The sequence below is a fragment of the Marmota flaviventris genome, chromosome 12 (assembly GCF_047511675.1).
Source record: "Marmota flaviventris isolate mMarFla1 chromosome 12, mMarFla1.hap1, whole genome shotgun sequence".
NCBI lineage: Eukaryota > Metazoa > Chordata > Mammalia > Rodentia > Sciuridae > Marmota > Marmota flaviventris.
In genome coordinates this window covers 24,177,682-24,249,770 of record NC_092509.1, presented here as the reverse complement: position 1 = coordinate 24,249,770, position 72,089 = coordinate 24,177,682, and positions in this window count along the sequence as shown.

Here is a 72,089-nt window from a genome sequence, read left to right as displayed (position 1 = left end):
TCTGGGACCTGGAAACAAGAAACCTGTGATGACAGCCCTTCAAACTACCAGAGGTATTTGCATTTTTACAAAAGGTGCTTAGTATGCCAGGATGAAGCTATAATTGGTGAAAATGTGTGGAGTATTTTAGAAAACAGTGGAAAACAAGTAGCCAGTGAGGAGAAGGGAGTTTAGGCAACAAATCAGGCTTCCTAGAAACCCACCAGCATGGTCATATCCACCTAAGGTACTCCTGATGTTCATAGCTTACTTTCTTTCTCTACTTGAAAAATACACACACACACACACACACACACACACACACACACACACACACATATTAAAGCATAGCATATAGATAGCAAAGTACTTGACATATAAATATACCATATTGAAAGCCAGTGTAAATGCCTTAGTGTTCAGGAAACAAAATATTTCTAACCTTTCAAAGTGTACTCCTAGTGTGCTTCCCCTCCCTTCCCCCCGACCCCTGCCAGCCACCTCTCACCTAAACCCCCTGCTAACCCACCAAAGGAGATGATTTTTTGCCTACATTTATAACAAACACTCTTCTCTTTGTCTTTACTCCCTATGCATACATCCCTAAATTATTTAATAAGGTTTTTGATTATTTATTAAATTATACACAAATAGAATCATGCATTAGGCATTTTTTAAGGCTAGTTCCTTTTGGCTAAATATTATGTCTGTGACATTCAGCTTTGTTTCTGAGCAAAGCATTAACTCCCCTGTTTTCCTTACAATATAAATTGCATGGGATGGGTTGATTTATTATAGGTCAAGGACTTGAGGGTCAAGTTCAAGCTAACATGGAAAAAGGTTCCTGGCATGAATGTTCTTGTTTGTAGAAGATTACGCATTTTCAGTGGATATTTACCAAGAAATGCAATTGCAGATCACCATAAATGTAAATACTTAATTTTAATAGATGCTGCCAAAATGGTTTCCAAAGTGGTTAATCCAATTTCACTCCAACAAGGTGTTGGAGTTCCAGGACTTCTATGACACTTGGGAGCCGGTTTTCATCTTAGCCATTCTAATGGATGGGTGGTGTTTTATCACTGTGGTTTTAATAAGCAGTTCCATGATTACTGATGAGGTTGAAACATTTTATAAATTTCCCACACAGCTGGATAGGCTTGTTTAAAAAGCATCAAAGTCTTTTGACTACTTAGCTATTGAGTTATATGCCCTTATGCATTTGATTTGTTGGAGTTCCTTATATATTGAGCATTTGTCTTGTCACTTGTGCTGCAAAATCTTGTTCTCCTATGTGGTTTGAATTTTTACTTTCTAGTGTCTTTTGATGAGTAGAAGCTATTAAATTTAATGTAGTCTAAATTCTCAAACTTTTCCTTTATGGGTAATAAATGCTATATAGTTTAAGAAATATATACATATCATGAAAATATTTTCCTACACGATCTTCCAGAATTTATAGCTCAATACTACCTATCAGCAATATATTTTTGTATATGATGAAAGACAGGGATTAAATGTGACATTTTTTGTTGCTGTTCATAAGGTTAACCATTGACCCTGCATAGTTTTGAAAAGACTTCCTTATCCCCACTACTCCACAGTTCAGCATTGCCAAATACTCATGTATCTAAATCTGAGCTCTCAATTCTATTTCACTCTATATCACTATGACAATACTAGACTCTTAATCATTGTAACTTTATAAACATATCTCCATGTTTATTACAACAACACCTCCTACTGCTGCTTCTTCAAATAGTTTCTTGTGTTAATGATCTTTCTTTTATTTTTATGAATTATTTGGACTCTCTCTCTCTCTCTCTCTCTCTCTCTCTCTCACACACACACACACACACACACACACAAGTATGTGTGTTGATAAGAATTGAGACAGGTGAGACTTTATTTTATAATGTTGAGTGTATTCATAATATGTCCTTAAATGTATGTAGGTCTTAATTTTTCTCAGTAATTGTTTGAGTTTCCAGTGAGAAGAACTTTTATATATTTTATCAAATTTGCTTTAGAATATATAATGATACTCATGCTATTACAAAATGGATAGTTTACAGATTTTATAGTTTCTCACATACAGGAATGCAAGTTCTTCTTACCAATTATTTCAAGTGACTCTAAATCAATATTATTACATTGAACATTTTTTAAGAGGGTAGATAGACTTCATATTGTATTACTACCATAAACAAAAAGAAAGAGAGAGAAAAAAAATAAAGGGACACAAGGAAACTTCTGGAGACAGTAAACATGTCCATTATTTTTATTGTAGCAATGGTTTCATGAGTGTATGCATATGTCCAAACTCATCCAATTGTATACTTTAAATAGGTTCAGTTTATTGTATATCGATTATACTTTTCACAGCAGTATTTTAGAAATAGATATTGCAAATCTGACAAAAAATAAATGCAAATTGATTTTAACAGCTTTATTAAAATATAATTCACATACAATAAACTACATGTATTTAAATGTATAATTTGATAAGTATTGACATATGTATACACCCAAGAGACCATCACAAAATCAAGATAGTGAACATATCCATCAATCCCCAAAGTTTCCTCATGCCCTTCTATAACCCTCCTAACCTTTCCCCATGACCTCTTGCCCCTAGTTGAGCACTAATTTTTGTTTGAACTGTATATTAGTTGTATTTTCTAGAATTCTCTTAAGAGTGGAGGTTATGTACATTTTGGTCTGGCTCCTTTTACTCACCATATTTATTTTAAGGTTTATCTATGCTATGTTCACATGTTCAACATCATTCATTTTGTATTTGAGGGGTATTCTGCTTTATATTTCACAATTTCTTTATCCATTTATCTATTGACAGGCATTTGAGGTGCTTTCATTTGGGGGTATTGTAAATATAGCCACAATGGACATTCATGTGTATGTATGGTCTTCCTATGGACCTATGCCTTCATTTTTCATATATAAATATCTATAATTAAAATAACTAAATTTTATGGTAGGTATATGTTTAACTTTTTAAAAATTCATCAAACTATTCTTGCCTATTAACACTATTTTGTAATCTCAAATAGTGCATAAGAGTTCCCACTGCTTCATGTTTCCACCAGCCTGTCCAATTGTAGCTACTCTCTGTGTACTGCTTTTGTATTCCACAGCCTTGCTAAATTTACCCATTATTTCTAATAGGTTTTTGCAGATAAAAATTTCCACACAAAAATGACAATGTTGTTTGCAAATAAATACAACTTTTCTTCTTTCCTTCCAATCTGATTCATTTTTTCTTTTTCTTGCCTCCTGCATTGTCTAGAACTTGTACCATGTTGAATAAACATGGTAAGACTGGAAATTCTTGCCTTGTACTTTATCTTCAAGAAAAAGCAATCAATGTTTGACCATTATTAGTATATGTCATCTATAGGATTTTTAAAAATAAGTTTTTTAAACTATTTAAATTCAGTTTTATTAATAAAGGTGTGTGGATATTATTTATTTCTCTCTTAGTAAACTTTAGCAGTTTGTCTTTTAAAAGTGTATCCTTTTGCCTAATGGTTAAGTTTAATATTTTAAGATATAGTACATAAGGTTCCCTTATTTTTTAATATGTATAGAACCTACAGAGATGTTCTTTTCTCATTCTTGATGTTGGTATTTCTGCCTGTCCTTATTGCCTGATCAGTATGGAAAGAAGTTTGTATAAATGTTATTAATCTGATCAAAAGATAAATTTTGATTTTATTGTTTTTTAATATAGTTTTTCTTTCTGTTGTATTAATTTATTTTATATCTTGAGTTTAATTTAAATTTCATTTTTATTTCCTTTACCATTTTCTTAAATTCTAAACTGTAGTCATGGATTTGATGTCTTTCCTCTTTATTTTCTCTTTTCTAATTTGTTGTTTAATACATCTGTGTTTTCAATTTAATTCAATTCAAAATATCTGTATTTTCAATTTAATTCAATTCAAAATGTCTTCTATTTTCTTTTTATTTCTTATTTGACCCAAAGTTTAATTATAAATGTATTCTTTGGTTTCCAAATAATGGAGAATTTTCTAAAGATCTTTCTGTTGATTTCTAATTTAGTTTCATTGCAGTCAAAGAACACACTTGTGTGACTATAATCCTTTTACACTTTTTAAAATCTGTGTAATTCCCAGGGCATGGTCACTCTGATAAATGTTCCATGGCCCCTGGAAAATAATGTGTATTCTCTTGCTGTTTGGCAAAGTTTTCTGAAAATGTCAACAAGGTGGATTCAAAGTATTTCTGTAAATATAAAGTAGATTGGTTGTAGCATTGTAAAAGTCTATAATTTTACTGATTTTCTGTCTACTTGTTCTATCAATGATATGAACCTGACCATAAGAGATTGTCTACTTCCATTTAAAAGTCTGTTTTTACTTTACAGAATTTGAAGATCTGTCAAAAAGTGCAAAAATATTTAAAATGTTATGTCCTCTTGACAATTGACCTCTTTGTCTTTATGAAATGGTTCTTTAAATCTTTATACTTTCTTCTGGTATTTGCTTTTTCTTATATAAACATAGTCATTCCAGCTTTTTTGATTGTTGTTAGGATGTTAGCATTAAAAATTGTTCTTTTATTCTTTTATTTTAGTCTATTTGTATATTTACATTTAAAATCTACTTCTTGTAAGCACAATATATTTGGGGCTTGTCGTTTTTAATCCAATTTAGCAAGCTCTGCCTATTCATTATAGTATTTATATCACATTTCATGTGGGTGTTGTTAGGGTGAAATCGAGTCTTCTATTTTTCTATTTATTTTCTCTTTGTGCCATTATTATTTATTACTGATTTTTCTTTATATTTTTGCCTTCTTTTGGATTAATCAAATACTTCTTAATTCCATTTTTTGCCTTTGTTGATTCATTAGCAAAAAGCTTTTCAACATTTTATTTTAGTGATGGACCTATAGGTTATAGCATAACTATTTATCTTATCACAGTCTAAATTCAAGAAATACTTAAAATACAAGAATATTACTAGTGTTCTTTCATTTCTGGATTTTTTGCTATTAATCACTTCTACCTATGTTACAATCCTACAACACATGACACTTTCTTTAAACACTCAATGATCTCTTAAAGATGGTTAAATAATAAGAACACTGTCTTTATATTTAACCCAGAGCTGATACTTAAGGTGCTCTTCCCTTGTGCATATGTGTGAGGGAGGGACACACAGATCCAGATTTTTGACTGGTATCATTTTTTTCTTTGTTGGTAGGATAACTTTTAGTCTTTATGATAGTACAGATGTGATGGTACTAAAGTCTTACAGATTTTGTATGTCTAGAAAAAAAAAATACTTCATTCTGTCTTTGTTTTTGAAATATATTTTTGCTGGGCATAGAATTCCAAGTTGACAGATTTCTTCAGATTTTTTTCTTTCATTAATTGAAGATCTTCCTACCTGGATTGTTTCTAACAAGAACTTTGCTATCATTCTTACCCTTGTTCCTCCGCATATAAATAATGTACATTTTTTCCCCTCTGGTTGCTTTTAAGATTTTATTTTAAAAAAGAAAAAGAAAAAAAAAACAGCATTTATTTCTCCTGTTCTAGAGACTGGGAATTCCAGGACCAGGGTGCTGGCCATTTTGGTTCTGGTGTGCAGATGGATGCTTTCTCAATGTTTCCTCCTATGGCAGAAAAAGAGACACTATCTCTCCTGTTTCTTTACTTTTTTTGTATTAGTGGTACATTATAATTATATATAATAGTGGAATTCATTGTTATATATACACAAACTGTAACAATATAATTGTTCATTTCTGTTCCCCTGCACCTCTGCTTTCCCTCCTCCAACCCCTTCTTCAACTCTACTGATCTCCTTTCTATTTTTATGAGATTTCCTCCCCAACTTTCACATAAGAGAGAAAACATACAACTTTGACCTTCTGAGTTTGACATTTCACTTGACATAATGCTTTCAAGTTCCATCCATTTTCTTGCAAATGACATCATTTTATTCTTCCTTATGGCTGAATAAAACTTCATTGTGTATATATATCACATCCATCCATTGGTGGGCACCTAGGAAGATTTTATTTTTTTCACTGCTTTTGAGAAAACTGAATATGATGTGGTTTGGTGTTGTTTTCCTCATGTTTGTTATTATTAGGGTTTACAGGTTTTTATCAAATTAGAAAAACAAAAAAGTTACCATTATTTTTCAAGTATTTTCCTTCCCTTTCTCTTCCCCTACTTAGGAGACTCTGGATAGATATACATGAGCCTCTTTTGACTTGTCCCATTGACTCTTGGCCCTCTGTTCATTTTTTCAGACCTTAATCTCTGAATTTTATATATGGTAGTTTCTCTTGGTGTGATTTCAAGTTTATCTAGTTATATTCTGTTTTTCACCTCTTCTAGTGGTTAGATTCTACTCTGAATGATTGACTTATCTAAGCCTAATTGGCCTTTCTAGAGTTCTTTCTGGACAATGTAATGACCTTAAAACATTTCAAACTCTAACCCCCTCCCCACTTATGTGACATTGCTCTCATATATTTTATTTCTATGTATATTTTGTTGCTCACAAGACATTATTATTTTAATCACATTTGCTTCCTTAGTCCCTTAATGGCTGATCCTCACCCTAGAATCATTCTCTATTTACTTAAAGGATAATATTTAGTATTCTCATTAGTGCTGTTTAGCTAATATTGAATTATTTCAATTTTAGTTTGAAAACATGTTTTATTCTTAAAGGGTATTTTCACTACTTAGGGAAGTTAGGGGTAGTTACATTTTTTCCAGTACTTTAACAATGTCTTTCTATTATCTTCTGACTCTTTTTTTTTCTTACTAAGAACTCAGTTGTCAGTCTCATTATTATTTTTATAAAAGCAATGGGTCTTTTTTACCCCTCCTCTGGCTGTGGACTAAAAGGTTTTGTGGTATAACTAAGTATAGTTTTATTTTTAATTATCTTCCTTACAGTTCATAGGGTTTCTTCAATCATTTTTTTTTTCTCAGTTGTACCTTTTTTTAACCCACTATTTAATGTAAATCTAATTTTTTTATTAAAACCATGTGTACACACTTTCAGTTGTTTTATTTCAATGCTACAATTTTTATTTGTGTTTTTATTATGCTGTCCAGTTCTCTAAAAATGTTCTCGATTCACTTTTATCTGTTTGAACATAGCAAGTACAGCTCCTGTAATGTCAGCTTGACTACTCCAGTCCCTGAAATTCCTATAGTTCTGCTTCAGTTATCTGATATTTCTGCAGGTTTTCCTTCATGTTGTCTTATTCCTTCATGTTTAGATTATTCTAGAAGTAACTCAAGACCAAAGTTGGGGTTATCTTCCTCCAGAAGAAGTGACCTGTATATATATATATATATATATATATATATATATATATATATATTTGGGTCTCCAAGGTGCCTAGAGGCACTAATACTCTAGGAAATTCTTATTCTAACGTTATAGATTGAGATGGTACCAAGCCCAGCTTCTCTAGTTGTAGAAAAGTGTCTTCTCATGGTTCATCCATATGCCTAGGATGCAGCCCTCATGGTCTGTTAAAATAGAAGTGACCAGGGATTGAGTGAGACCTACTCATTATTAGTACCTGTTGTCATAGCCCTCTGAGGTTGTCAAAAGTGAAGCACAATCTCTCCATATTTGGGAGGAAAGGGGAAAACGACCCAAATAGTAGAGTCATTGCCTGAAAATTCTATCTTCCCCCTTAGTTCTTGGCCAAGTAACTTATCTCTAATTCTTCATTTCTCCAATATATTCAAGCAAACTTTTAAAAATATTTTTCTCACTCCAGTAGTTAATTTGGTTATTTAATCTGTTATTACCAGAAAATGGAAGTAACTTTTTTCCTCTTTTGCTTTCATATTTAACAATCATTCCAATGACAGTGGGGATTTGGAGCTTTGGAAAACTACGTGTGTGACTGGTATTGGCTGATGTTGGAATATAAGGATGGTTTATAATTTGAGCATATGTTATTTGGAATCTGCCCAGTGAACTGCAACTATGTGCTTCTTATTTTATCCTTAATTTAAATAAAATACCTAAAATGCAACTTCAAAGATTGCTATCTCTGACCTGCCAGTAACTTTACTCTGAGAAACTTATTTGGCCCTTACCTAAACTACTTATATTGCAATTTAATTGTTTTATGTTTGTAAGTTCTCACTCCTTGAGTAGTGTGCAAGGTACTTTGAGAATGTGATTATGACCTAAATTCTTTCTGTCTTCTTCTGATACTTAAGATCATAAGGCTATTGAAATGATAAGAATTCAATAAAAAAAAAATTATGTATCTCAATGAGGGTTGAACACTCCTTTTGCATCCAAGAGGAGGCAAAATTTATTTTATTGGCATTCAAAATCGTCCTGGTCTGCCACTACCATCTCTCCTGCTTTGTGTATTACAGTGGGCTTCCCCAGTGTCCCACAGAAAAAATCTCTGCTCAACTCCTACTTTAATGTGGTGCTGTCTCCTAATCCACTTTACTCTCAGAGCTCTACATTTGTAAAATCTTTTCCCACTACCTTGAATGCCTTCTTCTCTGTCTTACTCTTTCCCCATCACTTTCCCTGTTTGACACCTGCTAACTCACACTCCACCATGAGAACTCAGCTTACACATCACCTCATCTGGGAAGCCTTCCTGAGTACCCATGATTGATGTAAATACGTGTTCTGGGTATGCATCTGAGTCACCCCAATACAGCACTTTCAACACTCTATCACAGTATCTCTTTATTTGCATGTTCCCTGTACTTAACTTTAGTCTCTCAAGAGATTTATTCATTCATTGCTTACCTATTTACTGTTTTCACAGCTCCTAGGCTTCAATAAGTGTTATATATGTGACAAAATAAAAGGATAGAGGGAATGAAGAAATGTAGGCTAAAATAAGTCCATTTTTGAAAATTATTCAAAAGAGAGCCTGTAACCCTCAGAAAAGAAATATTTGGGAATACATTGTTATAATAAAAAATCAGAATCATGCACATCAGGGAAAAATCCTTAAAGAAGCAGAAAAGGTAAATTCAATGTCCATTTTTAAAGGAAGGAAAAGAAATATTGGTCAGCCTAAAACACAGTGCCAGGGAAGTTACTAAGATAAATCATCAAAATGATCAATTTGCAATCACCCAGAAAAGCGTAACAGACTGGGTAGCAACCAACATGGCTTTTAGAGGAACAAATCATGCCAGACCAATTTAATTTCCTTCTATGATGGAGTGACAGGCCTTGTAGATAAAAAGGATGCAATAGATGTAATCTCTCTAGACTTCTGTAAGCCTTTGATTCTGTCCTACCTGACATTCTCATCAACAAACTGGGGAGATCTAATCTAAACCACACAGCTACTCAGGATGCACACCCCACTGGACAGAGACAGCCAGAGAGCAGTTGTCAATGGCCTAGCGTTAACTCAGGAGAACATTACTGCTGATAGTTGTTGGAGGGGCCTAGGCTCATATATTTTATAGTCAAATGTAAGTTGAGAGTATAAGTATGGGCACACATGCAATTAAGAGTTATATTTACACAGGAAGAGCTGCAGATACCTTTGGAATCAGAGGAGCATTACAGCACAGAATTAACTTGGTATAAAAAAATGGATCAGTAAAGAAATAAATATTTTGTGAATGACCTGTTTTCATCCTGAAGAGATGGTTTTACCTAACAATTTCAGTCCTAAGTCTATCATAGGTCCCTCAGAACGGTTCTAACAACACAAACACCACCACTGCCTTTACTGTTTTCCTGAATGAAATCTCTGCTCGTCGGTGCTCTGATATCTGCTTCTATCCTCTGTTAATTCTGAGTCATGTGGACTGTCTATCCCATCTTCTACTGTCTTTTCCCCAGTATGCTGCATGATCCCTGCAGCTCCAGCACCCTCACTCTTCCCACGTGGACTTATTGCATTGACCTCCATTTGTAGCATGTGGGCACGTGTTCTTGCCCATGGTCTCTTCTCCTACTCAATATCCTGAGCTAGGTGAGATAAAGTTGAGTGGAAACTCAAAATAATAAAGAAGTTAGGAAATAAAATTTAGCGATGAGACACACCAGTGATCATCAGGCTCACTAGGATTTTATGTAAACAAATAGTTCAGTGGGTTGGGAGATGGTGCCTGAAAAATGATGTAGGACAGAGTGGGCTTATTGCAGTGGGTCACTGAAGAGAAGCAGAAAATAGAAGAGTGTGAGGATCAGATTTGCAGATTCAGGTAAGAACTGTCCATCAGGAGTACAGGGGGTCAGACTAGACAAGGCTCTTAATTGCTACATAAAATTCACCAAAATAGTAGTTCTTTAATTTTAGGAAAGTCATTTGAATTTTCTAAGTCTGATTTGTCAACTGTACAACAGGTTATTACCTAACTAAGCATTTGCATTTTTAAAGTACCTGAATTTTCCTTAACCAAATCATTTGGTTTCAGGTAGTCATTGGAATCAATGAAATAATATATACAAAACCCATAAAATCATAAAGCAACATACAACAGTTAAGTGATATAATTATTATTACTATTATTAATATTATTAAAGGATGACTGTCCTTCAGGACCCATGAAAATCCTCACAGCAGGTGTCCTCCTGTGATTTTTATCACGTATAGATAAAGAACAGTCTGTTCTGCTCTCTGGGGAATGAATCTTAACTCTAAACTGGCCAATTAGATTAAGTGCCCCTTCTGGAAAGAGCAAACTAACAACTAAATAGAATTTACATTTTGTTTAAAAAAAAAATAGCGAGTTAGATTTTGTGTAAGATCACTTCAGAATTCATTTCTAGTTTGTTTTCATTGTGAAAACAGTCAAGCTAGACTCCTACAGCTAATCCCTCAGGTAGTACTAGGGCCACAAGTGGTGAAATAGAGGAGTGAGATGCACAGGCCAAAAATTTTTGGAAAATCCTTAGTTCTAGACATCTGATGCTTCTGATATTTCAGTATTTTAGATTGCAGAAAAACGGGACTAATTCCTTCATGTCTTCCTTTGGCTTTGTACATGTAGATAATAGCAGGTGATCCGAACAGCACCTATCATAGGATTGTGATTTGTGAGTTCAGAATTTTCCCCACATATTCTATCTTCTTGGATTCCCACTGTCTCTGAAAAGTAAATAGAGGCAATATTACTCTTCCCATTTCACAGAGGGGGGAAAAAAGGTCATCGATGTGAGGTCACAGAATGGCATATTGATTGACCTGGTACCTAAACCAAGACCTTTGATTCCTAGGAGAGAACCCTACTGTTGATATATCTTGAATGGAGGTTCTCAGTATAGTATCTCTCAGGAGGCGACTTGTAAAGTCTAAAAGTTCATTTGTAATAAATTGGATACTTATGAGCTCTTAGTAATATAAATATGAGGGGGTGGAAAAAGTGATTTTCTGTCATTTGAGTAGATGACTCAACAAGCCCTTGCTAGTGAAGGCTGAGCAAATGAGGTCTTGAGATGGTGAGGGGATGAGTCAAGTTGAGGCTGAGGAGGTGAAGAACAAAGACCGGAACTTGAAATTATTAGCCAGAATTGACTGGCTCTAGAGGGAGAGTTCTATTTCAAGTTGTAAAATACAGCAGTAGATTCATTCAAAGTAACTTTCAAGTGGTCCACTTGAATTCAATTCACTCTTTAGACCTGAATCAATTCATTTCAGTCATACCCAGTTACAAAGTGTTCTTATGCCATTTTACTCCAAGAAAAACTGAGTTTAAAGTGGCAAATGGCCTAAAGCAGGCTGTAAAGGGATACCATTTTAAATTTATTAAATATGAGTTATTAATTAGTGATCATATTCAAAGGACAGAGATAAACATCTGTTTAGCACACAAAGAAATGTCAAGGAAACTACTTAATGAGATTTATTTTTCTTCACTTATTAAAAGAAGGGAGAAACTTTGGGCAAACGGGAGAGAGGGAAGGGGGGTCATGGGGTAGGAAAGATGGTGAAATGAGATGAACATCTTTACCCTAGGTACATGTATAACTGCGCATGTGGTACGACTCTACATCGTGTACAACCAGAGAAATGAAAAGTTGTGCTCCATTTATGTACAGTAAATTGAAATGCATTCTGGTGTCATATATAACTAATTAGAACAATTTTTTTTAAAAAAAAATTTAAAAAGAGGGGAAAATTTGAACTTGGAGGAAAAAAACGAAAGGAAATAACCAATAATATGAAGGAAGGAAGCGACAAACAGATGTTAGCAGCTTCCATTGTATTTTTACATCCAAATATGAGCAGAAAATCTGTTAAAGCCAGAAAGTTGAAAACCCTGTGATGATGGATGGCTGCACTTGGGTAGTTTGAAATGTTCACTTCAGTGTGCAGTTCCCATCCCCTTAGCAAGCTCCCTGGTCCATTCTTGGAGTGGTGGCTAAACTACCAAAGCCCTGAGGCCCCTCTTGATTGCAAAACGTAGGTGACTGATTGGGCCCAAATAGAAACAGTGACACAGAGAATCCAAGTGATGAGAGATGCCAAGAAAAAAAAAAGTGCTATAACAGCACAAGTACAATTCACTGCGGAGAAAGGAGGATCGACAACAGAGAAAGAGAAGATGAGGCAGAGGTCAGGCCCCAGTCAAATGGAGACGGAGGTGTTGAGCAGGAGGCTGCATGCAGGATGCTATTGATGTTTTAAAGATGAAAGAGACATAAACATAACGTTTTGTCGAGAATCAAGAAAAGTGTGAGAATGAGGCAGAAACTCCTTAATGAAACACTCATAATCACTGCCAAGAACTGAGTGTGTCCAACACTTTGCTCAGTCCTTTTTATGGACTATCTCATTTAATCTTCACCCAAATCTCATATTGGCACAGCTTCGGTGATGAGCAAAAGGAGGCTCAGAGAGATCAAATAGCCATCCCTGGGGCACACAGCAACTGAACAGAAAGCCCTCCATAGAGAAGAAGGAGTAACAATAGCTCACCTTTATTGAATGCTACTATGTGGTCATCATTATGCTAAATCTCTACCTCCATAATCTCCTTGAGTGCCCAGTCAGCTCTACGAGGAAACCACCATTTCATCGTGGAAGAAACCGAGACACAGAGAGGTTGAGTGATCCACAGCATCCCAGGGATCAAATGGCTGAAGCAGGATTCAAACCCTGGCTAAAGAACCAAGGCCCTTAAAATAGCTTTAACAATAATACCAACCTCGCAGACTTAATGTGAACATCAAAATGAGTTGATGTACACAAAATATTTAGAACTGTGCCTGGCACGTAATAAACATTTAATAAATAGTAGCCATTGTGTCATTAATAATAATATACATTTTGCCTCTTAAAACTTGGAATATGAAGCTGTGAAAAACAAAACCAGAATGACCACTGTTCTAGAAAAATTTCACTAAAATAGAATAACTATTAAAATGGGAAATTTTCAAAAATAACAACTTATATTTGAGCACCTAAGAGTTGTAATGCTCAGGCAAAATGTATACAGAATATTGGGGCATGAAATTAAAAGGGAAGATTGACCAGTAGGAAACTAAATGAAAGGTTGCCTGGGACAGAGTTAGTGGTGAGAAGTCTAGTCCAACCGAAAACACAACTTAACCGTGTATGTGTGTGTGTGTGTGTGTGTGTGTGTGTGTGTGTGTGTATAAAAGAAAACAATATCATGTACTTCTAGGATCCCTCTTATTATCACACTCATTGTCCTCATCTTGTTCTCTGAATTCCAAAAAAAGAAAGAGACAATCAAAAGGCCTTCATTCTCTCCTTACCCTATTGCTCACAGGAGGAAAGTTTAAGCTATCCAGTGAGGAGAACCTGAAGGATGGACAGAGACTTCAGATCAGGGTGTGTGCCCCCAGCTAGCTCATTCAAGTCACCCTCATACATACTGGGCAATGATTTATCCTCCCTTGGAATCATCAGTTTGGAATTCCCAGTCTGCACTTTTGCAAGATGAAGGATGGTTGATCTCTCAACCCAAAGGTCAGAAAGCAGAGAATTCCTGTTTGATCTTTTGCCCTTGCTTCGTCATCAAAGATGAAGTTGTGCTGACAGCAAGGTCAGCTTCATGGGCTTACAACCTGTGCCCTCACACCAGACTTCATGCTCAGAAGGATCCTGCCCCTGAGTTAGTGCTCTGCTGTGGCTGTCTTGAAATTCTTAACAAAAAAAAAAGAAATTCTTAACAAACTTATCTTTGATCTGATGTTTTGTAAGTGACATCCAACGAAGTGTCGGACAGTATGCATGAGCAGAGAAAATGTACACAATATTTGTTTCCTGCCCTCCTTGTTGCCCCATTCACATAGAGTGCTTGTAAGACCCTGTGACCCAGCATGGATAGGGTCTCAGAGATGCAAGGAGAACAGAAGATAACCATGTGGCATTGGTAGAATGTGCATGTATCAAGAAATGATGTTTTTATCAGCAGTTGCGTGAGCCAAGACTGAAGCTCAGTGGTAGAGCCCATCTTAGCATGCTCAAGACCCTGGGTTCAATTCCCCAGCACTGCCAAAAGGAAAAGAAAAAAAATGAGTTATTTTTGTGCAGCACTCAGCACTTTCAATATTCTGGTAAGAATAAATTACACAAGCATATATAAGCCATGAAATATGCATCGTGTGATTTGGGTCATTTTGCATTCTAAAAATTAATGTTAAATATTCTTAACTTTTACTGAAAACTAGAATTGCACCATGTAAAGATAGATGATAAAATCATGCTCGTTTTTAAAATTTTTGTTTTCTTTACCTAGAATGACATTAAATAAAAAATTTAAAGCACCAAGACCACTCAAGAGAGAAAAAAAAAAAAAGAAAAGAAAAAGCTTTATATTTAAGACTTTTAACATTTCTTTCCTAATTTTGAACAAGAGAACAAGAGACAGTTTCAGGGAAGGAAAAAAAATGCTTTTTTTTGTTTTTGTTTTTGGGGATTTTCTATTTTCTTTTTTTTTTTTTAACGTTGGGTCTGCTAATGATGTCGCCAGCCCTGGTTGACTGGTTCCACGTGCCTGAGAGCAAGGGTGTTTCTTGTTTGACTTCATTCCCACATGTCCTGAGTCACTTCTTTGCAGAGGGAACTTCTGGTGTGTTTGGAAAGGTGAGGCCAGTTCTACTCCCACTGCTTGGAAGACACTGGAGCCACCGTACCTGTTCCCTCATTCTCCACACCTTCCTCACCTCCACTGGACTAACTCACCTCCTCCAGCTTCCCTCAGACTTCCATGAGCTTTGCTAGAGTGCTTTTTACTCCCTTTGATTTTATTCCTACATTTTCTCTTCCTCCCTGGACTGTTGAGTAGCTCTTGGATAGTAAAGACAAGTATCCTGTGTCATTCATCTTATTATGTCCAGCCCTTGAACATGGGGCCATGTAGATGACAATTACAAACTGAATGGCATCTTCTCCCAAAGCCACTTCCCACCCATACCTCATACACTTCCACACACATAAAATAAAATCCCTTCTCCTCTATCCCCTAGTTGTAGAGGGAAAAACTGTTTTATTGTCTTTGAATTGTCCTGTGACTCTGATTCTACCTAAGAAGCATGCATCCTTCTGTCAATCATGCCATCGGTATCAAAGTGAAATGGAAGACATAAATGACAGTATGGAGTTTTAAAGACCAGAATTTGGTTACCAGTTTGATGTCTACCAAATGCCTCTAGCCAAATCACTCAAGTTATCTGAGATTCAATTTCCTCATTTTATTAAACAGGTATGATCTTAGAATCCTTGGCGATTTCTTGTTATATATGAATGTAATTTCTGTCGTATATTTTCCATATAGTTTGTTGATGCATGACACATAACTAATTTTTAAAAATTTTGTTCCCACCTTGAAGCAGTTCCCACTATAATTTAGGTTCTCTATTGGTGCTACCTTCTCTGAATACATAGTTTAGAGGAAACAGGCAAGATCAGAGAAGACTGCCAAGCACCTGCTTCAGGTACAAGCACTATTACTATGTACCTGATTCCCTTATTGACAAGATTCAAGGTATGATCTGGACCCTAAAATAAACAGCACTGGTCTATAATGAGAAGTAAGTGGTAGGCATTCCGTGATGAGAGGAAAATGTAAGCAAATGTTCACATGACTGTTTTCATGTTCCTGATTATGCCAATCTATGCACTGGTGTGGACAGTGGGCAAAGGATGAGTAACTGAGAAATATTTTGTATTCAGGTCTGGAGTGAAATACTCTAGACTCAGACCCTTTAGGACTTGATTGGACCAGTCACTTCTAAGCCTCAGCCAATGAATCCTGCACATGTTGATAGAGAATTTTGCATGTATTAGACTCTGTGGTCTGAATCTGAGCCTAGTTTACGTACAGGTAGATACCAATTCCTCTACTGCATGCTTTCCATTCTCAAATAAACCAAGAGCTTCCTGCTTGACTACATCAAAGACTGGTCAGCATCAGTGTCTACCTGCAGTCCTGGTCTCCTGCTCTCCCAATGGCTCTCAGCTTCTCCCCGTTGAAAATTCTAGGTCTCAGAGGGAGGCATTTTTTGAAGGAATCCTTTCTTCTTCAACATTTAGTGAGCCCTAACATTGAGGATAGACAGATAAGTAAGTCAACATTCCTTCCCATAAGAAAACTCACATTCCTTCATGCAATGTCAGAACAAGATGCCAATTTGAGTCCCTGAGGAGACAATGGACTTCTTAAACTTGACATTTGGACTCACGTTACCAAAGTGTATGAAATTAATATTTAAAGCCAAAGGCTCTATGTGTGTGTTGTGTGTGCAGGTGAAAGCCAGTGAGAAAGAGTGATGTTTGGGTGACAGTGGCAGTGAGTGAGCCAGCAGCTGGTGGTGGCAATGGCTTCAGGATTGGACACAGAATCAGAAAGTGTTTTTAGGTTCACGTTTTATTGCCAACCCTTTGCAGAAGAGGAGAGGTGGTGGGCTTCCTAATCTGTAAGTAATCTTTGAAAACAGGTATTTAAGACTCATCTCAAAATGTTTCTAGGATCTAAATTTGCTGCAATTAGTCTGCTGCTTACAAGCACAAGGAAGCTCCTTCTCTTACTACTCATTTGTTCAGTGTTATTTCTTAGTTCTGTCCAGCTCAGAGCTAGTAAGGGCAGAATATTCCTTAAGGCATGTTTTGACCATATGAAGAGAGACCTCTCTACAGACAGTTCTGTGTGCACTCACCTTTCCTATAATGGAATGCCAGCAATGTTGCCTGCAGCGACCCGACACACGCAACAATATGTGTATTCATTGGAACGTCGAACAGTGAGACAATTCTACAGCAAAAGTTTGCGATCTGTTGATTAAAAGCCCTCATAATCGAGCGCCATCCTCTCTATACGTCACCTTTTGCCCCGAGAAAATACATTTTATTGCACATTTTGTGGCAAAGTTTATGACAATTATCACCCTGATCCATAATTAGCAAGTGGTAACAGATAGGCAGATAGATCCACTCATGGCGACATCTCTGACAGATTGACATCGACACCCCCCATCTTCAAAAAATCCCTGCAAGGCTTCTCATTTTAAATGTGACCATGCTCAAACACAATGTTGGCAAGCCTCCTCTCATGTTTGTAGAGGGGGGAGGGGGCTGTAAAAGCAACATGTTCACACAAGCATGGCAGAGCCCATGCATAAACCATTTGGTTTTGCAATTAAAAACAGGTTTGGCTTCCCTCTGCATCAGTAAGACGACGTCAAAGCAACATTCATCCTGAAATTTTCCCTTGTGAATTCAAATGAACTGTGAGTCTCGGGGTTCTGTTTGTTTGTATGTGCATGCCTTGAGAGTGAATTTTTGGAAGGGTTCAACGTGTTTTTCTCTGGGGTAGTGCTGTTGATGTGTGTGTTGAGTCGCTGCTACTAGATCTATCTCGGTTACACTTTCCATTCTGGGCTTCTTGGAAATGTGGTTAGCACTTTGGATTTGCCCCATCAGGTTTATTATTGCAGGTAAATTAACTCTCCAAGTCTGGTCTGATCCCTTTGTTTTAGGAAATGATCACTCATTCTAAAGATCTGCCTGCAACTGCCTCTTAAGACCAGACTGCCTTTCAAAGACATTTAAAAACAGATACATTTACTAGAACAAGGTCCAGTAACCTTCACTACAATGAAGAGTAACTGTATTTTATCATTGTTCTTCTTGAATGATGCATTAAACTATTAGAGCCTATGATAGCAGGAGAGAGCTCTAACTTAAAGCAAATGAATCCTTTCCTTCCCCATAGAGTGAAGGGCTCAGAAGCAGACTACGAAAGCTAATGAAGTTCCAGAGAACTTATCAATTTTCTACAAGGTAGACTTTGCTTACATTTTTCCTTTCTCTCAGTCTTTCCCCATTCAATTAGACAGAAAGAAATATCACCTCTTATTTGGGTGTTTACTGTTAAAACATAAGTTCAAAAGTTCAACCACGTAAGAAAATGCAGAGTGGCAGGTTTTTAACTATGAGTCAAACCCGTGAGAGCCCAGGACACTCTGTGTATGAAGAGATTGTAGCAATAAAATAGGTCACTGGCACCTGAGGCTCATCCACTGATGTACAAGGAAAGTTCTGTGAAAACACAGTGCATTCATTAGAAACATCAATTTTTGAATAATAATGATGATTAATATTAACTAAAAGTGAGAGACAAGAGTTAAGAACAATTAATCTGAATGCAATGTACTTGAACGTGGAACGATCTTGCCTCTATTGAATTTATGTGTCTCTCCCACCTCGACCTAAGACATTTTCGTTCATTCATATTTCTTCAGAGCTATCACATCTTATAATATCACCACCAGTCGTTCTATATCACTAAAATATAGATTTAATTTCATCACTCTGAAATCCATCATTTGAGATAAATATGAAACATTTTTATAATGTGTAAACAAGAACATTTTCAGCACAAAGTAAAAACAAATTAAACATGATTTTTTTTAATTGCATTGAAAATTTTAAGAATTCCTTTAGCCTATTTTATCATGCAATTTACCTTTTATAAAAAACACAAATATAGGCATATAATTTTACATTTCTCAAAAATACATGTCTTGCTTTCTTTAGATCTGTGGACTCAATGACTAGGAAATGAGAAACTAAATTTTTCTAAGTAGGAATTTTTATTTCGGTGTTGATAATGAAATTAGTTTCCTCAATGAACAAGTAATTAGCTATAAATACATATTTCCATTTTTATTAATTACAAGTATTGAAGATTTTTAATTAATTTTGGGCTCCCATTTACTGGACTTTTCTAACCTTATACATAACAAGTAAATTATAAGAAACAGCTTTAAATACAGTCCACTAAGGTAGAAATAAATTCAACATTTAATGTCACAAAAATAACACAATTTTTCAGAGAATCATACACATAAAAATAAAGTAAGTATGTCAATATACATGGTAATTCTAATAATTTTTAAATCTGTATGTAATTTGAGTATTCCACTCTACTTATCAAAACATTGTGTCTTAGAGAAAACATTTTTTTAATAAGCAAGGAATGGCTACTAATTAATTTAAATATTGTTTAGAGCTGAGAGAACTTCTGTACCTTCCATAATTATATACATTGCACTCGAGAAGCTACTTTATGTGGGTATACTCTTTATTAATTTGATGTTAATGGCTCCGTTTCCTAACAATTGTGCATCCAAGAAAGGAGTAAGTAAGGGAGTTATTAGGCCTTTAAACTCAAATTTTTAAATGACCAACGGATGACACAATTAAGTGACTCAAGGAGGTCTTTGTGTTAGAGAAGGATTAAGTAATGAAATATTCAGAACTCATTTGGAATTGAGATTTTGTGAGTGCTCCTATTGGCTACATGTAAAGTTTGCTTCTATGAATCGAATCAGAACACTATTAATAAAAATTCTTAGACCTTAATCATGAGCTTACATTTTGGTAAATTAAACGTTCTCCGTGAAAATATATACACCAGTCATTATATCATTACACTCATCTGTTGTATGATTTGCACTGAAAAATCCATTTGAGGAATTTATTCCAAACACTAGAGTTACAGGGTAATTTTTTATGGTTGTTGTTGCTGTTGTTTAGTTTTGTCTTTAAGCCATACATTTATTCTCATTAGTTGGAGAATCTGCTTTCCCGAACTTCCCATAAATCTTATTTCTGAGAAGCTTTCTTTATGAAAGCAAAATGAAACGAAAGCACCTGGGTATTGGAACCATATCACTTGCACTTTTGATAGAACAGCAAACATAAATAGGCAAGCAAGTCCTACCTTTTCTCCCTGTGGTGCAGAGGAAGGAACAAAGCTTAAAAGTGAAATTCTGTCTCTCCTCTTTGCATTTTTGCTCACGTATATCCCATAAAAAAAAAATATGGCTAAAAGCACAGACCTATTGCACAGGTGTGTTGTGGAAACCTCCAATAAAAAATGATTTTAAAACATTTGGAAACTGCCAAGCTCTGAGAAAATGCTTATTAACGACTAATAAAATTGCGAAAATTGAGGAGAAAGCCCACAGTAAACTTTTTTGTGTGCTTTAAGGAAGTTGGTTTAGTCTCCAGCCACGTGGGCTTGGCTGTGGTAAACTCAGGCAAGAAAAACAAGCTTGGCCATTATTTCATAATGGATTGCTAAGGAGAGTCAAAAACAGCAGTCCCATCGCCACGAAGTCACCTGGGAAGGCACAGTCATTTCCACCCTCACCCGCTGCAATCCCGAATTTCACAAGTGGTTGTTGTACATTCTACTAACCAATCTCCCAGGTACCATTCATATTCTCAACACTAAACTAAGGGTGAATGCCATAAAAAGAAGCTAGATGGTCATTGGATCTATTTCTGCCTGACATCTGGCCCATAAGGCAAATGAAAAAGTAAATGTGGTCATTTCAACAACTGGTCTTGGGCTGTTTTGTCAATAGCAACTGTAAAGAGAATCAAAGTTCCAGGGTCTAATGGTTCCTGATACTATGGATAAACATGCTTTTAAACAGTTATGGTTTGACAAAGACCAAAAGAAGAGAAAAAGAGTTTCCCAGTTTTATGAAATACATGTGGAATATTTTATATTTTCTTTTAAAATTATTTTAGGTTAACTCAATTAATTGTCTAATTCTGCATGAGAATGCTTTTCTGAGTCTGATCTGGACTAAGTAGCACTGTTCTCAAATGTGCTTAATCCTAAGTATCTCCTGAGTCCTGTCCTAGACCAAAGGAATCAAAACCTCTAAAGAAGTTCCTGAACATACAAAATTTTTAAATACTCCATTTTTCTTTTCTTTTCAGCACCTAAGGAAATACTTATGATGAAGAAAGTTTGAAAAATCCAATTTAAGATGGAGAATTCCAGTTTAATTTGAACAGATTCAATACTGAATAAGCAAAATTTGGGGGCTAGGAGTGCAGCTCAGTGGTAGAATGCATGCTTAATATGCACACAGCTCAGGTTATGTTTTTAGCATGCACATAAGCCCTACAAGAATAAAAACAGCTTCAAGAAACACTGTGATCTTTTATCTCAGAGGCTTCCTGAGATATGCTATGTCGATTTAGAGATAGCATAAAAATAAGTAGTTGGTGTCCAACTTGAACAAAACACACACATATACACAAACATTTTTCAAAGTTGTCTCAGAAACTTTAGGGAAGGTATGTAGGGCAAAAAACTATAACTAAAGAATCTCAAACATAGCCAAAACATAGTGAAGCAATTGATAAATGATGTTAAATTAAACAGAAAAATTACTCAGTCACCTAAGTATTATCCAATAACCACTTGGCATTTCATTAGAATTCATCCCAGTAAAATGAATTTAATATGTCACATAGATTTGAACCTAAGCAAATTATATCTGTGTAAAATAGCCTTCCAAGAATGCAGCCTCTAAGATAAAAGCTCATGACACAATATGGTAACTTGAGTGAGATGGAATAACATGTCACATAAATATAGTGCTTTATTTCAGGATTATTACTTCTGTACTGAAAATAATATTCATTATAAAGCCAGGAAATGCCAATAAACATAGCATATGAAATTATTTTTGTTTTACCTTTTGATTAACAAAACTGTACCCGACTCCACCACACACCACAGTGATTAGTAACTCTGATTTTTTATAGAGAATATGAAGTCATCCAGGTCTGTTAAGCATTCATTTGCATAACAAACAAGTCTTAAAAAGCATCAGTTCAGGTAGGTCCATTTGTACAGAGAATATATAATACCAGCTCCTCTGACCTAATATCTCTTTATAGGTCAGTGTCTCCTTCCTACTCCCCATCTCCACCAAATACACTTAAGTGGAAGTACTGATATATAGATGAACAAGTTTTTAGATCAACATGGAATTAATATTCTAGATCTTTTATCCAGAGAACTCTCCTGAATAAATTCCTACCACTTATCATAGTAACATTCTGTTTCTATGGATCAAAAAAGTGATATTTATAGTTAATAAGTCAGTAGCTTCATATCACCTCATTCCAAATGAAGACACTGAGGCTACAGAAGCTGATCATGATCGATGGAGTTTTAAGCTATTTTCAGATGACTGAAGCTGGTCAATATCCCAGAAAGACCCAGTGACAATTATGGAGAGAAGAGCAATTACTACGATTATTAGCTTTATCAGTCCATTCAGTTAAAAAGTCTCCATAAAACGTCACAAGGGAAAAGCCGTTCTGGATCATTTAATGCAAAAGTAACAAAATGACATTTGCACCTCCAGAGACTGGAGTGACTTGGACTGCAGTGGCAATCCCTGAGACAGATCCTTGCTTGCCCTTTTACTTCACTTAACTGCCTCAGGGGATCCTAATAGATATATGATATGTTTGCTTTGGAATCAGATGCCTGGAACGGTTAGCAGATGACCTGAAAACCCAGCGATACGTTCAGCCTTGCCTGTTTGCTTATTTGTCACCTGCGTGTCATGACTGAACCTTCCCACTCAAAAGATCGGTCTTAAAATTAAAAGGGAGAGCCTGGACAGTCGCTCAAGTGATATATTCACAGGCTGAAGTCAATGGTAGCGTCTTAAATGTGCTTCCAGGTGGAGACTAAAGGAGACTAACAGATTCTCCATTTTTTTTCTTTCTTTCCTTCTAGACACAGAGAAGGCGAACGTTTGCAGACCTCCTCCAGGGAGCTTGTTCATTCTAGAGTTTCACCCTCAAGCTATGTCTTTCTCACTTCCCTGGAGTTGGCTGTAAGAGAGTGAGAAGCAACATCAGCCAGCAATACAAGGTGCTTATCCTCCTTCCCCGTCTCATCTTCCCATCCTCGCCCCCACCATGCCCCAGAGTGACTAAGGCAAGGTTTACATCCAGTGAGAGCTTATAGACAAGAGAGTAGTTTATCCTCGACTCACAAATCAAACAAACCTGGAAGGGCTCTGTTTCTGGATCCCTCCACTTAGGGCGAAGGGAAGGCTGGATTAGAAAGGTGCTCCGGGTCTCCTCCTCCTCTTATTTACAGAAGGAAAGTCCAGTTGCTGGCAACCACTCGGCCCCTGTGAAAGAGAAATCCATCCTGCTGTTCTGGGTACAAACCCACATAGAAAGAGGGTCCAAGCAAGCTGTCAATCAGTCGACGAGCACTTATGGAGAACATATTATTACAGGTAGGAGACTGTCACAGGATAAATATCAGTATAAGATAGAATCCAGCCTTCGTGGAGTTTATAATCTCCATGGGTAAATGAGATTTAACATGAGAAATCTTGCAAAAAAAAAAAAGCCCACAAGGGTGTATACAACTCAAGTAATAATACAGGAGTAAATACATCCTATAGGATTTTGGAGACAGGTAAGATAACAGTCTACAGAGATGGCCGAGATAGAAATAAATCATAGATTTCAAGCAGCTCAGGATGTGAGGGAGTTTGGATGTGGCACAATCATGATTTCTGGTGTAAGAATTTGCTCCAACACCTTCTGTTGCCGACTCTCCTTAATTCATCTAAAATACTCTCTAACCAAAGAAAAAAACTGAGAGGTGAGATCATCATCACAGAGAAAGGGGCGATAGAGATAAACACGAAAAAGTATCTTTGTCTTGTGAGCCCTTGTATTTTGTCTGCTTTGACTTATTCCTTCCCTGTCAAAATGTTTAGTGCGAAATTCACCAACTGCCCTGGGAAGAATGAGGTAGGGTGTTTCAGAGATCTCTGTACACACCGAATAATTACACTGTTTTTCTTTGTACACCATTCCAATATTGCAGTCCTGGTTGTTCTGACAAGTCAGCACAGATTCATAAAAACAGAGTTAATGAAGAAGTGAAGACTACATTCAGCTTGTCATTTTTTTTTTTAAGTTCCTTTGTTATTGGCGGCCATCTCAACCCGAACTCCCTCTACAGTTCTATACTTGTTACCTCCATTGACTTAATGTGCTCAGACAATTTATCTACCATATGTTTCTCAAAATTCCATGCTGACAGGGACATCCCTTCCACCCCTGTGGCAGATGGAAACCTACACCTTCCTAGCTGCTACCACCACAGGTCACCAAGGTCATTGCAGGGACTGTCAGCAAGTGACCTTCCACAAGAAGACAGAGAGGTAGGGGAGGGGAAAAGAAAGCTGGGAAAGGGCAGAGGGAGGCTGAGAAAGGAGGGAGAAAGGAAGAAAAGAAGAAAAGAACAGTATGCATGTATTGTTATGGAGCTCTGTCTTGGCTTGTCACAGAGATATTTCACTTGACTGAAATAACAGAGCAATAAAGTTATAACATCAGTTACCCCAACAACAAGCCTGCCACCCACTCACCCTGCCATTCAAATGCCTTGCTCGTTTTTCTCGTTACCTTGTTATGATCAGCCTCTTAGTCAAGTCTCAGTTTGACTAACCTATTGCCATAGGCAACTAGTTGGTCAACTTTCATCCTATTTAACAAAGGTAATGAAATGGCCCTAAACACTCCTGTTGCTGCCACAACCCTCACAGGCTTTTCCAGATGATGTAGTTCATCAGCTATGTCTGGGATTAAGGGGCCCTTGAGGACCACAAGCTCTTTTTTCTTTAGTCCTTTCTTTCATAATAAAACGATAAGTTCTTGATTAGCATTCAACCCTCTGAGACATAGCATGAAAGATATATTTTTCCTTGTATGCATGGGGAAAAAAATGGACAGTACAGAAAATGGTAAGGAACCAAAGCTTGTGAAACCAAAGCTGTGGACAGAAATTAAAATAATAACTGACCTTATGTTGCTTACCAGGTGTCAAACACAGCTCAGAGAATGTTGCCCATGTTGACTCATTTAATACTCATTACAGTTCAATGAGGTAGGTGCTATAATTACCCCATTTTACAGAGCAGAACATTAAGGCAGAGAAAAGTTAATTGATTTGCCCAAGGTCACATAGCTGATAAATGGCATAATCAGAATTGAGATCCAGCCAATCTGGCTTCAGATCTATACTCTTAAACCCTGTGCTCCCTTAAAAAACAACAAAGGAACACTACTTGGTTAAGTTCTGCTGCATTTGGCACATCTGGTAAAGTCTGATCAAGTAAAAACTCTAAATACAAAATTCATGGGGGAAAAATAGGGTTGAGGAGTGATTTCCCAAAGTCCATATTAAATTCTGAGAATCTGAATCCATGTATGGAATTTTCTATCTCTAACACCTCATTTGAAAAACATTTATTTCATATCTAAGAAGGATTGATCCCCAGTTTCCTCATCCATGGGGTGGAAATAAAACTGCCCTGCTGCAAAGAGTTCTTGAGAGGATTAAGTTAATATATGCAAAGCCCATGGCATAGGGTTTGATGTATGGTAGGTGATCGACAAATGGTAGCTACTATTTATAGCTGTTATTGGATTTTTCCCCGTGTTCATCCTTATCAGATCTATCTGGCATTTAGGTGTCTCCTCTCAGTTCAGAAAGTAAATAAGTGTTCCAACTCACCCATCCAAACCAACCGCAATGCTGTGAATTGATATCTTGAACAGAACTCCAATTGGGAAATAGCAAATACAGAAGCTAATACTCCCTGTACTTAATAATCAGGTTTCAAAGGAAGCACTTACATATGATGGTGAAAGTTATTTGAGAAAGATTGTTAGAGCAGATACAGAGATGGAAACTTGGATAGATGCATTGACTGAAAGAAGAAAGTTATAGCCATGTAGTTATAATTAGATAAGTCTCCTCTGGATAAAGGTCTGATTCAGTAACTGAACTACATGTTTGGGAAAGCATGGGAGTGTACTTCTACCCAGTATTCTTCTTCTGTAGCCTGATTCTTTCTCACACCTTTAGAAAAGGAGAGTAGGTAGTCAAGACGTGTGAAGGCGTGTGGTTCCCAGATGTGCTTAGGAAGGTGCCAGGTCTGAGCCAGTTGCTCACATTGACAGGTATTTGTCCCAGTGCTCTGGCCCCAGCTCTGCCTCTTCTTCTGAAGTGGAGTTGGAGATCCACCATCACTGGTCACAGATTTTGGGTTCCAAAGACAATGGAGAGTGTTTCACATTCCATTGATGTATACGGTATAGAATTAATTACTGTTCAAAAGTGAAAACTTTCACATTACCTCATTCACTCATCCTGATATCTGTCTGTTACCATCATTCCCTATAAATGAGACAAATTTATATTTAGTATGTGACCACAACAGCTTTAGAAAGCAGGCACACACGTATGTGTCTTTGTCTTGAGTGGGTATTTGTGTGTATACATACATACATGTTGATCTGTGTGTGTTTAGTGGGGGGTGAACCTGTCTGGGCATTTGTGTGTACCTCTTGTCAGTCATATCTTAGTGGATTGTGTAAGTCTGCCCTACGTGGATCTACGTATGTGTCATGGTTGTATGTCGTGCATGTGTCTGTATGTGCCTGTGTGTCTATTTAGAGACGTTATGCAGAAATAAATACAAATACATTCTAGAACACAAAATTTCAGTTTAAAAGTCCAGGCCCTATGAACATTTGGATTATATGTGGATATAAACGTGGCCCCAAGGTAGAGAAAGACAAAGGGGGGAAAAGAGAAATGGATGAGCCTCACCTGAAACAGCCCAGGACCTATTTTTTTGTTGGGTTTGCTACTACGCCTCATCTAAGCTACTCCTGGCCGTGGCAAAAGCTTGTACTTTCTTGCAAACTTTTCAACTGATGTATGAAAGTATCTTGTTGGGAGCCATGGAAGCTCTCACCTAAAAAAAAGACAATGCCTGATGACATCAGAGGAAAAGGTTCTCCCTCCTCTCTCCCATAACTCATCCCATAGGAAAGGCCAACAGAAGAACTATGTTCTTTAATTTTTTATTTAATCAGACGTTTCCCTGACCCTGTTTTTCCAAAGCAGGCATTAATTCTTCAATCAAACTGGAATTTTCTAATATAAATAATAATATTTGAGGTGAGAAATACCAAACACACGAATCCTTTCTACTTTTTAAATGTAGCCCAGTTAATGTTTTACCAGAAATCTTTGTAAAATTATAACTCTGGTCAATGAAGGATGAGGAAATATGCATGAGACCAATGCAAAATGTTGAGTTAACAGAATGAATCCCTGAAGATTTACAAATTTAAATGGAATTTTTAGCAAGAGCAACAATTATCTTGTGGAGTAAAACTTTCTGAAGCTATTAATAAAAGTTACTAGGTGGGGAGGTAAAAATAGAAGTTCACTGGATTATACAAAGAGAAATGAAGGGAAGGGAGAGGGAATGGGAATATGAAAGACAGTAGAATGATTTGAACATAACTTTCCTTTGCTCTTAAATGAATACACAGGAATACACAACCAGTGTAACTCTACACCAAGTACAATCACAAGAATGGGAAGTCATACTCCGTGTATGTATCGTATGTCAAAATTCACCCTACTGTCGTGTATATCTAAAACCAATAAGTAAAAAATTTAAAAGAAAATAGAAACTACTGAAAAAGATGTAAACAGTGGTTAGCTATTATTTACTTTAAAAAAATAGATTTTACTTTTCAGGGCACTTGACATTCACAGTAAAATTGAGCAAAGAATAAAGAGATTTCCCAGATTCCCCTGCTCCACAAGTACACAGCCTGTACCATTAACAATATCCCCCACCACAGCAGTACCTTTGTTGCAATGAATGACCCACCATGGACACATCACTATTATCCAGAGCCCACAGTTTACATTAGAGTTTACTCTTGATAGTGTATATTCTATAGATTTGGACAAATGTGCAACAACATGTATCCACCATTGCAGTTGCATATAAAATATTTTTATTACCCTAAAATTTCCTTGTGATTTCTCTGTTTATCCCCCTCTCCCCTCAATCCCTGGCAACCCCGATCTTTTTTCTATCTCCACAGTTTTATCTTTTCTGGGCTGTCATATGGTAGAAATCACATTGTATGTAGCTTCTTCTGATTGGCTTCTTTTTTTTTTTTTTTTAATATTTATTTATTATTTTTTTTAATTCTCGGCGGATACAACATCTTTGTTTGTATGTGGTGCTGAGGATCGAACCCGGGCCGCACGCATGCCAGGCGAGCGCGCTACCACTTGAGCCACATCCCCAGCCCCTGATTGGCTTCTTATACTCAGTAATATGCATTTAAGTTTCTATGTCTTTTCATAACTTAATAATTCATTTTTTAGCATTGAATAATATTATATTCTCTGGATGTGCCACAACTTATACATTACCTACTGAATGACATCTTGATTGCTTTTAAGTTGTGGCACTTATGAGTAAAACAGCTATTAGCATCCTATGCAAGTTTTTGTGTGGACATGAGTTCTCCATTCCTTTGGGTAAACACAAGGAGCACAAACACTGGACCCTATGGTGAGAGTGTGTTTAATTTTGTAAGAAACTGCCAAACTCTCCTCCAGAGTACTTACACCATTTTGCCTTCCACTGAGCGAGAGTTCCTGTGGCTACACAGGACCCTCAGCATTTTGTACTGTCAGTGTTTGAGATTGTATCCATTCTAATAGATGCGTAGTGGTTTATCATTGGTGTTTTAATTTGCATTTCCTCATCGACTTAGAATGTGGAACATCTTTCCATATGCTTATGGGCCATCTTTATATCTTCTTTGGTGAGGTGTCAGTTGAGATCTTTGGCCTGTACCACTTACTTTTAGAAAAAAGATTTAATTTGACACAGCAATCCAGCAGATACTTAGGACTACTCCTGCTGACAACCTCAAAAAGAGGAGATATCTTGGTACCAACACTACCTTGACTTTCGAAAATATGATGGAATAAAGTGATAAATTCAGAGGCCTCCAATCACAAAGCTTTGGAAAAGACTGAAAGGTCTTAAATTAGATGTTGACAGATGTTTGATTAGAAATAGCCTCTTTAAAATATTTGAATTTAGCATTTCATGAAAAACAGCACATTGATTTTGATCTCTCCATAGGAAACTTGGACTCGGAATGGTTCTTCCAGGTATTTGTCTTCTAAACTGTTCACTAATCATTATCCTCAAGACAATTCTGCAAAACAGAGGAATCCTCAACAATCCAAATTCCCATACTATCTTTATATTCACCAGTATTAATATTATAAGTGAGTGTGAAGAGAGAGAGGAAAAAATAGGAGATTTGAAGGATAACTGGAAAAGTTAAATGGATGAGAGAGAGAGAGAGAGAGAGAGAGAGAGTAGTTACAGTGGATATACCCAAAAAGGCATAGTTTACAAAGCCTGAGCTGATAATCAAATGTCCTGAATTCTCATCTTTACCCTTCACTTATTCCCTGATTGACCTCAGGCATATCACTTCTAGTCGATATCCATGGTGCTTGCAAGGGCCTTCCTCTCTCCAGCTCTGCTCTTTGAATCATTTCTCAACCACTTAATAGCCATGTAACTTTGGGCAACCTAACCTTATCACACCTCAGTTTTTTCATCTGTAAAATGAGGATAATAATAGTTTCCAGTTCATAGAGCTGTGGTGAGGGGCAAATGAGATAATCTGTAGAAAGTATTGTTTGGACCATAGTAAGTACTCAATAAATATTAGCCCTTGTCATTAGCTCTGAGTCACAGTTTCCTCACTGAAAGTATGAGAGGGTTACACTAGGTGACCTAAGGAATTTTCTCTTCAGGAAAATTCCATCATCTGGAATACAGCTAATACCCCAAGATCCTGAAACCTCTGCAATCAGGAAAAGCTCTCCTCAGCTCTTACTTGTGAAACCTCATCCACCACACCGAGGCCTTATTGATTCCTGTTTTATATGCAATTCTAACTATCATGTTTATCTGATTTCTTAGACTACAGCAAATGAGATGCCCAAATTAGGAAGGAAAAAGCATCTCAGAAGAAAAACACCTGGTGAGCAAGAGTGATTGCCAACAGTCTGAGATTAGGGAAAGAGAGAGTAAATAATTGTTATCACAGTATAAAGTCCGTGTGCATGACCATGACTCCAAGTCATTAAAAATGTTTAATTACATTTAGTAAATGGCTCAAGGCAGTGACCAATAGTAAAACAATTTCTATAAAAACTTGTAAGCATTTAACTATCGGTTTTCTAATCAGTTTCCTCGTGTACAAAATAACACTGATGACTGGTCAGGACTCTGACCAAATGTGCTGGCCCGCCTATGTCCCTCCTAGCCTGATCCCTTGGGCACTGTGCAGAATGGGGTAGGGCTGTCAAGAATTCTTGTCTCCCAACAGAGAGATGGACATAGGGCTTGAGAATATCAAGGCAAGTAGCCCACACACACTATGTAGTAATGCCTACCTGGATAAGCTGGACCTCAAATTCCTTCCATGTTCATGTTTACATCTCAACAAAGTAGTCTCTTTCCTTGGCCCTTGCATCACCTGGCTCCTTTTCCAGCCTCAGAGGTGATGCGTTCAGGTATTAGGGCATAAGCAGACCTAGAGTAAGGTTGAATCCTGCCTAAGCCATCTGCCAGCTAAGCAACTTTGGACAAAACATTGTAGCTTCTCTGTGCATCATTTTCCCATCCGTAAAGTGTGAATAATAGCACCTCACTTCCCAGAGCTGTCGAGGAGAGTAAATGAGATCATGGGAGCCAAGCCGAGTGCCAGTATAGAGGAGGTGATGAAGATGCATTAGCAATTTCTGGTGCCTGTTTTAATTGCACATAGGATTTTGACATGTCTTCTCAAACATAGCTCAACACACACATTGAATCCATGACGGGTGAAATACAGGTTTGGAGTAAGATAGGTTCAAAGGAGAATTCCCTTTCCATCACTTACCATATGTGTGACCTTGGGCACATTTTATAAGCTTTCTGAGGCCCAGCTGCTCCCATTTGTATGTTACCAGACCACCACTTACCACAGGATTTTCTGGAAAGATTGATGCAGGAATACATTTAAAGAACCTGACTCATAGAAGTGAGTAATTAACACTTAAAATACCTTCTATTGGGCATGTCTTCAAAGCAGTTTTACCTACTTAACTTTTTCATTCTAACAGAAAGATTGTTAGGCTGCCATAGAAGGTATTATTGTGCCGATTCCAAAGAGAAAGAAGAAAGCCAGTTTCAGCAAGTGGCTTTTCCAATGTCACACAGCCCATAAATTCATCAAACTAGGACTGAAATCCAGCTTCTTCCTGCAAGGCCACTTAACTGTGCGGCACGGTGCCACTGGAACATGACAGACAAGAGCAACAAAGGGACATTCCTTTCCTCGTTGCCTTCTAGCACTGATAGGACATCTGGGATCCTGTTTTCAGCAGTAGGTAATAGAAAGCCCCTAACAAACTGGAGTAAATAACAAGGAAATTTACTCTCTCACATAACTGCAAATCCAGAATGGGGAAGGAGGGCTTCTAGCCTCAGTACAATCAGCAGCACAATGATGTCAAAAAAGACTTTGTTCCTCTCTGTCTCCTCAAGGACCAATTTCATCTCAAGGTCAGTTTCCGTAGTGGTCATCAGGTATCTATCAATGGCAGTGGGAGCTACGTGCTCTCTGTTCTCCCCGCCCAAACCTTCAGGGTGAGTTCCTCATTTATCTGCTGGGTCTACTCATATCATTGACCTATCCCTAGCCCAATCAGAAGAGACAGAAATGTCTGCACCTATTGCTTTAGATGAAGCAGTATCTATTCCTATCATGGGGAATGAAGTATAAGCATCTTTGTTCACCTGAGGGAGGGGTGAATGCCTACAGGACTAGGATCTTTTTGAAAGAGCACAGGAAGAGGTGCTGGGTAGCTAAAACTCACTACTGAATAATTTAAATGGCATTTGCATTTTTAATGTACCTGCATTTCCCTTACCTCAACCATTTCATTTCGGATAGTTATTGGAATAATTGTGAAGACAGTAAGCAAAGTCATATTGCCATAAATTGTCTTTCTTTCTTTCATGACTCCATTACCTCAACTTAGAGTCAAGCATGATCTTTCAACTTTTTGTACAAAATATAACAAAAATGATGAGCATTCTTTTAAAACCAAGTTTTATGGATAGAAATCAATTTGGAATGTGGACAGACTTTATTTTCTTAAACAGAAAAAACAGATGGACAGATCCATTTGATAGAGAAGGAATATATTAAATAAAATCGAGATCATGGTATGCTGGAGAAACGTAAGGCTAGAAACAGGAGAACCTGCTTTTGAACACCTCTGCCACTAATGAATTATGATTAGATGAACAGAACTAGTTCAGGGGTTGCAAACCAGCCCAAGATGCGTGTTTTTGCTTTATTGATTGATGCCTAGCACCTGAGTCTTGCTGTATCTGAGCTAAATGTGCCATTGGGGGTGTGGCAACTGAGCTTCTAAAGAGCAAATATAGACAACTACCAAAATTCTAGAGTCCAGATACCAAAGGTGCCGAGATACAAATGATGAAAATATGCTAAAAATTATCCTGAAAGCCAGTAACGATTCACCACGTTATCAAGATATCAAAAAATAAATGTTTTCATTCATAATTACTGCTGTCAGTTATAGTCCAAAGAATTACTTACATAACCCAAGTCAAAATCTTTTTAGCACCCTGTATCATAGGACACAAATCTGTTTTTGTTAAGAATTTTCTTATAAAAGAAAAGAATGATGGTAGTGTTATAAAGGCACAATCCCCCAAACTTGGCTATTCTACAGGAGTCAATTTCACCTCGTGTTGGAGCAAAATATAATCGGTCCTTCTGAAGAGTCCACCTGTGTTCCAGAAATGGAAACTGGCTTTTCCATGAAATCAGAAAGATGAGCCATTTATACACAGGAATATCTCTTTTGGTTTATTTGCAAAATTGCACCTGACTCATTTTCAATGAAAACTTTGTTAAACTGGGAAAAGCTCTTCACTCTGAGAGCTACAGAACTCCCTCCTAGGAGCCCCTCCATATAACCATAGTTTGAGAAGGCATCTGGCAGAGATCAACTGCATTTAAGTGATAAATATTTAAACAGAATTTACATCTTCTTTTTGACTAAAGTATTGTGATTTTCCAAAAGCAATGATGCTCAGAGCATGTATGAGCATGGATGATGTGTTTTTCTTCCTCTTGCTCAGAACTCTCATCCTGATTAGAAGGTTTTGGCACACATTGAGCATTACATAATCAGCCACCAGGATAGAGGTTTTTAAGTTCTTGTCGCTGCTCACACTAAGCCATCTTCAATGTCGCAATATCACTGATATCTCCAAGAGATAATCCAAAGTTGTCTACTGGCTATATGATTTGTCAGACATTAATAGACTAGAGCTATCAGTAAACATACAGTATTTTTGTCATCTTTTCCTGATAGTGGTTTTGATAAGATTTAAAGTAGCCTCAAGTTCAACTTCCTCAACTATAGGCGTGTGAATTTAGCCTCGGATATGTCACACACTCACACACACTTTAAATACATTGCTCTATAAGTCAGATGTTATAATCTTACTTAACTGCAGGCCAAAACCTTGCCATGCCTTCTGACTTTGTTGACTTTTGACGTTTGCTTTCCCTTGGTGGAAAAAGTTGCCTTTTCAATATGTTTGCCCTTGATCTTGAATGTGATGAGTGCTAACCTCAAGGAAATTCTCGGGGAGTCCCAAGAGTAGTCTGAAGGTTGTGTCTCCATCAGCAGAGAAACCATTGTTCAAAGGACCTCAGCAAATTGCTTTTGGAAAATCATAATACTTTAGTCAAAAATAAGATGTAAATTCTGTTTAAATATTTATCACTTAAATGCAGTTGATCTCTGCCAGATGCCTTCTCAAACTATGATTAGGAGACTGAACAAAAAGGGATCCAATTTTTAACAAATCAATCCATCAGTGAAGTGAAATTTCAGAAAGTTTTCATGACTTTACCATCTCTGATTTTTAAACTAATCAGATAAAAATTATTTAGATTAAAAAATATTTTACTGACTCCACACTATCTGCCCGCGTTGCCTATACAGAATTTTTGACATTACAATATTGCATGAAAAATCTATTCCTGCTGGCTTGGCAAGGAATGTATGCTGAGCACATCTGGGCCTTCTCTTTGCTTTGTCTTTGTTCGTTCCATGTCCTGGCCTGAAATCCTTTCAGTGTTTTCTCTGGCCATATCCTAGGCTAAGTTCAAGTTATACTTACTCCATGAAGTTTTTGCATGTGACTTCTTTTCTGAATCCCAAGAGTACTGGTCTCCATTTCTACATTATGTGGTACTCTTAGATTATTGCTATCACTTTGTCTCTCTATGACATTTTTTTACTTGACCATGCATTTCTAATTTATAGGCCTCGTGGAGACTTTCAGATCCCAAAGGTGTTGTGTATTTACGTCACTTCAGCACCTCACACAATGCCTGGCACGTGGCTGACATCTAATATATTAGCTCATCTGAATAGATTAACGGATCTAGTTAAATTCTTTAGTCTTCACCCAGAGATAAAACGATGGACTACTATGGAAAGTGTGTAAAAATTATAATCAAATCCATGGCCCAGATACCTGAAATAGATTTTTGAATCTGCCACTTACTAAATAGTGACTTGGAGAAATCATTTCACCTCCTGTAGCTGCAGGCTTTTCATCTGTAAAATGGAAGGAAAAATAAGGACTCTCCCACCCATTTCACTAGATTACTGTGAGAGTCGAATGATGTAATGTCTTTGAAAGTGTTTGTACAAAGTTTACTACCTAAAAGGTATGAATGATCATAATTAGGCAAAAGAAACATTGCTCTTAGAAATCTGATACATAGCCTGGTGTGCTGGCACATACCTGTAATCCCAGCAGCTCAGGAGGCTAAGGCAGGAGGATTGCAGTTCAGGGCCAGCCTTAGCAATTTAGCAAGGCCTGTCTCACAATAAAAAAATAAAAAGGGCTGGGGATGTGGCTCAGTGGTTAAGGCCCCCAGAGTTCAATCCCCCAGTACCAAAAAAAGAAAAAGAAAAGAAAGAAATTCTACACATAATGTAGTGAAGGACTCCTAAAATCATCAAGATTGGTGATAGCTTTAACATATATCATGATGGATTTTAAATAATAGTATGGATCAGATTATTAGCCTCACCTTAGAATGAAAGTTTGATGTTCTCTGGAAACAAATAGTTAAATTAAAATTAATGACAGCATCACAGTGAAATGCTTGCCTGTTCTCACTGTAGCTTCATTGGACCATGTCTACTGCCTCTTTCTGAACTTTTATTCAAGCACCATTAAAGTTCTGATTCTTATGGATAAATAGAACATGTCATACCCAAACCATCAATCTCTTAGTTCCAACTTTCTATATTAGCATAAATAAACATCCCTGAATCCATTCTTTGACTCAGATCTCTTCAAAGTCTTCCCTTACCCTTCCTGTCCTCCTTATACCTGCACCAGTTGTTCATAAACTCAAATCTTCACCATTTCTTTACTGTTAACGTTCTATGAAATATCTCTACCTGAGTGTTCCATAAGAATCTCAAGAAATGAAAAAGAGAACTAAACTTGTCACCCCTCCCTGCTTCTGTCCCATCCTGAAACCTGCAATTCGTATGCACCTGACCATCCATCCAATTGCCAGCACCAAAAACCGGGCAGTCACCCTGGGCTTCACTCTCCCTCGAGCCTTACTGATTGCTGAGAGTTCAGCCCCCTTTCCCTTTCATCAGTTCATGCACTATCCCTGTATCTCCATGCTAGTGACCTAATTGAGCACGTTAGTTGCTTGGATTTCTCCAACAATCTTCTAACTCTACTCCTCACTTTTGTTTTTCTCCTTCCAAACCACTGTCCATTCTTTAAGCAGAGAAATCCTTGTAGGATACAAATTTAATCCTATTGGTTTCTGGCTTAGAATCTTTTGTTGACTCTCCATTTCTCTCTGGTGTGGGGATGTGAGGTCAACCATATATCCAAACTCCCCCATGGGGTAGCTGAGACCTCCCATCCAGATGAACACTCTCCTACACTCTTATAATTCCCTTCTACTCCTTGGTCTACACCCAAAGGACTCGTTGGTCCACATATTACAGTGACACATACACATCAATGTTTTTTAGCATCTCAATTCACAATAGCCAAGCTATGGAACCAACCTAGATGTCCTTCAATGGATGAATGGATGAAGAAAATGTGGTGCATATACCTAATGGAATATTATTCAGCCATAAAGAAGAATGAAGTTATGGCATTTGCTGGTAAATGGATGGAACTGGAGAATATCATGCTAAGTGAAATAAGCCAACCCCCAAAAAACCAAAGTCTGAAGGTTCTCTCTGATGTGTGTATCACGGGAGGGTGGAGAGGGGAAGAATAGAAGTTCATTGGATTAGACAAAGGGAAAAGAATGAAAGGGAGGGGGAGGGAAATAGGAAGAACAGTAGAATTAATCAGACATAACGTTCCTAGCCTTGAATTTGAATGCAGAGTGTAAATCCACATCATATACAATCACAAGAATAGGATCCTAATTAGAATAGTTATACTCCATGTATATAGAGCATGCCAAAATACATTCTACTGTCATGTGTAACTAAAAAGAACAAATAAAAATTTTAAAAAAATAATAATAATTTCCTTTTAGTGCTCTAAGCACCCAGTACCTTGAAACCACCTTTAAAACAGCACCTTATTTATTTTTAACCAGCTTGTCTCAGTTGCCCTGGATCCCTAAGCTCTTATCTATGGTGCCTAGCACATGACACACTCTCAATAAATAAAAACTTACCTTTCTTTCCTCCATGCATGCACTTCTTCATCCTAAAATACGCTACCCCTTCTGCTGTGTTGGATATCATACAACGTGTCCATTTCAGAAAATCTTCCTAAATGAGACTGCCATGGCCCATCTTTTCTCTGTACCCTCTTTGGATATATTTATTTAACAAATGTGTATTGTTTAGCAGTTTTTTAACTGTTGTAGATAAATAATGTGCATGGCATCTGCTAACACCAACTCTAAACTCCATGGGTAAGCAATCCACTCCTCCACTCGCCGACCACCCCTCTCTTTGACCTTCACCAGCAGGTGGACAGTGCCCACTACAGGTTATGTAGGATGTATCATCATCCCACCCAGTTTTCACATCCCAAACTCCTGTGAATCCCGGTTCATCTGCCCCTTCCCTCTTCACCCTCGCACACCACTGCTCTTCCTTACATTTCCATTGAGCAAAAGCTGTGGCAGAACGTTCAAAGCTGAATGTGCCAACCAAGACCTCAAGACCAAAGCTGTAGGTTCTTCCTGCTCTCCGGCTCTTTTCTTTTTAAGTGGATGGTTATTTCAACACTACCTTTTTCATCTGCCAGGTGAGGGCTGCATGATTTCTACCTGCTTTACTCGGGGGCACATCACAAAAATGCTCATCACCAAGACAAATGGTTCACCTCATGTCCTTCCATGAGAATAAAAATTGACTTACCACCAGAGGAAAATCTCTCCCAAATGTTCGAAACACATTTTGAAAAAGAGACAGAGAGGATGGAGCCAGAACTCCAAATATTTAGTTTCACTTTCGTGCTGCCTGTGCCCTCAGCATGAATTTTCCTAGGTGATTTCATCCCTGTGCTTCCCGGCAGTAGAAATCCGAGTTGGCAGATACTTGCCAAACTCACACAGTCTTCCAAGAGCAGGGAAGAGCTGGAATCAAACAGGAAACAAATCTTAAGCCAAGCATGAAACCTTTCAAAGAAAGGTTGTGTTTTCTATTTGTTTTTGGATAAAAAAAAATCCATATTTATTTAATTCATCTAAACAACCCATAAGAAAAAGTCCAGAAATTGAAACATAGTATTAAAGATGATTATGATGTGTGTGTGTGTTTGGGGTGGGGGAGGGAGAGATTGACCTGAAATTTTTAAATTGCTTCCATTTCATTTTAAACGGATACCCACTTCCCAACCATAGTATCAGCTGGTGTGATTTGTGTTCCAAATGTTTCTTTGTTCCAGCATCACTATCTACATAATATCAGCGCTATCACTTGATTAACTACAACTGCCACAAATAAATTTCTCCTTTTTTCTTTTTTCCAACGTTTAGGATTAAACTTAGGACCTCACACATGGTAGGCAAACACTCTCCCACCAAGTTATGTCCCCAGCCCCACAAAAATGTCTTTTGATCTTATTTTAGTAATGTGTCAGTAATAATGAAGTTGATAAAATATGGGTGGGTGGATAAAGGTCTTCTATATCTTGATCATGGTATATTGTCAAAATGCACAGATCTGCACACCTAAAAAATGTGAGTTGAAACTAACTATGAATGTCCCTCGACACACCTGACTTTCAACAAATAGTAGATAAAATATGAAGAATGAAAGGCGTTAGAATTTGTATCTTGTTCGTATCCCTTACATATTATTGACCTGACACAATTATTTACCTTCTCATCCCTTATGATCTTTAAAATGATGCAGGCAATACTGCCTACTTATGGTGTTATTAGGACAAAGAATCAATGCAGAGTATCTAGAATAGAATAAGAGCTCCATAGATCTGTTTATTCAAGTGCTACAATAGAGCAGTATACAATGTGTAATGGAAAATAGGCAGATGGCCAGAAAATCCAAATCATAAATGAAAGAATACAAATACCCATTAGGCACAGAAAGATAACTTTGGCTTAACTGCTACACAGAAAAATAAATATGAAAACACTTTGGTTTGCAAAATAATTTTTTTTTCTTTCTTTTATTTTTATTTTTTAAGAATGAGACCTAGAGTTGAGACAGATCTATCTTAAACAAGCCCTCTGGTCATTAGGTGCTACTGGGGGACATGGAAGTTGGTCACCCTTCATAGATAGCAACTTGAATATGTACCAAGGGCATGAAAGTATCGAAACTTTAATCCAGTCACTTTACTTTTAAAAAATCTGTCCTAAAGCACAGAGGGTCATTATTACGATATATTTATAAGAGAGAAAAAGATGTCAACTCCCCAAACATGGAAGAAAGGTTAAACGTCCCAAGTTCAGAATTCCAAAGAAGTGGCCACAAGTACATCAGGATGCACAGCGATTTAAAATATCTTGTTGGGAGCTCACACATGTTCCTTGACTCCAATATTTTCACAGAAAGGCAACTTTCCTATTGTCCAAACCCCTGTTTTATTGCTTGGTTTGAATAATTTTCCGGCAAGGGCTTGTTTGCCCTATTTTGTTCCATTTTTGTAGCCTTTGGGGCTTTGTTGCCCCACTCTTGAAACATAGTTTCGCCTCTGATATTTTCAAAACGTATTTGTTTCTTGATTGGTTAATCAGCTGAAGGCCACACCATGTGGAATCCTGAACCAGAAATCCAATTTTCTCCTTTACTCTTCAATCCTTGAATCATAATTTTTACAAAACAACAGTTGCTGCTTCTACACAGCCATTAAGACTTGGGGTAGTCACAAGTCACACCCTGGCCAAGATACAGTCTCCTTGGCCAAACTTTTATCAGAAGGCGTTGTAGAAACTCATTAAGTCAAAGATCCAGATGAATCATCCGCAACCTCCACCCAGCCCAACTTTTCCCTCTGGTAACAATTAATTATATTCCCCTTTTCCACTCCTACCTCCACCGGTACAGTCACATGTTCCACATGGCCACACACTCTCCCCGGGTTACAAGCCTGTGTAAGCTCCATTTGCTTGGCACTCACAGGACAGATAAGGAAGAAAACACACACCGCCCTTTTATTGAGTGCCGGGTGGTAGAAGAGCACTCACACCTGGCCCTAAAAGTCATGTAGCTTCATCTTAAACTGCCTACGCTATTTGACTAACTAATAAGAAGAATGTAAGGCAAATACTTTACATGAAAACAGTCAAGTGGTAGAGGGATACCTTAATAATTATTCAAATAATTAACATCTCATGCACTGTTAGGTCACATCTAAGTAGAGAATCAATGATTCTGAGAACTGGGATCTCACAGAAAGTGCACACAGGCTCTTCAGGGAAGGAGACTGGCTTTGCACCTCTGCCCTCTTGCTTTTTAGCGATGCGATTGTAAGCAAGTTATTCAATGTCACCGAGACATGATTCTGTATATTGGGATGATTCTTCTCTTACAGGATAGCTATGGGATTCATTATAATATGTTCAATATTAAACAGAATTACCTCCTTGGGAGGTAATAGTAGCAACCATAGTAAACAACCACATAACATTTCCCATTCCAAACTTTCCATCTAAATTAGCTAGCTCATTTGATCTTTCTTCTCAACAACCTTACAAGAGTGATACTACCAACATGTTTGTTTCACAGAGATACAGAAAGAGTTATGTCTTGATTTAAGATATCGAAGATATGAATTGAGTAAATTGAATTCAAACCTAGAATTCTTGCCTTTAACCACAAGGCCTCTGAATACATCCCTTTTCTCTTTAAAATTCAAGGGAAGATGAACTGAAAAATCTCAAAAACTCCAAGTCATGTATAAACTGAATTGGAAGTTTACAACCCTGTAAATCTACCCCTGGAAATTTCATTCTAGTGCAATTTCTCAAGAAGCAAAACAAAGATAAACAAAATAGAAGATGGAATAAAGCATGAGCTAGGGATATAGCTCAGTTGGTAGGGTGCTTGTCTCAAATGCACAAGGCCCTGGTTCAATCCCCAGCACCACACACACACACACACACACACACACACACACACACACAGGAATAACACATGGGATACATGTTGGTGGTTTTTGAGTACTGAACTAGAGTGATTCTCTATTGCTTTGTGATCATAAGCAGGTCCTGTTACTGTGGCTGGTTCATTGATATTGAAATGGTCATCTCAGATTCTTACCCTGCATTAGGGTCATATCCATAGTATTCCAGAAGGATCTGGCTCCATGGCTCTAAGAGGGAAGAAATCAGCTTCACTGCAGCTCATACTCTCTTCATACTATGCTGATATCATATTTGGAGTTGTCCCCTCCAACACTCTAGGCAAAGCTGGATTTTGGTGCTGTGTATCTCCTTTTCTGGTATCCACTTCCCCCACCCCATCTCTGCCCCCTTCATACTGGTGAAGAAATGAATCCCTGGAGGTGGAATGAAGGTCAGTAGAGTTGTCATAATCTATCTGGTGTCATAGTCACCCCATAGAAACAACTGCCTATTCCACTCACACATAAGACCCCTATTTCCTTCAGTATACTATGTATATACCCAAGATAAGTCTCCTAAGCTGTCCAGCCTTTAGGGATCATGAACACATTTCCCAGGTCTTGCTTCAGTCTCCAAGTTCACAGGGTTTTCCCACACCCACCCAAATAATTAGTCTGTCCACAGAAGCCCAAGGCCAATGATAATGAGGATACAGCTTGGCTGTACGTGAGGAGATGGGCATGTGGATTTGTTATCTGTGTCTTGCCTGCTCTTCACCTGAGGCAAGAGGATCCAAGGAAAATGTTCCAGTTCTAATATGGAAAGAGGCAATGCAGGTAAAGACACCCACCTTCCTTCATTGAGCTAATCAGTGATGGAGGTACAAGATGTTCACTAGAGGCAAAACTCAGCATGATAAAGGCAACGGTAGTTAACACCACGTGCCAGGCATCCTTCCAAACCCCTTACATGGATTTTCTCATTTAGATTCCTTATTGCAATTCTTGGAGTTTGATATTGTTATTTCCATTTTACAGATGTGGCAACTCAAGTGTAGAAAAGTTAAACAACCCTACCCACACTTACATAGCAAGTGAGGGAAACAGAAAACACACCCAGAAATCTGACTTCAAAGCTTTTGCTCTTGGCCACTTTCTATCAATAATGGGGAGCAGGGATTGGTAAGCTTCCTCCCTAAGGAGTCTCATGCAAATGTTTCCGGCTTAGCACATCATGTGGTTCCTGTCACGAGTACTCCACTCTGCCATTGTAGACCAAAAGCACCTGTAGACAATATTTAAATTAGTGGGCTTTGCTGTGTTCCAATAAAACTTTATTTATGAACACTGGAGTTTGGATTTCAGATCCAAGGGTTCCTTTTCACTTATCTGCAAATATCCATTTAAAAAATATACAAACCCTTCTTAAATCACAGTCCATATGAAAACAAGTGTCGGTCCAGAGTTGGTCCATAGGCTAGTTGGCTGACCCTTGGTCTAAAGGTTTGAAGGATATTGAAACAAGGACACTGGAGGAGAAATATCAATCACAATGTTATTTTTCTGCCATTTTCGCATTGTATTTATTTCAATCTGAAAATGACTGTCCATCCTTCCTCTTGCTCACCTAATGTCACATAGCCTCACTCTAGAATCTAGGTCTAATCTCCACATTTAACAGGCTGCATGGCCTTGGGCAGTTTACTTAACTCTATGCCACAGCTTCATCATTGTAATAAAGTAGTTATCTGACAGGTTGTTTGTTGTAGGCATTAAATTAAATGATACACTTCAACCAATTATCACAGCTGCCCAGCGCATTGTAAACGCTCAATAAATATTAACTCTTATTACTACTAGTATTAGTATCATTACTATGATTGTCAACATCACCATCAACCTAGATAAGAAAATCAGAAGAGCACGTCCCCTGAAGTTCACTTCTGCAATATTCTATTGACAGATTCTCTACCTAGAAGATGAATTGAAAAGTCTCCTTCCCATGATTCCCATTATACTATCACTCTATCTGAATATAGCCCCATAGGGAGAAAAAATTGTCACCCTACTCTGTTTTCTCCCCATTCTAGAAAAAAGAAATATACACATCACCTAACAGCTTTCTTGATTCTTGTCCCCAGCCAGCTACATGCTAATCTGCAAGAGTCACCAGTAAGTCACTCCTGTCCTTAGCTTTTGGGAGGTACTTATGTGCAAGGTTCGTGGGTCACAATAAGGAGCACAAAACCTTCAAAATGAACCCTCTGTAATGACCATATTTTTTATCTTATTTAATTAGGATTGTGAGTTCAAAGCCAGCCTCAGCAAAGCGAGGCGGTAAGCAACTCAGTGAGACCCTGTCTTTAAATAAAATACAAAATAGGGCTGGGGATGTAGCTCAGTGGTCAGTGCCCCTGAGTTCAATCCCTGGTACTTCCCCCTCACCCCCCACCTCCCCCCAAAAAAGCTATTTTAATTTTAAATGAAAGACAGCAAAAGACTTTCCCTCAAACCTCTGTATCTTCTGTCAGGAAATGAGAATTGCATTTCAATTATCTGTCACTTCCTTGGAAGAGTTCAGAAAGCTTTGTTTATAGTAATCACTGATGTCTCCTCTGACACCCTCAAAATCAGGTAATAGACTGTGAACAAAATCATGTAGATAGAGGAGTCAGGAGGCATTGGTACAAAGCGAGGGATCCTCAGAAGGATTTTTGTCTCACTGTCTTGTTATGAATGTGTGAGCTGCTGCTATGAGGTAAGGATTGCTTAGTAATAACTATTATTGATTTTAAAGAAAACTCTAGAATTCTCTTGTCTGTGTTGACTAGGAGGAACCTGGAATCATGGGGGCATTCCCAGGGAAACAGCAATGAGAAAATGCAGTGCTTCATAGTGTTAGAGGCCCGGGTGTGTAAAAAGTGACCTCTGCCTACCTCACCTTTTGGTTTAAGATCCAACTTCTACAAAACTAATGAGAGAGAGGGGAGAGGAGAGACAAAGAGAGAAAGAGAGAGAAAGAAAGAGAGAATGAATATTCTGGGTTTAATGGTCTCTCTATTCATTCTTTATTCATTATTTTTTCTTCATATCAGGGCTTGAACCCAGGGGTGCTTAACCACTGAGCCACATCCACACTCCTCTTTATTTTGAGAAATGTTCTCACTAAATTACTGAGAGCCTTGCTAAGTTGTTGAGCCTGGCTTTGAACTTGCGATCCTCCTGCTTCAGCCTCCTGAGCTGCTGCGATTAGAGGTGTGCACCATTGTGCCTGGCAGAATGCTTAACTTTTTAATCATATCAAGCAATTAGGTAGGTCACTAGGATTTTAACCAATGTTTAATTCATTGGATAAACTTGTGCTTCTAGGAAAAAAAAACAAATAAAATGTTTCATAGCAGAGTTGTCCTATGTATATTAACTGGTTTGGGGAGAAGAAAAGGTTCTTACCTAATTAACCAATAAGCAAAATTTTAGAGAAGATATTTGAAAAGATAAGATCAACCCTAACAAGGAGGCTGAGGTTTCATCTGCTGATCTGTAAAGAATAATCTGGACATGCGCCAAACATCTCCCATGGAGATATTTAATTGTCATCTTAACAAGATAATGTGAACCATGATGATTTCCTTTTATATGAACACATTTTCAAAATTAGTAAGGCTATTTCTTTCTCAAAAAAGAATTCTTCTTGCCATTCAAGATCATCGGTGCTGACTTTTGGCTCCTGTGACATGGAAGCTCAAGATGACGAGGGAGGCAATTGCTGGGAACCATCACTCACTCCCCTTTCTGGTGAATTGTCATGCTGTTCTGAGAACAACCCATGGGTCTCTGCATTAGAGGGTCAGATAACCAAGTCATGCTCAGCTGATTGGCCCGCAGATAAAGGATGAACTTTACCAGTGGTACCTGCCCACAAGTCTTTTGAGAAGAAAACAGTCAGAGTTTGAGATAATAAGGGAACTTGATGACTTTTAGCATGGTCATGGTTTTCCTTGGCCCACACAGGGACAGAGGTAATTTCCCTGTCTTCATCAGCAACCTCTTTGCATATCTCCTCGATAGTGGCATATGCCGCGGTAACAGAAATGATTAGAGAACTCGACCATGCCGGAGACACAGTCAGTGTTCAACAAATGTTAGAGGAGGGGCCAACAGTGATCATGAGCGCCATTCTCAGTGATCTAACAGCACCTTGCTATCAACCCAAAGAAGTAGTCTCCACACACACGGCCTGATTAAATAAGATAAAAAATATGGTCATTACAGAGGGTTCATTTTGAAGGTTTTGTGCTCCTTATTGTGACCCACGAACCTTGCACATAAGTACCTCCCAAAAGCTAAGGACAGGAGTGACTTACTGGTGACTCTTGCAGATTAGCATGTAGCTGGCTGGGGACAAGAATCAAGAAAGCTGTTAGGTGATGTGTATATTTCTTTTTTCTAGAATGGGGAGAAAACAGAGTAGGGTGACAATTTTTTCTCCCTATGGGGCTATATTCAGATAGAGTGATAGTATAATGGGAATCATGGGAAGGAGACTTTTCAATTCATCTTCTAGGTAGAGAATCTGTCAATAGAATATTGCAGAAGTGAACTTCAGGGGACGTGCTCTTCTGATTTTCTTATCTAGGGTGATGGTGATGTTGACAATCATAGTAATGATAATACTAGTAGTAATAAGAGTTAATGTTATTTCCTGCCTCAGCCTCCAGAGTAAAATAGCTATTTTTGAACCTAGAAATAACTAATATTTGCCTTTCCATTCCCTAACTTATAAATAAATCTAGCAAAAAGCAAGAAGACCACTAGTGGTGGTACAATTATTAATCTCCTTCATCTTTATAGAGAGTGAGACTCTTAGACTGAGTTTAAACTACGCCTATCATTCAATAACACGCCTGGGTGCAACAAGAAAATTAATAAATGGAAAAAATAGAAAGTCTCATTGAGGATTTCTTTTTTTAGAGAGAGAGCAGTACCATCATGCAAACTCCAAGCCCAGTTGCAAAGGCTTGGTTATAGAGAAGCTAGTGAGTCTGACACAGCTCCGCACGTGGTACTTGGATGTGCCTGTCACCTTGTTCCTGTGATACCCATAGTCAACCTATGGAATGTAACACCTCAAGTGGAAAGGGGTTTTCTATAATGGTCTGAGCCCTCAAGGACACAGTAGAACTGCTTGATAGAGAAAGGGCAGCATTTCCTGCACTGCCTTGGTGAAACCATTTCCACGTAACCCACTACCATGGCAAAACCCAGCCACAGAACACCACAGTAGTGCCAGGGACCCAGTGAACAAGTGATGCCCAGTCCCAGGACAGACTGAAGCTGGATGGAAAACATAAATTCTCTGGCTCCAAGGAAGGGGTACAAATGGGCTATTTTGTGTGTATACATGAAATAGAAACTTCTAGTTGTAACAGGGGAAAGATGGGAGGCATTGGTCCAGGAGATTAAAAAGGAAACAAGAATGTGAACCTACGTAATTCCATTTGAAATTATTGTGATTTTTTTTCATTCACACGTTTACAATGATACTATTATTTTCACAGAGGAAATCATAGGAAAAGAGCTATAATTATCAATCTAATCCACTGCACCAGTATCGGAGCCAGGAAAGTATATTTCATGTGAGTAAATATGGGAAAGAAAATCGCAAAACACCTTCTCTATTTCTCAGTACAGGAAACAGCAATGGACCCTAGCAATACCTATGCCTCTATTTAGAATCTAGAGACTGACTTCACCCTTCATTTGCTAGCTTCGCCGTCCACCTGCCTCAGCAGATGCAATAGCACCCAGAAATTTTTTCCCATGCATATGATGAGCAGAGTCCATTCAGATAGCCATCCACAGGGGGATTGAGGATTGAGGATTAACTTAGTCCCTACTTCAAAACTATTTCAAGTCGTAATTTACATTTTAGCAAGACTTATCAAGAAGTCTGATGGCTATAAAATATAATTGTAGACCTACTTATGTTAATGGAGTAGAGAATCAGAGTGAATGTGCTGCTCTTGCTTAGAAGGAAAATTGCAACAGAATTAGAAATGCCTTCCATAGAGCTGGTGCTACGCATTAGAATCACAGCTTCTTTTTCACTCCCCAGCCTTCTCGCTCCCCTATCCCTCCCATCTTTCTCTAGGAAGATCTTTCCATAATAGAACCTGACCACTCCTAATGGTCTAAGGATGACTTTTCAAAGATTCTAAAGTGGTCCAGGATTCCTCTCTCATCCTCAAGTCACCCGGTTGTCAGGGAATCCTGGCTGTCCTTAGGATCTGGAGTGACAGTGCAGCTCAAGTGCTCACATTCCTGCAAGGCTTTCCACCTTCCCTGACCCAGATGTCATCTATCCCTTCTCTCACTCATTCATTTTGCATAATTTAACTTCTTTCAGCAAATACTTTCGGTCCAGCTATTGTAAGGTGAAATGCAAGGTACTTTGCTTGTGACTTTTATCACATTATGCTCCATGGTGGTAACTATCCTTTAATGAAGCATTGCTATGGGCCAGGAACTGGTCTGGGTACTACATATGCATTCATTCATTGTACCTTCAGAGCAAATCTGTGAAGCATAGGTGTTATCCACCTTCAATAGATAAGTAAACAGGCTCAGAAAGATTAAGCAGCACCACAGCAGATAGAAGAGATGTGTCATTCTGACTCCTGTGTCTATTATTTTTCTAGATAAAATAGATAACATCAGCACTATTCTGATTGAAACGGGGAAGAGGGATCGAGAGACCTCACAGACTACCATCTCTCACTCCTTATGGGACTCTCTAGAGTCCCCGATTTAAAAACCACTGCACTTCTATACTCCTTTAACCCCTATATAATTTTAATCTCTTCCAAGAAAGAACAGTACCTTATTTGTTATATTCATTTCATGACTCTGTGCCATGAACACGGAGGGTACTCAGCAGAGGCAAACTACATTACTCAGCACTCCAGAGAACAACTGTCATCCTTTATGAACTGCCAAAGCCACCAGATTCGATCGCAAATTCACTTTAAGGTACAACTTTAGGACGTACTTCCTAGAAATAGGATGGACAGCTTCAGGGATTACTAGAAGGCAAGTCTCTATAGGGATTTTGTTAAATAAGCAGAATTTTAAAAGAACTAATGTGGAGTGAAATAACTAACTTCTATTGCTGCCATTTTGCAGTTATCCAAAAAGTCAATGGAGCATGTAACTAAACACCTATTAGGAAAGGTCAATAAGGAAAATATTTACCATAATAGGAGACAACCAGAGTTTGGCTAAGTGTCCCCTAGAGGTTTATGTGTTGAAGACTTAGTCTCCAGGGTAGCACTGTTGGTAAGTGCTGTGAGCCACTGGGAAGGGGGGCCTTGTGGAAGGTTCTTAGATCAATGCAGACATGCCCTAAAGGGGACTATGGGACCCCAGTCTTTTCCTCTTCCTTTTCTCTTTTGCTTCCTGGCTCCAAGGTGAGCAGTTTGCTCTGCCTTGTGTTCCCCTTTATTAGAATTCAGCACAACCACCAAAGGCCCAGAATCATAGTGTCCCAAAGAGGGTACAATACAAAGTAGGTAGTATGAAAAACAGGCTTGTAAATATTGCCTCCTGTATCCTCCCTTTGAGATTCTCAATGCATTTTAAAAGCAGGAAGTTCCATGAAGCCATGTCTGCCAAATTTACTTAACCATGGAAAGCTTTTTCAAGATTTCCAATTAAGCCCAATTAATCAGCATCTTGCAGGACATTAGCTTTCATTTTTCATTTTCATTTTTACTACTCTTACTACTCTTTTGCTACAAAATGTGATTCTAGTTATTGCTACCCTTTTGTGATGGGCCTCAATTTAGGGACATGGAAACAGGTCCAGGCTTATCTGAGGTTTGATGTTAGAACAAAGCCATTTGGACAAAGGTTGTTAAAGTACCAACTTTGGGCCAAATCCAGGCCCCCTACTGTTATTATAAATAAAGTTTTATCAAAACACAGTCATGCCCAGTTATTTGCCTGTCAACTACATCTGCTTTGATGCTGCAGTGGCAGCATTGAATAGCCAACAGAGACCATAGGTAAAAAAGAAATTAATAGATTAATAGCAGGCATTTTACAAAAAAAAAAAAAGTTTGTCTGCCTAGAATATCTCATTTCTCTCATTTCTACTTAAATTGCTTTGTACAAATATTTGAATTTCGCAAGCAATTCTGTCAAGATTTTCTGTCTTCTCCTTTCTTTTTCTTAACTCTAAACTCTCCTACACATGCATTTCCTTGCCCTATGTCCACTGTGAGATGTAATCCCCAGGAACTATGGAACTAAAGCTTGCTCGGCCATTCCACAAACTCAACCCAAAAGGATGAACCAATTCATGTTTTCTCCTCTCTTTCCTCCACCTTCTACTCTTGTTGAGGACTGTTTTCTTTTCATTCCTAGTCCCTATTCCTTTCCTTTGAAGGCATTTCTGTTCAAAGGCCTTTTCCAAAGGAACCTAGCGATTCCCACGAGTCCTGTCACACTTGACACCTTCTGCAGTGCCCTTCATGACAAGAAACATGCACTGCACAGTCTCTTTCTCCACCTAGAACAACCCAGACGTGATGATTCCAGCACAGCGCTAGCACTACTTGCCAGCCTCTCCTGAAGTGTGCTAAATTCAGCACCACGGCTTTAGCAAAATGAATGCAAGTTGAATCCCAATGATGCTTGTCAATGAAACCCCACAGGAACACCCTTCTATAGAAGAAAGTCCGAGGATGAGACTGTTCCTTTAAGGAAGAACATGTATTGTGCACTTTTCTTTTTCCAATATTCAAAATTAAGCCCCTCCAAATGGCTTATACACCGAAGTTTATAACCTCAGCCTACACAAGTCCAGTGCAAAAAGATCTACAGCCTGCAGGCAGAGCGAGGAAGCTCTTTAAAGATGAATCATTTTCATAAATGAGTGCAGAGGGAGGTCAGGCCAGGGGACAGGGAAGGTTACGTGTGTGCCTGAGATAAGGCCTCATCCATCCTCCCCTTCCTGTCAGGTCTTGATGGGTGAACATTGCCTTGAGCTCCCATAAAACATGTTGTTTGCTGAAAACTTGCAGGTGGTTCATAAAAAAGTCCAAACTGTTACCATGAAATTTATCTCCCACCACGGGATCTGTTTATAATAGAAACGAAGGATCTCAAATAGAAATTAAGTATTGCAGACTGACTTATATTGGCTGGGAGGATTGAAAAATTCAACCTGCTTCCCAATCGTTGCACTAAAAACGTCAAAGTATTTGTATTGATGACATCTTGACAAGATACGAGTAGGTTCAAAAGAAAAATAATGTCCATTGTGCGTGCGGCCCTTCTCCCAGGGGTAAGAAGAGACTAGGTGAGATTTTATTGGGAGAATTTAATCAGACAACTGAACTCTTCATCACATTTTATTTCTGAAGAGTGTCAAAGGATCTGTTATTTACAATTTCTCCACCTATATGGTCAAAGTGAAAAGGGCATCTCCAAATTCTTTTTCTAAGTTATTAAGGGATGTTTTATTATCTTGAAGTCAAAAAAATATTGTTGGTCATAATTTGAGTTATCTCCATATAGAAATCGAAAGGAAATGCTGAGACAATCCATGTAAATAATTCAGATCCTAAAACCTCTGGTCCTTGAAATAAAGAGCTAAGTAAGCGAGAAGTGCTAAATTTGTGTCGTTTGTTTTTCCAGAGTCATGTTTAAAATTGACTCAATCTATCACATCATGTGTGCAGACACCCATATGGTGGTTTTAAATGCTGAAAATAATCATGTTCATAAGTTTCAATTTGATGAACTAACCACATCGGGGAAGAAAATTATATGGAGAACAATTTATGGAATCCAAACATGCTATCTCTGGAACAGACCTTAGATAGTACCTAGTCAGGATTTCAACCTCCAGTCATAGACAAGAAGGTCAAAAGTCTGCAAGGAGGGCTTATGAGTGCTCCCTCTACTATGACAGTAGCTGTGATCCAGGTCCTCAACCCACCTACAAGCACCCCAAGTCTCTTTTTCTTCTCACCAGGGTGGAGTTGAAAGGCCAGAGTCATATTTCATTTGAAATATGCATTTCATGGCCTTAAGAAAGACAAGAAATCAGAGACGTCTCTCTCCAGAATCTTGCTAGGCCTATTTCTACTTTTATCTGCCACCAAACCCACACCCTGGCCTTCTAAGCCACACTTCAATGAATCACTATGGCCTCACTCTGGCTTCCCCCTCACAAAGGTCCCTTGCTCTCTACCCAGGTGGTATCTAGCTTCTCCTCATTCCATGTAAAATTAGCACCCAATCCAAGCTCTATTCTCATCTCTTATTGTCAAGAAAATATTTCTAAGATCTGAGGAGTTTTAGGACTTAATGTACCCTCTTTAGGCAATCAAAAGGGACAGATAACTCCCATTCAATGGATTATCCCATTCAATGGATTTATAATGATAGTGATCCAGACATTGTGCAACTAGAAAGAAAGATATTTGATAAAAGACGGTACTATGGACTGAATGGTCCCCCCTGCCAGAATGACTGTGTTAAACTCCTAATCCCTCAGTGGGATGGGATGAGCAGGTGGGGTTTATGGGGGATGATTAGGTCATGAGACTTGAGCCCTCGTGATGGGTTGCTGTCCTTATAAGAAGAGACACCAAAGAACTTTTTCTCTCTCTCTTCCTCTTCCCTGCCTTCCTCTCTGCACCTCATGCCTGCTCCCTGCCATATTTGGACACTACAAGAAGACCAGTGCAAACTAAGGAAGTGAGTTTTTACCATACACTGCATTTACCAGCATCTTGATCTTGGACTTTCCAACCTCCAGAATTGTGAGAAACAAATATCGCTTGTTTCAGCCCTCCCATCTATGGTAGAGTGTTAGAGCACCCTTGGCTGAGCAAGACAGCGAGTGTCTTAGTACTTAAATGATCTCCGATGTATTTTTTTTACACTTTTTGTTTTTTGCCAGTTCGTGGCTTATATTTCAGGTATTGAAAGTAAGTACAGCCTGATGCTTGAATATTGGATTGGAAGCATCTAGCAAATATCACATCCTAAAGGTATTTACTCAATCTTCTCTGAAGCACACAGCTTGTATATGGATGATATTCTAAAAGGTAACATTGTCCAAAATGTTGGACCATTGATAGATGCAATTTTGAGTGAATGAATGGTGAAACAGAAAAAGCTTGTTTATACTCTAATCTGAACTGCTTATAGCACAGTTCTATCCAAAATAACACAGACTGTTCTGATCCCAGAGAATTACTATCCTAATCCCAAAAACCCTCAGTGAAAAGATTCCTCTTCATATTTCTTCTCTGTTGGTGTGTCATGTCACTCACTGTCACGGAATGCTTTCCAATCTAAGCTTCCCCATGACAAGGTTTTAACAGTTGCTTAGCACCACAAAAAAACCTAGACATTTAGTAAACAAACACAGTTTGAGCACTTCCAATATGCAAACAGTGTAATAAGCAAGGGGGGTAAATTATCTCATGTAACCTACAATCAAGCAAGGGAAAAAAGCAAATGTAATATTTTTTGTGTTGTATGTAATAATGGTAACAATTAAAACTTGTATAGCCTCTTCTAGAATAATGAAGAGTACCATTCTCAGAACTGCTCAAATTTATTTATAACTAATTTATTCCCACAACTTTATAGTTCATTACTTCCATTTTACAGATGAGAAAAATGGAGACTTAAGCTAAGTTGTTTTCTCAAAGTTATATAACTAGAAAGTGGTAGAGCTTGGAGTTCATTTATTAAATGAAATTTGATGGTTTCCAAAATATTTTCAATATTTCCCATTTACATGAACTCAAGGCACCCAGTGATAACCTTTATTTTAGAAGAAAAGTTCATTACAATATGTCAAGCAAAGGTCTCCATTTGTTACCAAGCCAGCACCTGAAATGATAGGTCTTAAAGGATAAGGCTGTGCAGAACATTAAACTGGACTAAAATCCACTATACCAAGTATTTTGATGTTGAATGATTAATATAGTAATATTCATATGCCCAAGAAGAAATCATTTTTAAAAATATCTTACATGACCCTATTCTTCCCAACCAACACAGTGAGACATGAGTTGCATTTTTCTCTATATGTGGTCATAAGGAGGCATCAGATAAAATATTCCTGAAGTTTTGGGTTTACTTAGAATTATTTTGATAAAATTGATTTAAATGATTCACCATCCCCATTTATTCCTCCAGTCTTCAAGCTTTTATTGAACACTGATGATTTAGTGCAAAGCAAATCAGAAAATACAGAGATAAGCCCCATTCTAACCTTACCTTCCAACAGTCCTATAATCAATGAGGGAAAGAAGATATATTTAAAAAGGAAATTTTGTCATTGACAACAATATGGATAGTAATAGAGGACATTGTGCTTAGTGAGATAAGCCATGTGCAGAAAGATACAGTGTATAATCTCACTTATAGCTCAAATCTAAAATAGTTAATTTCATAGAAATAGTAGCAACATGGCTGTGGACAAGGGAGAAGGATGGGGAAAAAGAAAGTTTGGTTAAATTGCACAAAGTTTCAGTTAGACAGGAGAAATAAGTTTTTGTGATATATTTCAAAATTTCCAAAATTTCTTAAAAATAGGCTTTTAATGTTCTTACCACCAAAAGATGATAATCTGTAGAACCACTGGATGTGTTAATTAGCTTGGTTAAATTTTCTGCAATTATACACAGATCAAAGCATCACACTGTATCCCATAAATATACACAATTGTTATTTCTCAATTGAGAGAATCAGAGAAAGAAAAAAAAAAGGAGGACATTACTTAGCATTAAAAATGAAGAAAATCATGGCATTTGCAGGTAAATGGATGGAGTGGAGAATATAATGCTAAGTGAAGTTAGCCAATCCCAAAAACCAAATGCTGATATAAGGATGTTGATTCATAATGAGGATGGAGCAGGAGCACATGGGAGGAATAGACAAAAAGGGGAGGGAAAGGAAAGAAGGGGGAAGGTGGTAGAAAAGACAGTGGAATGACATGGACATATTAACCTAAGTATGTGTCTGAAGATACGATGATGTGACTCTACTTTTTGAATAACCAGAGACATGAAAAATTGTGCTGTATATGTATACTATGGATTTGAATTCATTCTGCTGTCATTTATAACAAATTAGAATAAAATTTTAAAAGGAGGAAGGAAGGAAGAGAAAAAAGAGAAAGAGAGGGAAGAAAGATGAAAAGAAGAAAGAAGGAAGGAAGAATGTAAGGTAAAAAATGGGAGGAGCCATGAGAAAAAAAAAATCCTCCATTTGGAGATGATCAAATTAGGTTGTGTGGTAAAGAAGTTTTTGACTTAGACCTTGAGGAAGGAAAAAAGAATGCACGTTTTATCAAAGTTTAGCAAAGCAAAGAAAATGTTTGATGTACAAAGAGAATCGAAAGCTCTTTGATTCAACAAAATGAATGCATGCTATAGAAATATTCTGACTATCCTACAAAGGCACTTAAATTTTATTTTCTTAGAGAAATAATTCTTTAAGGTTTTTGCACACATAGAGAGTAGACATTGAAGTTTTGTCTAAGTAAGATTGGTCCATCCCAAACCAGCCCTCAGCACTTCCTAGAACAAAGAATATATTCCATATGAAGAATATATTGCGTACTATATTCCATACAGTTTGGTGAATGTTGGGTAAGCATGGAGTGGGGATGGGGATTAGTTAGATGGAGAGATTATAAGAGCATTTCAAGTGATATTTTACTGGTGCCTAACTAGGAAGCAGAAATAAATGCAGAAGAACAGATAAGAAATTTATAGAGATGCAGTTGACATAATTTTACATCAAGTATGGTGATAGGAAGGAATAGAAAAGAGTCACATAGGGAAGACAGTAGTTACATTATCCACTAGCTTCAGATATTAGATATTAGATTTCCAATTATTCAAGGTGTATCACTCATGTTAAGTATTGGTTTGAATACCAATATAAGGCGTAAAAGGGGTGAGACGACAACCTGCATAAACACTGTAATGAAATGTCATCTGATATAATGATGCAGTAGACGTAAATATGGCAGCACATACAAACCCTGTTAAGGACATTTGCAGACCAGCATTAAAACTCTTTAATAAGGATAATAACTGGTGGAATGACGTAGAGAAGGGTCTTATGGGCCTATTGGTTTATTATTCAGAAGACTTACTTTGCTTTAGCAAGTTTTCATCATTCTTCATGTAGGTGGGAAGTGAAGAAGGTAAAAAATATTATAAGGATTTGGGGTAATTAGACTTAATTCTAACCTAAGAATCATAATACAAAACAAATTTTAAGAATATCTGTAGAAATGAAAAAAAAACTACACAGCACCCAATAAGATAAACTTCACATTCAAGCACCCAATCAAAAAGCACCAGGAATGCAAAGAAGACAGAAAATATCCATCAGTCAGAACTGAGACACACATGAACATTACACCTTGAAAAAAATATATTAAAATTATTATTATAAAAATATTCTATTTGTTCCAAAAGTTACATAGAAAAAAATAGGCATGTGAAAAACACCCATGTTTAACTTCTAGAGATTAAAATACTAAATTAGTTTAACACAAAACTCTCACTAAATGGAATTTATGGCAAATTAGATATTATGGGGAAAATTCATAAACTTAAATACATAGAATATAAAACAGAACACAGAGAAAAGAGAACTAAAAGACAAATAGAAGACAGTTCATCCTGAACTGTGGAAAAAACTTCAAGATGTCAAAGGTATATGCAACTGGAGTCTCCAAAGGTAAGGAAGAAGGAAAAAAAATATTTTAAGAAATTATGACTGAAATTTTTGCACATTTGTTAAAAGGTATAAACCCATAGGTCCTAGAAGTGCCACAAATTTCAAGCACCAGATTCATGCAGAAAAGTACAAGAATACACATATAATCAAATTGTTCAAAACTTGTGATGGAGAGAAAATTGTCAGAGGAGCCAGAGGAAAAAGACACATTACATGCAAAGAAACAAAGGTACAGGTTGCAATAGATCTCTTCTTAGAAATAATCTGAACTAAGGCAATATAGACCATCTTTGAAATACTGAAAAAGAAAAAAAATTATCAATGCAGAGTCCTATACCCAACAAAAGTATCTCTCAAAAACAAAGTTAAAATAAATATTTTTAGATATAAAAAACTGAAAGAAATCATTGTCTATAGACTCACACATCAAATGCTAGAGGAAGTCCTTCATACAGAAGGAAAATAAGAATAGATAAAAATGTGAATCTATAGAAGATAATGAAAAGCTTCATAAAAGAGATCATTATGGAGTAAACATACAAGAATCTTTTTTCCTTACTTAAATGTCTGTAAGATATAATCAACCAAGTGAAAATCATGTCAATATTGTATGGCACTTATAACCTATCTAAACATTAAATGTACTACAATAATAGCATAAAGATGGGTAGAGAGAGAAATAGAAGCAAGCTATTGTAGCAATCTTTTGCTGTATGTGAAGTGGTGTATGATCATGTAAGGACAGACTATATGAAGTTAAAGATGCACCAAGTCCTAAAGCAATTATTAAACCAACAAAACTCAGAGGTATAGTTATAATCCCACAATGAAGGTAAATTAAAATAATAAAAAATATTTAGTTAATCCAAAAGAAACCAGAAAAGTTTATAAGAGAGAACAAAGAACAGATTGGACAAATTAAAAAAAAATTGCAAGAAAAAGTATTTAAATATAAGTAAGTCACTGCTCATGTTAAATGTAAATTATCTGAACGCTGTTTCATTAAAAGGTAAATACCATTACATTATTAGGTAAATATTACAAAATTTAATTTAAAAAAGTTTCAACTATATACTGCCTACTTCAAACTTAAAGACAAATATAGGTTAAAAAGCAACTGATTGGAAAAAGATATGTCATGCTAACAGTAATCAAAAGGAAGCTACATGACTATATTAGCATCAGAAAAAGTGGATTTCAGAGAAAAGAATATTACCAGGCATAAGGAAAGCAATTTCATAAAGATAAAGGGATCAATGCATTGAGCACATAAAAATCCTAAATATTTATATACCTAAAAACAGAGTTTCAAAATGTATCAAGCAACAATTGACAGACTTGCAAACATAAACAGACAAATCCTTAAGAAAAACAGTCACTAATTATTTCTAATATCAGTAAAACTATCTTTTAAAATCTTTTAAATAAGAGACATTGTGTTGGATGCTAAGACCTTAGATTCCTCAGTTGCAGAACACAAGGTTCATATGAATGATCTGCGCTTACTCTTCCAGTTTCAAGTCTTATGATTTTATTTTTTACTAGTCCACAATCCTTCTTATTATTAGTAATAATAATTAATAATCTTTAATAATCTTTCTAATTTGGTATGACCTATGTGATTTGGTGTGATGATTAATTTTATGTCAATTTGGCAGGGCTAAGGGATGCCCAGATAGCTGACTAAATATTAAGAGTGTCTGTAAAGTGTTTCTAGAAGAGATTAGTATTTGTATCAGTGAACAGAGTAAAGCAGATCACCCTCACCCATGTGGGTTGGCATCATCCAATGAGTGGAAGACCTGAAGAGAACAAAAAGTGAAGGAAGAAAGAATTCACTCACTCTCTGTCTGACTCTTCGAACTGAAATGTCCATCTCCTGTACACTGCTTCTTGGATCTTATGACCCAGAGTGGAATCCATACCATTATCTTTCCAGCTGTCAGGACTTTGAACTATAGCACTGGCCTCCTTGAGCCTCCAGCTTGCAGATGATAGATTGTAGGGCTTCTCCACACTTGTATGAGCCAATATCTCTTAACAAATTTGCATCTCTCCTATTCTGTTTCTCTGGAGAACCCTGACTAACACAGCAGGACACAAAATTAAAAGTACCAGATTCCTGGATTTGGATATACCTAAAACTCTGCCTTAAATCTTTTTTTTTTTTTTTTTTTTTTTTTTGGCTCTATGCAGCTACAAGTAAATGACAGTAAAGAATACAGGGCCACACAGTGAGTCCTATGGTAAAGGTGCACTTAGGGACCCAACTATGCTGGGGAAATACTAAAACTTCTCAGAGGGGGTGACATGAGCAGAGGGCGGTGGTAGAGGACCCTCCACACTGAAAGCATTCTGGCAGGGAGGGAGGGCTGCCTGTGCTGACAAAGGAGTGCCAGAAGACATTCCAGAATATCCAAATAAATGCAAATGTCAAGAGTCCAAGTACATCTTGGGGTTTGAGATACAAAGAAACCTGAACTTCCAACAAGATCACCAGCTCCATAGTGAAGGGCTTTCCTTATCATGTGGAGAGGGTTTTCAGTGAAGAAGTCTTAAGGGACATTACAAAGGTTTATTTTTATTATAAAAAGAATTTGTGCACTTATTTTTTTGAAAAAAGTAATAAGTTATAAAGTAATAGTTCCCCTCCCCTATCTACCTAAACTTTCTCCTTTTATGACAGGTTTTAAGCAGAGAGGTAATGAGTAATTATTATCTTGGTATTGTAAACAGATCACTGGGGCAGCAACATGGGCGGATGATTGATGGAAGATCAGAGATAACAAATACCATTAGACTGTTAGGGAAAACAGACTTCCTCAGCAGAAGCGATGGCATTGGGGGTGGAGAGGAGGATCCAAATTCGAGAGCTAGTTAGAACTGTAGTATTGGGAGAGTCCCTGATTGTAAGAAGATTACAATCAGTCTGAGGATATAAGACCTACTTGAGGGAACTTCTTTGGAGGCAGGGATCAACTTTTTCCTATCAGAATGCTATTCAAGATATGCCCAACAGCTGAGGTGGGGAAAGAGTATTTTAGTAAGAAGCAAGGAGAGGCACATAACAAGGAAGATGTTATACATACGTCTCAAAAGCAGCCATCTTTCCAGCAGGACTTAAATAAAAGATGCTGCCCAAATCCTAATGAGGAAGAGGTGCAGAAAAAGAAATAGAAGGCGGGATTTGAACAGCAAACTAAGCTGTAGGATACCATCAGGAAGTAATAATCTGATCATGAGATGGGATATATGACTTAGGGTGGTTGGAAAGGATAGGAAACCTGCTTATGAACTAGCTGTAAGAATCTAGCTGTTAAAGAACCAAGCTAGCCTGGTAGTGATAGGAGCAGCAGATGTGAGAAGCATCATAGAAGCAACAAGTTGACAGAAAAAAACTGTTGCAGGTTTCTGGAAAGCTAGAGGGCCTCAGGCTGTAAACAGTTTAGGCCCTTTTCGAGTTTCCTCTTGTTATCCATGAACTCCAGACTGGAGTTAGTAATCTGGGCCTATTCATGCCAGCATGTCCCATAAAGATAAAAAAAGGAGATACACCAGTTCACAAATAGACATATACATAGATATAAAGATACACAGATAGACTGATACCAAGATACATGGACTCATAGATCCAGGTACAATGTATAATTGGAAGATATACTGACTTGTTATTCCAGAACTCCAATGTGCATTACAAGGAAGGAGAAAATGTTCCAAACTTTGGCTCCAGACATTTCTCACAACTGGGTGATAGGTCAGAGAGTGAGTGGGAAGAACCAGAGTTCTCACTTTTTCCAAACCATTGCTCCACCACATTTACCAGTTGAACTGGCTCTCCTGTCGATGGAACATAAATATACTCCTACTCCTTCTCCAAATGCCCCGAGTGCATTTATGTGCACACAGAAATCCAGTTCTCAGTTCTCTCCCTAAATACACACCAACAGCACAGTGAGTGACATTACATTTGTTGAGTCAACCACGCAGGGACTTTGAGCCTACGTGAAGTTCCAGGTATTTCAAAACCTCAGGCTGAGGCCACTCAACCAGCCCTAAGGGTTTTATGAGAGCTATAATCCCCAGCCCAACGCAAGTGGTAACAACTTGATGGGTTACAACTGTGATGATGGCAGTGGGCACATTTCATGAATGCTTATCGCAATTTAAGTCACCAGGTTCTGGGTTATGCAAGGACTCCTGAATTACTAGGTAGCTGAGTGGGGTTTGTTAGCTAATGCTACACAATAGCATAGTAATAACAATTAACTCTATCATACTCAAAAGGAAGTGCCATAAGTATATTACACTGTGGTTTAGAAAGCAAAGGTAATTATAGCTCAACCCTATAATTTTATGACTTATCTATCACTATAAGCATGCCACTTGATGGTAACAAAGGAGATGCTATGTGACTTTCATTGAGAAACCAGGGAGCCCTGAGAAACACTGAAGGGATTTATCCATAAAAGTCTGAATCTTTACTGGAAACACAAGAGGTGAGACCTTTTCTTCCCAGTTTTAATTAGAGAGAGAAAAAGATTCAAAAAGAAAAGAAATAACACATTAGGCAAGTGAGGTTCATCTATGAATAAACTTCTTTGTTCTCTATGTTTAATTTAGAAGTGAACAGGATCCTGCTTCTTGATTCCTATGTAGAAAGGCAGAGAAATGGCCTGCATCCAGTGGCCCCTGGCCTTGTTTTCTGGCTCTCTGCCATACTTGACCCCCACTGTCTGTGGGCCATACACAGTGCTAGAAGGGCTGGTCTCCAGATTTACCAGCCTGGTTTGAATTGTACCTTCTTTTCAGCGCTATCATTTTAAATAAATTACTCGCACCATCAACCTTGGTTTTCCCATCTGTAAATTGGGACTCATGCAAAAATGGTTTGCAAACTCTAAATACTGAAGAAAATCATTATACATCATTATACCATGTATTTTTTACCTCCCATACTATGATTGTGGAAAAAAAATATCTAAGAAACACTAACATATTAACTGAAAACGTTTTCAGTTCAAGTTGGTGAGGTGACAACTAGCATGTGCTACTTTCTGAACCATTTTTTTTTAAGTGTGTTATTATCCTTGCTGAAGTCGTACCATTTCAGCTGGATAATAATGCAGATTCTATTAAGCAAGGCCATATGAAGAAATACTTGCATAGCTAAGTACAAAAATATTTGCAGTCAACCATGGTTACTGCCTAGATGATGAAACAAAATATGCCTAAACTGAAGTGAAAACATCGCTAGCATTCTGTTCTATAATAACCTTTTATGTCCCAGGAGAGGAGGTCAAAGAGGATTCCTGCACTGGTCTCAAAATATTTGCCTATCAGGTTGGAATATTTGTAATAATGTGTAGAATACTTTTCAAATGTCATTTCCTATTATAAAGAGATAAAACTATTTAAGTTTCAATGTCCATTTTCTCCTTTTGGCTGGGGAAAAAAGATGTTTTAAGTTTATTAAAAAGGACATATAATGAAAATTGGCAATAAAGAAATAATAAGAGATACCTCGGGTTGAGACTCTTCAGGAATTCTCTGAGGGCTTTGGAAACAGGGCTAGTGTCTGCTCAATCCTAAATACAAACTTAACATCTCCACACTCAACCCAACTGGGATGGAAACCACGTTAGGCTTAGTTATACAAGAGGCTGCTTTGTCGTTCCTGGGCATGTATAAGCCCTTTTAATAAACTAGGTCAGGATGGTATCCCATAATTTGGTGTTGTGAATAGTTCAAATAAAGGCTTCAATGACATCTAATCTGAGCGTTTTCTTTTCTCTCCTCTAAAACCATTATTCCACAGAGGTCCAGATTTCCCCAGTCTGTCAGTCATTACAGCTACAAGCTGCCCAGATGCATTTGAAAGCCACCAGAGTAGCTAATTTGCCAAGATAGATTTAACAGAGAAGAATCAGCTTATGATTGTGGTCTCTCTGGCTTCTCCCACACAAAGACATCTGAAGCACCAGGGGATTTCCTTTGCCCATGGTGGACCATTGTTTAAGCATTGATTGCCTCTTTTTTTCTATCATTCACTTTTACTGCTCACCAGTTACAGATTTCATTGAAAGTTCCCGACTCAACACACTGACAAAATGAGTAGTTTAAAGGTCAGAGTTAGGAGAGAAAAAAAAAATCGCACTCTAGATATTAACTAAGCCTTGAGTGAATATTTCTTACCTGATCAGAAGACTTACATGCTTTTTAGACAAATGAACTCCAGCATGTACAACAGAAAATGAACTAATTCATGTTAAAATAATTTTATAATGCAAAACAAAGTCTATAGAAATGAAAGATATTTGAGAAATATATGGTAGATCTCATTTGGGACTAAAGAGGCCCCAGGACCATATTCCCCAGCCTGCTTCACACAGATCAAGTATACAGTGATTATGGTCCAGGGAGAAAACGCAGATTTAGAATGAAACCTAGGGATGAATCCTGAATTGATTACTTCAATGTTCCTAAACAACTTACATAATTCCTCTGAGCCTTAACTCCTTACTTGTGAAGCTTTAGGGTTACCTACCTCAGTGTTGCTGGAATAATATGGAATTACATTTGCATAAAATGTTTAGCAAACTCAGGCATATAGTAAACTGTAAAATATATAGTAAAATAGTAGCTACTATTATTCGTGGCACCTGTCTTTCCTCTTCTCCTGTCTGCATCACAGACATTCCGCTCACATCCACTTGAGCAAATGAAAAAATTGAGAAGATTTTAATTAATTATTTTCTTACTTCTTAGGTGCCTATTACATTCCAGTTGCTATTCTACGCCTTTGAGATAGAGAAGTTAACCATGCAAAATCACTGCCCTTATGAAGACGATATTCTGAGATACAGAAGAGAGTCTGAGGGCAGCATTTAATAAACTTTAGCCTTTGCAAAACTCCAGAAGTCTTTAGTCTTTCGAATCCACATTGGAATGGTGCTAGAGCCCTGCACCATCTCTACTTTGCCAGCTACTCTCTCTTAGGTTTTTGCCAACAGAGGATGCTGGAGGAAGACTTCAAGAGTCAGGGAGGAAGAAGGAAGCTGCTCCTTGACATTGGTTTCCTGTTTCCTCTGACAGCTTCCCAGCCACAACTCTTCTCCAGCAGCAATGGTTGATTCCAAAATCAGTAGGTGGTTTTGACTTTTGGTTTTTCCATACTAAGAGAACCATCCTCATTGTCCCTCCCTTAGAGACCCCTATCCCAAACAAACCCTGCCCTGGGAGTCCTCAGATGTCTTCATTTCAATTTGGAGGAGTCCCTCTTTCAGGCTCTAAATTTCAATAATCCCAGTCTCTTTTTATTTCTTTCCCAGTTGTATTAATTTTTCATGGTGGCCTTAACAAACCACAGCCTGGGCCATTTATTCTCTCCCAATCGTGAAGCCTGGGAATCCAACATGGCGGCTTCAGCTGGGTTTGTGTCTTCATCCTCTTTTTGGCTTGTAATTGCCCACCTTCTCACAGCACCCTCACATGATCATCCCTTTGTGTGTTTTGTGTCCTAATCTCCTCCTCGTCTAAATAAGGACTCGAATCAGATGGGATTATGACCCAGTTGTGCAAACTCATTTTACCTTAGTCACATCTTTAGAGACCATACCTCCAAATTCAGCCACCTTCTGAGGTATCAGGGGTGAAGACTTCAACATACAAATTTGGTGAGACGCCAACATGGCTGATAACATCAGCAGCTCTAGAGGTCTCCTGAAATTATCACCTTGGTGAAATACAGCTCTTTTTCTACTAAATTCTCTCTGTTAAATTAATTATGTGGTTTCTGTTTCTTGCATGGACCTGCCTGATACAATATCAGATGGCGATAGTACCATGGAGAAAAAAATAATAAAGTCGCAAAGAGGAGATAGGAATTGAGGAGGTGAGGGTGGGTTTCTATTATCCTAGGATGGTTATGAAAACTTCCCTAAGAAGGCAACATCTGAACAAAAACCTGGAGTCAGTAAAGGAGTAAGTCATTTCTTTCTTGGGGAAAAGCATCTTCTGGCAAAAGAGGTAGCATGATAATAAGGCACTAAGATTCTCATTGAGCATTGTCTAATACTCACTGTGACAAGTCACTGCAGAGCAAAGAGCTATTCAATAATCCTTGCTCTGATGGATGTCTTTCCATGCATGCATATCAGGAACCACCAGGGGAGACCTGGGAAGTTGCAAGCAATATTCCTCTTAAAATATCAATTACCACGAATTTTTACCTGGCAAGGATCTTCTAGTTCATCTAACCTACCTCTTCCATTTTATAGAACTTGACCCTGAGAAATGAATTCTCTTGACCAGGTCCACACAGGTGATTGACTATGAAACTTGAAATATATGTAGCTTTCAATATCAATCATTGTAACACATCTTAAGTTTATCAGAGGTGAATAATCAGGGATTGTCCTTCACTAACAATGCCAAATTCAGGGGCTGGCAGTGTAGCTCTGTGGTTGAGCACCTGAGTTCAATCCCCAACACTGCCAGTACTTTGTGTGGGGGGGGAGGGGTATATGTATATGTAAAAGAATTCCTGATTCTAGGTAAATGTGTGTATAATCTTATTACTCAATCTTTTTTTCAGGATTCTCTTATCAAATCTCTGATACAGCCACAAAGGAATGGGCAGAAGAAATAATCAGGCAACATATGCTCTGTGTTATGCTTTTTAGACCCTTATTGCAAGATACAAGCCCTCAGATGTCTCCAGCCCCAGAGCTCATCTCAGTTGCCTTTCCATCCTCTCCAAACTTAGGCCTAACAGTGGCCCCAGCATAGGTGGTGTTCTGCCCCTTGGGGCCATAAGCTCTTCCATATTACTTCATTCTCATTAGGCCACAGGAAAGCCCAAAGCAGCATTACCAGCTTGTAGAAACCAAAATCCTGGCAAGGAGCAGAAATCTGATGACGAGGATATTAGCATGAAGAAACACCGCGGCACAGCCTATTCTTTTAGCAATTTTCAGATTACCACCTTGCAGGACTCTCAGTAGGGTGTATGTTTTCATGCCATAAAAACAAAGGCTTTTATTTTCTCTCTAGAAAAAAAATTGTCTATTATTCCTATATTTATTAGCTCTGCCTCAGGCCCCAGAATATTGTGTAACCATTGAACATTAACTCCTGACAGTGGGTCTAAAAACATGCAATGATGGCCCAGAGAGAAACAATAGGTGCATCTAAGGATCTGTTGCAGCCTGGCTTGCCTTCCCAAGCCATCCTTTGCCATCATCATGTGGTTGGCCTAAATGGGAACGTTACACATATTAGATTTTTCTGTATCTACTAAGTGTTCATTTCACTACGAATATTGTTAGCATCATGAATACACGTTTATTGATGTTTAATTGCATACAAGGTCCTGGGACAGGTATGGCGATTACAAGACATAAAATCCATACTAACTGCCACAGAGATGGTTCATTTGCTCAGAGCAGTAAAGGCTCAATGGACTTCAGTGATTTTCTAGTTCATTTACAAATTGGAGACCCTGAAGCCAGAGTAGTTCATTGTGAAATTCACACAAGTGGGAAGAAATGAGAATCAAAAAACAAGTTTAAAGACCATAGAGAGATACCATGAGATTATTATTGCTTTGAATGTTTTACTAATAACCCATTGTAATTCCACTGAGATAAACAAAACATTGTATGAAAGATTATTTATGTAGAAATACTTTTTCTTGTATGTTGTACCCTTGTTTTAAGTTTGGCTTTCATTTTAAACATGGTTGAATAGAAATTCTTGGGAGATGGAATCAGGGAGGACATGGGGAATAGGTGACTTTTACCTTTTGTATTCTACATGTGATTTCACTCTGTGATACTTTTCTTACTAAAATAATTTCTTAATTTTATGAAAGAAATTTAAAGTGGGTGAAATCAAGGCAACTGTCAAAAAAGGTTCAGAGATTCAGCAGGCAGAGAAGTCTGGAAACCAGCGTAAGTGATATTGAAAGAGAAGAGCTGAAAAGGTTGACTCAATCCTACATTATATCCCATAAAGACCATAATCTTGAAGTGCAAACCGAGTATCAAGCAAATCCCAATGTACAAAATTCACTGTGAATTCAAGAAAGTACCAAAGAAGAAAGTGTTGAAAATAAATTGGGTCTAATGAGAGAGAGAAAGAAAAGGGTGCGGGAGAGAAATGGTATTAAAGAGGAATACCAAGAAACAGAGCTTTGAAGAAGATTCTCAATAAATAAATAAATAAATAAATAAATAAATAAAAAGCTATATGAGGGCATCAGTCCTGCAAGAAAATTTTATCACTTCTGATTAAGCAGCCATAAGAAGTATACAAAGGATCTTAAAATTGATATATCTTAATATTTGCGTATGTGTGCTTCTAACATTTAACCTGAGTATTCATTATTGATTTATCCAAATCTGTTTCTCTGAGATAAATCACAAGTATTGACCTTTTGTTGCTAGCACTTCTTTTATTTCTTTTTTACTCGTTTTCTTCACTATGTTTTTTGGTGTGTTTTTTGTTTTGTCTTGTTATTTATTTTTCATGTTGTTTCATCTTACACTTCATTTTGGCAATATTCTGACTGAGTGGATGATGTGGATGTTGATGTCTGAGAGATGAACTTGGTGGGCCTAGTCGTTGGGATCTCTGCAGGAAGGAGGTGAGACTCCTTCGGGAATGCCTTTATTTCATTGACAATGGAATGCAGAGCAAATGAAAATTTGGCGTCTTGCCCCATTTCCCAAAATAAAGCTATGATTTCTTTTCTTTCTTTCTTTCTTTCTTTTTTTTTTGCATTTTTTAAGCCACCTGCTATGGCAACTTCAGCTGGATTTATCCATAAATCTAAGACCCGTGCTTATAGTGTTGCTTTTGCTGATTATTTTAGCTCCCTAAATATTAAGCATAATCTCACTCCCTGGACTTCATGAGACACACACAATTCATATCTTTATAAATTCGATGCTGGAGCCATAGGAAACATCCAGCCCAAGCTGCCAATGCTTCCCACGATTCAGTCCATCTCAGTAACTTTCTCTCTGATCTGACACTTCTCTGTAACCAATAGACTTCCCAGCAACCACTGGAAAGGCAACCTAGCAATGGCCCATGCTTTATCTCTCAAGAAGCTGAAATAGATACCTCTACTGGTAGCAGAGATACACATTAAATAGACCAAAAGAGGTTTACTTTCCCCAGCTTGTAAACTGCAAGCACTGTCTCAGTTCTTTCTGCTCATTAAGTGGCTCAATTCGGTTCCTCCCTGCCATCCAATCCGGAATAGAAGTCTCCCCTGCTCTTGAAGCTACCATTTGGCTGTTGATCACTGGTGGCTTTTTCTGCCCACTGTTTCATTTTGGATCCTGCCTCCCAGAATGCTTTACCCCCATGCACATCATCTACTATTACACTATTCTTCTTGAATCATAATACCAAGTCCCGAGTCCTACTTGTACCTGCAGGTGTTTATCTGTACAGAGGTTACCAGAAGTCAGTGCAAATCAGAGCAGTTGCCCTAGCAACAAAAATTAATATGAAGGAGAGACCCAGGCTCAAGCAATGTTTCTTTCCAATTATATTTACTCATTTTCATAAGGTGTTATTTAATTCCCTGGGTTTCATGATAAACTCCACCAATGCCATTCGGTTTTCAAACACAATTTGTGATTCTGTTATATGAAAAGACACTGTATTAAATAAAAATTAGTCTTAATATTAGGTCCTGCTGTTCTGTAAGCAGGAAACTCATTGCTGAGCAATTCTCATTTACAGTAATACATCTTTGCTTTGAAAACTGTGATAGCAGAAAAGTGCGTAAAGGAGAAGGAAACTGTGCTTCAAAATGTCAAACAACATCTGTTTCCCATTTCTGAGAATTACAGAGCTTTCTCCAGCCCTTTAACCCTTTAGCCCACATTGTATCTGTCCCTTCATAGTTTATGAGCTTTATCTTCAGAAGCCTTTCAGTAAATGAAACCTGATATAGAAAGTGAATCTCTTCTTTAGGTTCTCTCTGAGGATTAGGGACAAGATTTATTAGAACAACACTGCTCACGCTGCGATGCTTTAAGGTTGTGTCAACATTTCAATTATAACCCTGTGCTTCCAGGGGTGTGTGCACAGTCTTAACAAAGTAACTCTCCAGCTTCAAACGTGGAAAGTGGGGTAGTGATTCCCGGGTCCATGTTTGATTTATTTAAATTTTTCCAAGATATTTGTGATTGACCTTCCTAGGTATAAGACAATTATATCCTGCAGACATTGCATTTTGTGCTTCTAAACTGTATCTCAAAGTCTGAGCAAGAATGTCATGCTGGGGTTTAAAAGTAAGATAGCTAGAGCTGAAAGTCTAAATGGGATTATGCTAAGGGAACTGCAAAATGGGTCAATACTTTAACATGTATTTTGAGAACAAGGTAGGAGCTGTGCCTTCCTATGCAGTGATAGACCTGTCACATTCTTCTCATAACTGTAACTCTAGATCAACCAGTCAGCTACCGTTTCCTCTTGAAGGATCTGCAGCAGTCCCCCTGGTCAGACAATGGTGGAGAATCCTGACCAAGAAGCCTGAAGGGATCAGGGCCAGCCAACCATAAAACTCTGAATGTAGTTGAGTTTATCCCAGTAACACGCTTCCTCCCATCACACCTCCTTCTCCCTCTGCTCAGTGCCACCTGGCTTCCCCGTTGCATGTTGCCCATTCACCTTGCCCTGGTTCTAAGCTCTCCTACTCTCCCGGTCCTTGCCCTGCAGCATCACCTTTCAATTAGCACACACCCCTTGAGCAACTGATTGACCCAGAGCCACCTATTGAGTTGGAAAAGATGTACTGGGCATGTATGCACTGACTTCCTGATGGCTGCTGATCTTAAATTGTGGGCTGTCTCAATTGTGGGCTGTAAAATTTGTGTGCCTATATCTTTTACAAAAGTAAAATGGATGGGATTTGGTGCAGCCATATAGGTGTTTTTTCATAAAAATTCTAAAAGTACCCTTCATAGAACATCACATAGGAACAGCCCACTTTTTCAGTAATTAACAGTCCTGAATAACTTTTCAATTGTTCTACACCTAAGTAGAAAATCTGTCATAAATATAAGTTATGTGACTGCAGGACTGTATTGTTTTGTTCTCTGCTAAACATCTGGCACCTAAAACATTATAGGTACTCAATAAATATCCAGCAAGTGAATTAATAAATGAATGAATAAACATTTCAAATACCTCTTTATTAACCTTCAAAGCCTTAATAATAAGTGACCCTCAAACAGATTCTTATAACTCAAAAAAAGAAGAAAATATCGATGGCAATAAGAAAAGGATTATCTGTATTTTGGTGTGTAGAACAAGGTGACAGAGAGGGGCAGTTCTGAAGACATAAGCAAACAACTAAAAGAAATACCCAACAGCAATGTCTATTCTAATGACTTTGAAATACCATGTACAGCTTGAAACTGAAAGAAAGCTTGACTTTTCTGTCTCACTCAACATCTCCTTTCTCTCAAATATGAAAATAAAAATCAGTATTTTAAAAATATGCAGCACATCATCAATTTAGTCACCTAGATTGTAAGTGCCTTGAAGGCAGTCAGATACAATTTCTCATTCTTTCTTTCTTTCTTTTTTTTTTTTTTTTTTTGATACTTAACAAAATATTTCAGAAAACACTTTATGTAAATGCAACATGTTTAACGCATTTTAGGTTGGATTTCTTCTTAGGAATGAAGACTCTTCTTTTTATCCTCCTCTGTAGCAGACATTTTTTTTAAACTGCTGATGAACATCAGATTCTTCTTTGATTTTTATTTAGTCTTTCTTCCTCTGCCAGGGCTCAGAAAAAGCGAGAAAATGAGATAAAAGAAGATGAGACCAAAAGAGAAACATTTCGATAATATGGTCTTCTAGGTATTTCTATGATATGCGAGCATTTGAGGAATCTTCTTGTTCATCTGTTTTCTAATTTTTTCTACAATAAACCTGAACTACCTTTAAGAATAAAGTCATATGTTTATTTGTTAATAAAGTCTCATGCCACTATTGGCTGCTAACTGCTTTCTATCTGTCCCTTCCCTCCACAGTCCCTTCCCACAGCTGCACCACATGGTCCAAGAGGTATTTACAGACCTGATATTCTTTGTCACAGTAGCCATCCTCTTTTATATCTATGTAGCCTTTTTGGAGAACTAAAAAATGCGCTACAATTTCCCATAAATCCTCTAGCTCTATTACAGAGTTTCTGGAGCTTTCTCTGGAAAGCAAGAGAGCTCTTCTCTCAGAATTTGTGTTCTCTAGCCCATTGCAAAGAGGGTGACCCTCCATACAGTACCCAAAAAAAAAAATGTATTGTGTTCCTAAGTGTTTATATCCTTAGTCTTGATAGCAGTTTCTTCATAAGAACAAGAAAAAAAAATCTCCACGCACTGGCACAATCATAGTCTGATTTCATTCCAGCAACCAACAACGACAACAACAACAACAAAAGCAAGGGCTTTTTTTTTTTTTAGTTTGTTTAATTAAATTCTTTCAAGCCGTGTGGAGCAATACTGCTGGGTAGATCTTGTAAGAAGAGATAATTAAAAAACAAACAAACTAGTTCTTTCATTTGGAATAGCAGCCACTACACATGCTCAGGACAGCTAGCCCTAACAAAATCCCAAAGGACTCTTAGTATGCAAACCGAGTCGGCTGTAGAAATAGGTTCAGCAGCTTGTCATAGAGCTATAAACCCCTTCACACTGGGAATCAGGCAGGATATCTCTGGAAAGTCAGACTTATTCTGAGACATCGCCAAGGAGCTGGGCAAATGAAATGATGCCTGGGGCAATGGGCTTTTAACAGACTTATGGGTCTCAGAAAAAAGGGCTTTCTTGCTCTTTGGAGTCTTGGACTGAGGAGAGGCAATCAGGAATCTCTAGGTCTTTCCAAAGAGAATTAAAGCAAAAGAGAGAAACATATGTTAATACTAATATGTGTATTTTCACCAAAATGTTTGTAGATCCTGTTTTCAGATTCCACAGGTTCTGTATTCTGATTGGAAATGATCTATAAATCCTACCACACTGTTCGATGATTTTTCTGGGGGACTGTCAGTATAGGTGACAACTTTGTGAAGTGCTGTAAAATACATTGACCTTGTGGATTCTGTATGCCAGCCTTGAGACAACACAACATTTGGAGTAAGATACCCTGAAATTTGAATTCTTTTGAACTGGGCAGTCACCATCCTTTCATCTTGAAAGTGAGGACAATGATAGCAAGTCTTAGAGCAGGCATTTATCATGATACTACCCCAAGGTCCATATGACTTTAGCACAGCTTTGAAGGACAGCTCTGGTCACATTTACAAGCACAAGGCTTGGTGTTCATGGATTTTTCTACTAAGATAAATCTCTACTTCCTCAATTTATTCTAGAATCTAGATCCAGAGCAAGTGCTACAGGTTGGTGATTCTGTTCTATACTCCCTACCTGCTTGAGAGGTTGCAAACACAGGCATGGGATGTTTATGATAATATACATACCCAGTGAAGTCTGTCTCTTACCAAGTAGAATTCCGCAAACACAAGATATGGTTTAGATACTCTAGCCAAAAGCAATGGCAACTCTCTCTCCTAATCAAGTTCTATCTTCAATGTCTCCTAAATGCATATCTTTCCTAAGAAATCTCATCAGCTCCCATAATTTTCATACTCTCTTATATGACATGACTCTCAGATCTTGACTTCCAATTCAGACCTCTTTACTGATTTCTCAGAGTCACATAGCCAAACACATGCTTGGCAAGTCCATTTGAGTATTTAACAGATATTTTAAACATCAGAGATCCATATGGGAATACTTGTTCTTCATGCCCATTCTGCCTGATTTGCCATTTAGGTAGAGAGCTGTTTTATCCATCCATTTCCTCTGGCCACAAACCTGGGAGTATTCTTGACATCTACTACGTTTCAACTCCCTTATTCAACTCATCAATTCCTGACAACGATACGTTTATAATTTGCGAATGCGTTTATAATTTGCTCCCCATCTCCACCTAAACCATCCTATGCTGACCTCCACCTCCCTTCCTGGAGCCTAGCAACAACATTCACTGTTGTCTTCTCGCCTCCATCTTGACCATATCCAATTCATTCATGCTCCATGCAGCAACCAGAGTAATCTTATAAAGCATAATCATTATGTCAGTTTTTTTTTTTATCAGAAACCTAGAATAACTTTCCATTTGAAAAAAAATAGATTACATTTTCAAGATGTCCCTCCTGATCTGGTGCCCTACTGATGTCCCCAAGCTCATCTTGAGTCATAATTCTGCATTGTCATTATTGTTAACAGGCCTAAACCAAGGGGTTTTTGTTTGTTTGTTTGTTTGTTTTGTTTTGTTTTGTTTGTGTGTGTACTGTCAACA